Below are 72,089 nucleotides of genomic sequence, written 5' to 3'. Positions count from 1 at the left end.
AGCCACTACAACCACCGTATTTCCATATATACATCTCAAAAATAAGACCTAGGGACATTTCCTCAAAAATCTAACTGTCCCTACAAAACTTACCCTTCAAAAGGGCAGATACACAGCACTAGTTCAATGGGGCTTTTCCCACTCTTTTATCTAGGGTTCCTGAAAAGTTCATGAAATTTAGGGGTGAGACACATCTCAGTAAGGGAAAATAAACTAATACTAGTGTGTGGCAACATGAGTATACCGTGTTCTACATATACCATACATATAATATTCAGTACTATTTATCAAATTTGGGAAAACATATGTATATCAAAACATGCCAGAACATACTGCATTTCATAAGCATATCTCATCTCATATCATAATAATAACATAAAACAATCTTGGTAGGTTAGCTGGCTGTTGTCATGTATTACCCCCACATGACTGGGTTGTATGGCCCGAAGGCGGGACCTGACAATGGTTGGCCGACCACTGCCGAGTTAAACAATAGTTTGTAGGTCCGATGGGTCTACCCAGACTGGTTCGTACACCAGGGGCGATAAAAGCACACTTCTTGAAAATAACCACATCGACCATCCAATCTCACACCACTCCGTACATCGGCGTTAACACAAATATCATGATCATAAAGACCATGAACACATAGCAACGGTACCGTGCAAGTGCTAGCCTAGACCAAGCCAACCAGAATCTGATATCATATACATATACTAAAATCGTGATACATGGATAACTCATATCATTAATTATCAAATCATTTATATCATTTTTCACACATACATATATCATGAAAATCATCGGCCCATATGCCGGAATTTCACATTTTATCATAGCTCGTCCCATACGCCGGAAAATCACATAGCACAGCACGTACGCTGGAAAATCACATAGCGCGACCCGTACACCGGCAAATCACATAGCACAGCCCTTACGTCGGTAGACATATCCACATAACACGACCCGTACGCCAGCAAATCACACACACACACACACACACAGATATATATATATATATATATATATATAAATATCTCGGCTCGTATGCCAATTTTCCATCATAGAAATCCATATCATCCCCATTGCCAGAAAACAGTATTTCACAACATTTTTATACTCATGCCACACTGAACAAATTTTCCACGTATTCAACATATCATCATTTAAACAGTATTTTCCAAATATAAATCATATATATAAATATATTTATTTTTCCTGAAACCAGATGCTACATATATATATACATGCATTTTCTCAAAACAAAACTAACTTAGTTTATCCCCTTACCTGACTACTGAGAAAGCTCCCAAGACAATATAGTCTGACCCCCGTAAGATTTCTTGACCAATACCTTGAAACCGAAAATTTTTAGTATTAAACTTCAGTATTTTCATACGTACAACATTTTCTATAACAGCCACAAAGTCAAATTTGGCTTAAAAAGCCTTACCTTAACTTAGGGATGATTCCCAACATTCCCAATTAATACCCCTGGAAATGAAAACTCTCAGTATTAAACTTTAATATTTCAACGCGTATAACAATTTTCTCAACTGTCACAACTTCAAATTTGACTTAAAAAGTCTTACCTCAACTTAGGGATGATTTCCAAATTGCTTTTTCTAACGATCCGCTCTAACAGATTTGCAGAGAACTTCGTCAGAAGCCTCGTGGTGGCTTCGGTTTGTCGATCCGGCATAAAACTGGCCCAAAATCGAAGAGAGAGAGAGAGAGAGAGATGGAGGAGAGAGAGAGAGAGAGAGAGAGAGAGAGAGAGAGAGTTGTAGGAGAGAGAGAGAGAGAGAGAACACACCAAAATCAAAGCAAGCTTCCTAGAGAAGCTTGCACAATTTTATATATATATATATATATATATATAAATATATATAATAATATCATATTAACTTGCTAATTAAAGCAAAGTTTCTTGAAGAAGCTTGTACACTTTATATATATATATACCTTAACTTATATATATTACATATATATCATAATAACTTACTTATATATATATATATTTACTTATCATACTATTCATTTTACTTATTAATTTAATTAATTTAATTTATTATTATTATTATTATTTTTTTAAATTTTATTTTTCTCGGTTACTACAAAAACTGAACACCGGAACCGAGAACGCTGGAGAACTGAGAGGTACGAGCTGAGAGAGAGGCTGAGAAAATTGTGAGCGTCGGGGAGGAACCAACCAAACGACAGAACTGAGAAATGGAGATATGAGAGTAGCAAGTAAGAGACAACGGCTGGCGGAAACAGAGAAAGATGGGAGTCCGTCGAAGAGCATGTTGGGCATGCGACAGGAAGGTAGGCTGAGAGAGAGAGCAGACTACGAACATAGAGGGTTTGGCTGAGAAGGAGGGTCTTGGCGAATGCCAGGTTGAGGGAGAGCTGCCCGTGAGGCCGATGGCGATGGAAGAGATGGCCGAAGAGGACGAACTAATAGTCGGAGAGACAAGCCGCGAAAGACGCACGCCAGAGAAGACACTGATGAGCCGCAACGAAGATACGTTGGGACGGCCGGAGTGTGGTCCTATTGGGTGTGTGCGGCGGCGGTGACAAGGTAAGAAAAACCTAGGTTAAAATCTAAGTTAAAAACCACCTTTGCTCTGATACCATGTTAAAATTGGAGAGAAATTATTTTCATGGTATATATATATATATGATAGAATTGAAAAATGGAAAAGTGTATATTTTTCTATATGAAAAGGGTATATTGCTTTAATATTTTTTATATACACATTTGACTAACTATTCATTAAGCAAAGGTTCGCTTTAATTTTATTTATTAATTAAAATGACTAATGAAAGGTTTGATTTGTCAATAAAATCCATATGTGGGTACAAAAAATACTCTCTAAGACAAAAGACTTGTGCTAACCAGACAAGGCAATCACCTAGGGTTACAAATGAGCTAAACTGAGCTTAAATCTGGAAAGCTTGAGCTCAACTTGAGCATGAAATTAAAATGGACTGTGGGTATGATTCAGATTCACCACCTCCCATCCCTAATTGGCTGACTCACAATTTATATATATCTACATTAATTTATCCCAACTCACAAAACTCTACCTTCACATTATCAGCTTCATATGCAAACACAAAAACATACACTCAAGAATGGTCGTAGGATTGCCTCTTGGCCAATCCTAACTTACTGTGAATTTACGAAATTGGATTTTAAATCTTGAATTTGAATTTATGTTGATTTGCATACTAAATTAATAATATAAAATTATATTAAATTTTATCACATAACACGTTAAAATTACTTATGAGATGATTGACTGATCATCTTCCTCGCACGTCCCGTAGTGGAAGGAAACAAATGGTACGAATTAAAAGAACTAGCCACATGATTCCACATAATAAAGTTTGGGGTCCCTCGTGAATAGAGAGAGAGAGAGAGAGAGAGAGAGAGAGGCAGCCCAACAACCAGTTACTAGTAGTAGTGCCTGCCTAATGATATATGTTGAAACATTACCACATGCATGCATTATGTTATCACATTCAAAACCCTAATTAAACATTCTCCTTTTGGCTTGTGCTTATGATTGAGTTTTGCTGAATATATCTCTTTCTCTTTCCTGTCACCTCCTCCTCTTTCGTACCCTGCGTTTGTTCATGTTCACGGACTTATATATATTATATATATATATATATGCTTGCATTGGGAATTGGTATCACACTCGCCACTTCCACTCTGCCTCGAACCAAAATTTTAGTAGTGTCTTATTTTGGAATTATTTGGAACTTAATTCATCAGAAAATTATTTGCAGAAAAAAGAAAATTTTATTTATTTATTTATTTTTGTCTTTGATTATTAAAAAAAATAAGAAAAAAAAAAGATAAAATATGCAGTAAATTCGATTGATAAAAATTTTACTCGATCTATGTGTTATTAATCTTGGATTTTTAAAACTTTTAATCACGTTTGAATGAATTTTCATTCTTTATAGTATTTAATATAAGCATACAAATACTGGGAAGAGTTTTTACTTCTTTTTTATATTTTTTCTAGGCAAAATTATTGATTCAAATGATGCTTATTGATGTCAATAATTAAAATTGTATATATTCATATATATTAAGAAAAGTAAGAAAAAAGAGTTACAGTTAATCAATAAAAAATTATTTTATATGTCCTTAATTAATATTCGATTCAAAAAATTTGTATCTTAAAATTAAAATGTGTTTATATAATATTAAGTATAAAATTGGATATTTACAAATTTAAAAAATACTTCCGTAATGACATTAATAATATTTGTTTATAGGTTATATTGATAAAAATATTTAATAATTTTTTTATTTGCTATTACATAAATTAATTATTATAATTAGTGGTTACTAAATATACTTATTTAATTATTAATAGTAATTACAAAAATGTTACGTCAAATATTATTAACAATAAAAAAATTAACTTATGAAATTATAAGGAAGTTTTAAACGTTAATCAATTTATTTTGGGGATGATTTTAAAATATTAATTTAATTACTATTTTATAAGCACTAATATTAATTGAATTTTTGGATTTACATTTGATTCACTGATGTTATATGATATCATTAGATTTTATTTTTCTTAATTTCATAATAATTTCATTTTTAGGAAGTGATATGTAATGCTAAGAGTGCTTAATTATGTGTTTATATACATGGCGGGCGCCTCAAGGAGCATCACTCTCAGCTCATAGGCATCCTCCGGGAGCAAGGCATGCCGGAGGGCAGTACCCGATACGACAGGATTATGCAACCCTGATCTGTCGAGTACAGCAAGCGGAGGTGGTGAAGCTGGGACCTCATCAGCGGCCTGAGGAATGTCCTCCACTTGGGAAGACTCCCCCAGTGAAGTTTTCTTTTTGCTATCCTTCCGTTTCTTTTTCTTGGTGATCAGATCTTCAAAGTTGCTCCAATAAATGGCGATCAGGTCTTCAAAGTTACTCCAATTCATGTCTGCAAGGAGAGAGAGGCGTATGAGAAGCAATGTATACACAGATATTATAATGCGGTAAAGTTAGGCTATGAAAATAAAAAGTAAGGACCAGATTGAACGGGGCTAAAGCTGCATCACACAAGGTTTTGCTGCTTGAGTAGCTCGGAATTATGACCAATTTCCTGATATTGTAATGACCTGCTATTTAACTGGGTTATTTTATTTTATTTTTATATTATAGCATTTAAAATGCTTTGATACCACATTGGATTAAACCCAATCATTAACCTAAGCAGCGAGAAGTAAAAATCAAATAAACATAACCATATGTAATCATATACAATACCAGAGTGTTAAATTATTTTCCAAAATATACATGCACGACTGTTCCCCAAAATACCCTCAACTGGTTAGGGTTATACAGAAATACTCCAAAATGAATACTCACTCTCTACTGATTGGGCAGTACTGAAGTCCCTCTACCTGTGAGCCTAATTTGCTCATGTGACAACCTGCTTAATTTCTATATATATATATTTTTTTATAAAATCAATATAACAAATCCGAACTCAGCAGATCATAATCCACCTGGACCCGTGGGTACTAGGGATATATCAAAACATATAGCAGAAGCCTAAGCAGCAGGAAACATACAATCATCTTATTATATCATACATCACAATACCAGAGTTGCTACAATCACTGTATATATATATGTACACAATACACAACCCAAAAGATATCTAGGGCCATCCCACAAAATACATCTGACCCTATCCAAAACACTTACCCTTCTGGGAGGGCAAACCAATCGTACTAGATCAGCGGGGCTTTACCCGCTCTCCTATCAGGGGCTCCTGAAAAATTTATGAAATTCGAAGTGAGACACCTCTCAGTAAGGGAAATAAACTAATACTAGTGTGTGGCAACATGAGTATTCCGTGTTATACATATACCATACAAAACATATTCAGTAAATTGTTATGACAAATTTGGGAAAACATATATATCATCAAAATATGGCAGAACATACTGCATTTTCATAAACATATTTCATCTCATATAATAATCATAATACAAAAACATTCCTGGTAGGTTAGCTGGCTGTTGTCATGTATTACCCCCACATGACTGGGTTGTGTGGCCCGAAGGCGGGACCTGACAATGGTTGGCCGACCACTGCTAAGTCAAAAGTACAGTTTGTAAGTCTGATGAGTCTGCCAGACCTGGTCCGTACACTAGGGGCGCTCACACCCTTCTTAAAAATCACATCGACCATCCAATCTCACACCACTCCATACAGCGGCGTTAACACAGATATTATGATCATGAAGACCATGGACACATAGCAACGGTACCGTGCAAGTGCTAGCTTAGACCAAGCCAACCAGGTTCTGATATCATATAACATATATTGAAACTGTGATACATGGATATTTCGTATCATTAATTATCAAATCAATCATATCATTTTGCATATATACGTATATCATGAAAATCATCGGCCCGTACGCCGGTATTTTACATTTTACCATAGTTCTACCCGTACACTGGTAAATCATAGCACAGCTCGTACGCTGACAAATCATTTCCATAGCTCGGCCCATACGTTGGCAAACATATCATAGCATAGCCCGTACGCTGGCAAATCACATCCATAGCATGGCCCATATGCTGGCAAAATATATCCATAGCTCAGCCCGTACGCTTGCAAATCATACACATAGCACGACCCGTACGCCGGCAAAACATATAAAAATCTTGGCCCGTACCCCAGTTTTCCATTATAAAAATCCATATCAAAATCACATTTCTAGAAAAAAAGTATTTTATAACATTTTATACTCATGCCACACCGACAGATTTTTCATATATTCAACATACCATCATTTTCAACAGTGTTTTCTCAAATATAAATCATATATATATATATATATGAACTTATTTACTTTCTTGAAATCAAATGTTATATGTACATACATTTTCTTAAAAAGAACTAACTTAGTTTATTCCCTTACCTGATTCTTGAAAAGCCCCTAAGAAAATTTATCCCGCACCCGCAGGGTTCCCTGTTCAACACCCCAAAAATGAAAACTCCTAGTACTAAACTTTAGTATTTCTACGCGTATATCACTTTCTACTAAACTTTTGGGATGGTTTCCACCTCAGCCCCACCGACGATCCACTCCAGCAGACTTGCAGAGAACTTTTTCAGGAGCGTCGTGGTGGCTTCAGATCGTCGAAACGACAGAAATCCGGCCCAAAATCGAAGAGAGAAGGTGGAGAAACAGAAGGGTAAGAGAGAGAGGAGTTCTACACAAGAAAAATGACTGAAAATCACGTTTAATCCTTATTTATACTACGAGATTCGTCGACGAGCCACGTCACCTCGTCGACAAGTCCTGTAGAAAATTTGTTGATGAAACCCACTCCTCGTCACGAAATTCAGTCTGCCCAAAACATCTCTTGGTATTTCCTCGTCGACGAGACACGTCACCTCGTCGACAAGTCCTATAGAAAGTTCGTCGAAGAACTCCAACCCTCGTCGACGAGCTCCTGTTATACCCTCTTTGACGAGTCCCCTGTATTCGTCGACGAGGGGCTGAAAAATTTCTCGGGATTCATCCTTTCCAAAATGCAAAGTCGTCGACGAATGCGAAGCATTCGTCAACGAAGTCGATTGCCTACTTCTGTTTCCGGTTTCCATTTCCCTTTCTTTTATTATTTAAATACCATTATTCTTCGGGTCGTTACAGCTCGCCTACCTGGATCACGTGAAAAATATTAAATTAATTGGGATGAGTCAACGCTTAGTAAGACGAAATATGCTATTGCTAGTGTGTGGCAAATGAGTTATAATACTGTGAAAATCTATTACTATATAGTCATGTATCACTAAATCTGTAAAGTACAATACCAGTAATATAATCTTCATCTTTTACCTGTTGCTTAACATTTCTGTGCTTTAGGTTTCTACTCAAAATACTGCTAATATATATATATATATATATATACATATATTTTCTGTTTCTGTAAGCCTGTATAAACATAGTAATAACTGTAAACTTCCCTGTGGATAACTGTGTGTCATGATTTAACCCTTCATGAAAGGGTTATGCGGTCCGTAGGCAGAATTTACCCTGACTGGCCAACCAAAAATAAATCACTATACTCCATAGTCTGATCAGCCCTCCTCAACCCATATCTGGTGGGGAGCCTGTCCACACGTGGGCTCTATGCGATCGACCTTTATGCCACATATTATCTGAATAGGTGGTTGCACTCTATATACTGTATATAGCTATGGTACCATGCTCTGTAACTGTATGGTCCAACAAGGTCTAATACTATATAATACATCTTTATATACAACTATCTATTTACCATGATTCTGTAATAACTGTATAAACCATGACTCTGTAGAAAACTGTATCTATATCAATTGTGTTTCTGTAATTAATTGTAAATCTGCATGTCATGGTACTGTAAAACTATATAATCATGGTATTTCTGTAATTGCTGTAAAATACATTCACTGTCTGTATATTCTGTAAAACACATCTTTGAAAAATATTGTAAAGTATGTTTCTATACTATATCTATATCCTCAAGTCACATAGTAATTTTAAAACATATTAATCATACTTGATAAACTGTATAAGTCTCTTCTGTAAATAATACTCTGGTGGAACATTTATAATTTTATAGCATATTTCCCTTATCTGTTTCCTGCTAAAAATCCCCTACTATAACAAGTCCAACACCCGCGGAGTTCTCCACTCAACACCCTGAAAACCATAAATCTCATAACAAAACATTACTATTTCTAAGTCTATTACATTTATTACAACTGCTAGAAACTCAAATTCCGAATAAAATACCTTACCCTGGATTTGGAATGAATCCCAACTTTGTTCCACCAACGATTCGCTCCAATAGACTTGAAGAGAACTTCGTCAGGAGGGTCATAGTGGCCTCAGATCGTCGATCCGGCGACTGACGAGACCAAAATTGAAGAGAGATAGAAGAGGGGCCGTAGGAGAGAGAGAGAGGAGAGAGAGAGCGACACTGTATTTCTGAATTAATCCGAAGTTTTGCACTATTTATACTATGGGATTCGTCGACAAGCCACGTCACCTCGTCGATGAGTCCTGTAGAAAGTTCGTCGATGAATCTGCACCCTCGTCCACGAATTTCAGACTTCCCCAAATTCCTCTCTTGGTATCTTCTCGTCGACGAGACGGGACCTCATTGATGAGGTCCTAAAGAATCCTCGTTGATGAAACCTCTATGTTTGTCAACAAGGCCTGGAAAAATTTCTTGAAATTGTTACCTCCAAAATGCAATGTCATCGACGAACGCTTTGACTGCTTCCTTCTATTACTAATTCCATTTCCCTCCCTCTTTATTATTTAAATACCATTATTACTCGGGTCGTTACAGATGGGCCCCGAGATGGAGCTCCTCAAGGATGGCTCGCTCCATGGGAGATAGGCTGGGGGGGCATGTAACATTGCTAAGCTGAAAAGGTAGGTAGAGTTTGGTGCAGGGCAGAATGAATAATGAATATTAGAAAACAAAATAGAAGACAACACGAGAGATATCACCATCAAGAGGGGTCGACCATATGCGAGGTCCGTGAAAGTTCAATTCCCTAGATGCAAAAAAGAACCTATACTTCCATTGACGCATGGAGGAAGCGCCAGGGGTGAACAACTTGAATTCTGGGTGGCAGTTAAAACAAAATACCTCATTTTCCATAGAATGATTCCTCATCTGATGGCAGGACTGAAATAACGCAATTGAAGGTTGATGACCCTTATGGATAAGAAAAGTCATGAAGCATACTAGGGTAAGGTATGAATTGGAGGCCAATTTGGCAAGGAAATAGGCTATAAAATCACAGGACATTAGATATAAAGGGATGAAAAGGCAGCCTAAGCCTAGCTTCAAAGTAGTCAGTGTACAAACATGCCTCGTTTGGACCAGGCTGAAGGGCTAATTCTGAGCTGCCATGCACTTAACTTGAGACGAATGGTGTCTGGAATAAAATAAAGATGGCGTAGAGAGTGAGCCTAGGAAGTTTACATCCTAACAAAGGGCTTCTAAAAGAAGAATAAATAGCACAACAACATCTTTACTTATTGAGTAAAGATCAAGAAAAGCCTCCTTGAGAAAATCATTGAAGAACACGAAGAACACATGAAGAACATGTGAAGAACGTGCAAAAACTTGTGAAAAATGCATAATCATGTGTGCAAAATAGAAAAGCATAGTAAAACAAAGGTACAGAGGGAAAAGAAGAAAAAGACAAGGGCGTACCTGATGCTTGTGTGAAGAACTTCCATTGGAGACAAGGGAAGAATGAAGCTAGGAAGCAATTCATAGAGAACCAAAATGGCACGAATCCACGAGTGGCACGAATCTCAAAGTGGCAAAAATTCCAAGTGGCATGAATCCCAAAGAAGCGCAACTCCCAAAATGGCGCAGTTCGCTAGCTCATAAGGCTCGAAGAACGACCCGACAGATGAGCACCATTTATGAGGCTCAAAGACTGGCTTAACAAATAAGCATATCTCATGAGGCTTGAAGACTAGCCCAATAAATGAGCACAGCTCATGACGCCCAAAGACTAGCTGAATTAACTGATGAGCACAGCTCATAAGGCAAATAGATGAGCACTGCTCACCAAATTGGCCCAACCACTACAAAAAAACTGATTTTTAGTGACGAAAGTATTAGGTCAATAGATTAAAGCTTTCTATACATCGGTCAAGTCTCTACTAACTCATGGTGGAAATTGCTATTGAAAATATATGTTTATTCTTTTTCTGTATCCTTTTCTTATGAAATAATGGATTCCTAATTGCATTTCGATTTTTTTCCCTAAATGCTTGATTTTATAAAATTAGTAGAATTGCATTATATTTGTTCGCAAAAATAGAAATGTAAGAATAAAATTATTATTGTGTAAATTACAATAATCTAAAAAAATTAAAGTAATTAACTTATCACGTCCCTTTATCATATTTATTCCATAAACCAAATATTGACAAGAAGCTCTTCTTTATTTCTAAGATGCTATGTTTGTTGTAAAAATTAATATTTTCTATATATCTTTTTTTCAAAAAAAAAGAAAAGAAAATTCTTTATTTTTCTTGAGTTTCACTTTAAAATTAAATAAAATTATTTCACAAATTTAAGTGTCAAACACCTTTTGCTGATGTGAATATGGAGTGATCGGTTATAAAGATGGCAAATGGACTCGTCACATTAGTTCTTGTCAAAAGTGTTAGGATTATTACCCTATTGCACAAGGGATGTGAAATAAGGAGGCAAAGAATCATAGTAATATAAAATTGAAGAAAGAAGGAGAAAGGGAAGGAGGTGAACAGACTCGCATTAAAAGAGAGAAAGAGGTAGAAAATAGTAGATTAAGGACAAAGGAACTGAAAGAGAGAGATAAATGACATTGGGCCATTTAGCAGTAAGCTAACTATATTGATAAATTGAGTGAATTAAACACTCTCTTACAATAAAAATTATGCAACTTATATCCCTTTCCAAGTCAAACCACATCATTATATGGTTACAACTTATAAATTAAGCTATTAACCATAAATCATAGAAAACATCAAATATAAATTCAGAAAGTTTCCAAACACTAAGGAGTCTTATTATAGTTCACTTCTTGATTCCCTCTAGTCTCGCTCAGGTGACTCCTTGTAATTCTGTGGACGGTTGTGCGATGAGTGATTCGTCTCACTTAGATGACCTTCCTTTTAGCCCCTTGGGCAAGTGGTGATAAATGGTTCACCTTGCTAGGTGTTTGGCTATAAGGACCGACCACATTGCGATTGGTAAAGAGAGAAGATAAAATTGAAAGAATAAAAGAAACACAAAAAATTTAAGAAGCTTGGCACTATGGCTACGCCCACATGCAACCCAACAAGTGTTTATTATCAAGGTATAGAGAAAAATACAAGAAGAGAGTTATTAGTCTTCTCCTCACAATTATGAAAATCTCACAATCCTTTTTTTAATCCAAGAAAAAGAAATTTATGTGATGAAGAACCCAAAGGTGGATCCTTTTACAAACTCACTCTCTTTGGCTGAACTTACACTCCACAAGGTATAACTCGTACCTCTCTTTCTCGTAACACACATGACAATAATGATCTCACTCCTTATATGCATACACAAAATGCATATAATGATCAACTGGCCAATAAATAAACATAGTATAATTATTTAAACAATTGTCCCAAAATCAAGACATTACTTTAAAAGATACTCCTGTATGCTTAGAAATTAAGCTATAGACATTATCCCTTAAGGAGTCTTCAAGCAAGAATTATCAAGTTGCAAAGTCAGGCATGCATGTATCGAAAAAATATGCTTCTATTATCCAAAACTAATTAATTAGCCGTGAAAACGAACTTGAGATGAAATTATGTCCATATCAACTCAACAGTTATGCCCGCCACGTAGGTAAGACCAATGCAATTTCTTTCTATAATGTAACTAGAAGATAAGTGACTTACTCAGTAAGGTAATGTTTTGTTTTAACTTGCATCATTATATGTTTGGAATACGATCAAGTGATTCGACCTCTTAATATTTTATCTGTCACATGATCCGTGGTTAAATTCTTGTCACCATATTTCAACACACTGTACAAAAACTACACAAATAAAAATATAAAAAATAAAAATTACCCCCCCCCCCCCATTAAAAGTCTTGGTGCATTATATATTTAATCTTTTCTGCTGGTATTGGTTTTATTAAAATATCGTTGACCTCATCACATGCTTCGAGGCAAAATGAAAGCAACATATGTTTAAATTTGCTTATCATATGCTAATTGATTAATTAAGGAAGCTAATTATTTTAATCAATGACGACCAAAGAGCTAGCACCCAGAGGGAAGGTGCCCCTTGTCCATCAGGCAACCACCAAGCTCAAAAAATAATTTGTCCAACATTTAGTAATATAAAATTTCTGATAAAATATATTATAAAAACTTAATGTTATTTTTTAAAATTTATAAAAATTTAAATTTAAGTCTCCCATAAAAAAATTAGTTCTCGGAGGATAGTCCTCCTACCAGGTTTAACCTAATAAAATTACTTTAAAGACTCACTATTTGAAATGATTTTATTAAATATAGAGACTTAATTGAAGAACTATTTTTTTCCCACCCAAACACTGTCTTAACAAATAAAAGTAATTGATTTAGTATGTGAATAATTAACTAATTAATTAATTAATTAATTAGTTAAATATATTGATTAACTAATCAAATAATGTAAAGCTTTAAATGGACATTTGAGTGAAGACAAGTTGCAGCTTTAAGGAGATTGATGCCTTCGCTTGCTTGTATTAATTTATGATTGTATAGTTTAATAATGATCATAATATAATAATGAAACAAATCAAATTCATGCTTAATTAAGTAATCTTTTACTTAATCTAGGACGCAATACGGGGACAGATCGTGGGACGTCCATTTGGCATTCAATTGTCAATGACTAATTTTTTTTGTTTGGTAGGGAGGGCTTCATTGCTAGTTTATTGATGTAATTGAACAATCTGTTATAATTAATTAAGATTCCATCTCGAAGTTAAAATTTTTTAACTTGATAAATTATTGTTTGTTTCTATTTATTAGACTTTACGATTAGTTGCTCCGTAAAAGGTGCTTTTATCGATGAGAAATTTCATTTTTATTCTACCAAGATCTTTCTTAAAGTACGTGTCCCCTATATAATTGTTATAGGGTCATCTATTTAGTCTCTCATACTCTCATTAGGTTAAGTTTAATTTGCATAATAATCATTCCTTAGAATAAGATAGAAAATAAAAAGAAATTTGGGAATAGAGATAATAACTATTTCTTTTTTTTAAAAAAATATTTTCTTTATTATTTAATATTGTGTAATATGTAAGGAATAAACATTTGAATAGTAAAATTTGGGATAGTTATTGTTTGTCTATTCCTTATCATGAATTTATAAAAGAAAAAAAAATCATTTTGTTAGATTACCACTTTAACTAAAAGTTTAAACTATTAGATTGTGTGTCAACAATGTATATCAAACTTTAACACTCTTCCGCACGTGCAGTCCGGATAGCACGTTAAGAGATAAACAAATGATAAATAACACCACAGAACAAAACGGACAACAAGACTAGAACCCAATACCTTCTTGTAACTAGTACTCACACATCTGTTTAGAATTTACCCACATGACAATATAGGAATGTTGGTTCTAATGTCAAATGTAACTGATCTCAACCTAAGTCTAGTATATGGTGTTCTCCGCTCTTATCAACCTTATAGTTTTGCCTCACAAATTTTTTTTCACAAGATTGAAATATAATATGTCCTTATATGATTAAGATCTTTGTAATGCACATTTGATGTCGAACCACAATCAAGACCTTTTATATTTAATTTCTTCAAGCCATTTATCCTCTTTCAAATAGTTTGTACACCATCTTCATTAAGAAGAAAAGTTGATAGCTCTATTGCAAATCATAAATTAAAGAATGATCCAAACCAAACCACTATAAAAATGTCATGTTGTTTCTATTGTAGTGGTTTGTTTATTTTTAAATTTTAGAATATCTCAAAATTGTCGCATATACTAATCTATTCTTTGTTTGCTTGATTTAAAAATATTTTAACCAAATCTTTTTTTAAAATTAATTTCATATCTAAAGCTCATAATCAAATAGTTTAATGACCATTGCTAATGAAATTTAGCCTCAATTTTCTTTTGCCAAAATTCTCAATATTAAGTTACATCTACATGTTTGAGAGACCTTGGATTTGTGCAAATTTGGACAAAATGTGATACAAAATTATATTAATTTTGTCAAAAATTCACTTAAATCTAAATGTAAGGTCAAAAATTTTAATTTTCAAATGTCCAAATTCTCATTTTAGGGAGAAGAGTCTTGAATTTCTTGACTGCTTTTGACTTAGGTTCTCCATACTAATTCTTAAGGATTATATGCATGTGCAGATATTCTATAGAATAATAAAATAAATTAATAATGAATGTAAAGTGGTGTTTGGAAATGAATTTTGCGATTTGAATTAAATTTATCTAAATTTAAATGAAAATTGATACCATGCTCTTAAATCTAAATTTACAGTAGACACAATAGTGCATAATAATTACAAATATTCAATTATATATATATATATATATATATATATTTGTATTGTATCCCCACTTATATTTTATATTCCTAATTATAAAGAAGGTTGATTTAGGATTCTCGGAAAATGCAATTTTTGATATGTTGATTGCTCGAACAGTACGCATTAAGATTACCTAAAAATTTAAGACGTTGCCCAAATATGAATACTCAATATCCACCATGCTCATAAGTAATTTTGAATTCTCTTGATTATTAAACTTCATATAATAAAAATATTCTCATTCATTCATTCATTCATTTGTTTATTTATTATTATTATTATTATTATTATTATTATTATTATTATTATTATTTATTTAGATTATTAAAATTTAATAATAAACATTGTTGTGTTAATTATTGCTATTTTCTTTACATGATTCTTATTAAATATGTTCACAACTGAAAGGACATTCAAAATAGCTCATGAGAAATGCTACCTAGGCAAAAAGAAAAAAAAAAAAATTACATAACTTATTCAACTAATTAATCCATCATATATTCATTATAAATTGTATTAAAAATTTTCAAGTTATTGCAAAGAAAAGGAAAAAATATTTACAAAATTAGTTACGAAATTGAAATAAATCGTTATAATTCAACTAGAGGGCATATAATTTATAGACTACGCAACAAGGATTCGAATGATTAGTTAATTTATATGGTCTTACAACTTTGTAGAGACCTGTGTTTTTTGTAAACGGTCACCCAAGCTAAAATTCTTCTTCTTCTTTGGTTCATTTATATCATACCTTCCTCCAATCAATATTTTATTTATATTGTTTGATGTGAATATGTATTCCCAAGAAGAGGGGGAGAGGAATTGGATATTTAAAAATCTAGGTTGCCTTTTGCCTAATTTCGAAACCACAATCAATATATTGCAACCTAGGTTCTTTCTACGCAAACTCAAATCCCCAAATAATTAAAGCATGTATGTAAAACTATTAATCACAATAAATAATCAAACATACATGTGCAGAAATTAAATAGCGTAAGGGAAGAGAGACACACAATATTTCTTATCAAGGTTCGACCAATCCTGCCTACATCCCCGCCTCAAGCCTCAGCTCAAGGATTCTACTATTTGCTCACTTAACTGAGTGAAGCGATGCCGTTTACAATACTCCTTACGAGGCGAAGTTTTCTCGGCTCACCTAACTGGGCTTGAGCCAAACCAGTACACCTTACAGGATGGTGTCATCCTCTTCCGACGATAACACACGCCGGGAATACCAAGATACAAAATGATGCTTGTACAAACAAAGTGCTTCTTCAATAAGCAGATATGTATAGCAATAAAAGTAATGCACTCTAATATGAAGGGAATTTAAACTCAGTAGAGTATTTGTGATTTTTGTCTCAAAAAGACTATATATGAAATAATGTGAGAGATGATAATGTAAATGATCTTTGATTCAAATATGTAATATTCACTAAGGGTATTTCAAAGATCAAATAAAAACTCAAATAATATCTCCAAATATATTTGTAAAAAATAAAGTGAAAGAAATGTGTGACACAAGAAATATTTTAGCAATAAGCACAAAACGAGCTTTTGAGTCTTGCAATGAATATGCACAAAGACTCACAAGTTATGAGGAGTTTTCCCAAAAAGTATTTATCAGTCAAATAATATGAGAAAAATCTCAAAGCTAACTCTCAAGAATGATTTTCAAAACAGATGGATGAGTGAGAGTAAAAGCTTTTGAATGATATGAAATATGCCCACAAGAATGAATGTTCAATCAATCTTCAAGTTGCAATGAAAATGCAAGTGAAGAAGGATGAACTTAATGCTCTCTTTCTATGAAGATTTTGCAAAAGAATAATGAGAAAGAGAAATAGTGTAAGCTTGTATATGTGGGAGTATAAGAAATAGGACAAAATATTTTCAAAGAGTTTTTTTACTAATCAAGTTACTAATTATGCTTTAGAATGGGCTATATATAGAATTTTCAAAAAAATAACTGTTAGGGAGACGGAGGGAATTATTAAATTTGTTAATTAAAAAATAAACCCGTTTTAGCACTAAAAAAATGCCCAAACTTGAGAGGTTCGGTTGATTGGGGAACGGGTCAGTCGACTGTCTTAAAGCAAAAACTTAACCTTTCGAGAGGTTCGGTCGGCTGTGTGAAGCATTGGTCGGCTAGCCCTTGCGTATTTTTCAAATTTTTGTTAAGTTCAGTCGGCTGAGTAAGGAGTCGATTGGCTGAGCTAAAGGCAATTTCCAAACCTTCATAAGTTTGGTCAGCTGAGGCATTTCAAGAGAAAAATTGACCAATTGACCAAGCCTGTGTATTTTATTCCCTTCACGCTATGGTCTGTCGACTGTGCTTGAACAAAATTATAATTTTGCCCTCAAGGCATGGTCGATCGACTGAGCTAGTTAAAGCGTAAAGGGTTCGGTTGACCGAGGTTAGTGAAGACCTAAGGTTTTGCCGTGAAATTGACCTTAAAATTTTCAACCCTTTGTGTATAAGTATAACACTTTAGTTAAATGGTTTTCCATGAAAGGTTTTGGGACTTAAGGTCAGGCTATGGTCTTGTGTTTGAACTTTTATTCCCATCATGCATGAATACATTATTACAGACCAAATCTAAACTAAATGCAATTACAAAAAAAAAATAACAAATGTCTTCTTCTTCTTTACTCCTCTGATTCTTCATGGACTATAACAGGTGAAGTAAGCTTTTGGATTCTCATGGCTTCCATTGTACCTCTCATTTGTGTGCGTGCTGATTTATAAACCTGCTCATGCACTAAATACACACATGAGATATAAGTGTTTTGTCAGTATCAAGATAGGGATCGAGTTCAAAAAGTCAACATTACTTATATGTCTATGAAGTAAAAACTAACTATAACTCTAAATTTGGAAGCATGAATTTCGGATCTTAAATTTAGATTTGAATGAATTTCGATAAATTTTAATATAATTGTATACTACATTTTGCCCAAATCTAATACAAATCCAAATCAATTAATTCAAAATGTTTTATGCTTTTGCCTTTGCCTCCATCAACCTCCCTTAATTAGCAAGGTTTGTTGGTGAATAAAAGCATTTTTAGTTACTTTATTTTTTTAGCTTCATCTGAAATAAATCATGATTGACAAAGGAAATGACGATATGAAAAATAAATAAATAAATAAATAAATAAAACCTTGTTTAAGATTTTTGAAAAATTTCATTGTGTTTTTGAAAACTTGAAATTCAGATATCAAATATATATTTATAAATTAAAATAAAATATAACATAAAATTACATTAATATATATTTATAAATTAAAATAAAATATAATATAAAATTACATTAAATCCGTTTTAATTAGATGTATTGAATAACAAAATCTGCACAATTTTGAAGATTTTTGGTCATAAATTATAGTTAATTAAAATAAAATGCTATATAAAATTATATTAATATATATTAATAAATTAAAAAAATGTGATATAAAATTGCATTAAGTCCCATTTAATTAGATAAATTGAATAACAAAGTCCGTAATATACGAACTCAAGCCCAATTTTGAAGATTTTTGGTCATAAATTATAGTTAATAAATGTCAAATTACTTGTTCATAAATCAGAATTAATTTTTAATATATATATTAATCTTAATTTGATACGGAGATGTGACTATTATGACATAAAAGAAAATAATAAAAAATTGAATTGCCACATTTCAATCGCATAAAATGTTTGTACAAATGGTTGGCGGCAAAAAGTCAATAACTCCTACTCTCCTAGGCTGCTATGATATTTAGATCAGCCTTTGACAGTAACGTTTATGATTTATGAATGATGAGAAGGGTATAATTGTAAAAGGCATCTCTTCATATTTGTTCTGTACATCAGAAGCACCTAATTTTTTATTTTATTTTATTTTTTTTACGTCGGGTGTCCAGGCTTTTTCGACACATCCAATTGACACTCCAGCTAACACTTCCGTTGACCGGTCATACTTTGGCACACTCTGGTGGCGACACATGGTACTCAAATTATTCCTACACCCATGCAACAAGGCCCCTCTCACTAGACAAGAGTACATACAGGATTTGCTTGTTGGGGCAGGAATCGAATCTGGGACTTAAACCAACAAGTGGTCCATCCCAAACCCGCCCTTGCCACCTGAGTCATTGCTCGAGGGCTAGCAGAAGCACCTCTTTGGTTGGACAGCAATTAACCACACTTTTATGCCACGTGGATACATGAAACTTCACATGAGATTTTAAGAACTTTAAAACCAAAATAGAGATTTGTCAAATATATATACATATAAATTTCTTCTTATGTTTTATAATAAGGTAAATTTTTTTGGCGAAGATTTCCATCTTTTTAGTAAATCTTATCAGAGGTTTGTAACATTTTTGAAACCTAAATTACATGTCATTTTTTTTTTGTAAAACTTCATGGAGTCAATATCTTTTTATCATTTTTTATAAAAGAAATCATTAGGTTAAGTTGGTAATATTAAAAATTATTTAATTTATTATTTTGAATTTTAAAATTTGATTATATAATAAAGATCTTATTAAAAATAGTTTTATAAAAAAAATAGGTTTGATTTATTACAAAGTGCTCTTGAATTACTTAGTGCTATTTCTAGTATACATATTTATTAATTCATACCAAATTTGGTAGGAAAGTAACAATTTCAGTAGCCTAAATCTTAAGATATATTTTTTATTTTTTACCAATGCTTAGAATAGATCAATATTTTTTTATCTAAATTATTTTATAAATTTATTTACTTATTTGTTACTAAGAAAAAAAAAACATATTTTAATTGTTTCAAAACTTTTGATATGAAACGGCCTACATGGAGTGTTTCCCACAGTGAGAACGCCGCAAGGCATGACCAATGACATCTGGGCCGTCCACTGGGTAGACCGTTGACTGCCGTTCTAGTCCAACATCGCCCCACACCAATGTGCTCCACGTGGCACTAAAACTTGAAAATGACCCCAATCAAATCGACCAGCTAATCTCCATATATTTCCCAAGGATTCTTCAAAATAAATAAATAAATAAACAACTTTTCTGCCTATTTACGCCTCAAAAGTTCATCCACAACCGACGGCTGCGGATGGATTGTCAACCAACAGTGGATTCATTTCCCATTCTCACCGGCCTCCGTGCAGAAGATTCCATCACTGTGCTGTGCCAGCTCCCTTTTTTAAACAAGGAAAAATCCAAAATAAAAAAGAGCCAAGGAGCTTAGGCAGTCGCAGGCGAGTGTAGTGAGGCATGATAAAATGAACAAAAATTCGTTAATTTGACTTGCATCCGACCTGTTTTAACTAACTTATAATCAATCGTTTGTTAAATGAGTGAAATATAATTTTTCATTTTTATATACACCTTCTAAACGGGTCAGTCGAGTTTATCAGTAGATATTGGCCAACCCACTCAAATATTTTTTTTTAAAGAATAATAATATTTTTATTTAAATAATTAAGTCGTGAACACTATGTGCTTTAGAGAGGATACAAGTAAAGGTATTTAAATACGATTACACGATATAGGTAGTAATAAATAAGATATCATAAATCTCATGATTTAAATAAAATCTGCATTGTTGACTTATAAGCTCCTTTTGAATCAATAGGCTTTGATTTGTTAGCATATATGATATTCAAACAATTGACTTTAGATCTTTGACGCTTCTTATTTTTTGTTGTGATAATTTGTCTCGAATTTTCGTCATTTGAATCTACAGCGGACAAATGTAACTATCGACGGCTTGATGAACAATTAGTTTTTAATGCTTACAGTTTTACTTACATGAATCAGGAGTTGTTAATTAGTATAAACGGTTGAATGATTGATATAATTATTATAAAAGTTAATATACAAACTAATCGCAAGTTGTCATATACAATTTAAATTATTATGACACAAAATAAATTATTAACAAAATTATATTTGATAACGGTGGTTTATCCGCCCATCCATCATGAATTATCCGACTCGAAAACGCCTAATCCGCAACTTAAACGAGTCAAATATAAATTATAATTTCTTCACTTGATAATCCGCCTTATCTACTACGGATTATAAAACCTAATCCGCTTTGTCAGGTCTAGTGTAGAGACTATAAATAAAGCAGGAAAGGAGGAACAGGAAGTATTAATGTACAATATGGGAAAATGTTCCATTTTACTTGATAACATATCACCTACAAAATATCTCTTCGCATTGCCTCTCTCGCCTTGACGAGCCAAGAAATCTGTCACCTCATTACCTTCTCTAAATTGGTGCTTTATAGAGAATTGAAGACCTTGTAACTTCTCTAATAATTTCCAAAAATCTCATAAGTACCAGGAGAAACAAATTCCATATGTGAGTCATCCCACCACCAATTTCGAGCCTCTTTCAATACAAATATTCTGATATCCCAACTCTTTACAGAATTGAACACTACTGTCCACAACTCCGCTCCATTGTTTGTACCTAGCTCAAATTTTTCAAAGAAATCAGTCTTAATATTACCCGATGAGTCGTGGATGATACCACCACCACCAACATTACAAGAACCTAGATTTCTTGTATAAGAGCCATCAATATTTAATTTCAACTAATCTACTAGAGGCTTTTCCCAAACTACTTTTTGAGGAGTTCTAAGTTTCAGTGTTTTCGTTTTCACCTGAAACTCTTCCAATAAATTTTTATCTATAGAGGGCAAAGAACGATTCATGCCTTCTGCAATTTTTGCGAGGCAAAACATCACATATAATCAAACTACATTCCTCAACTCATACTTATCTTTCATGCGGGGTTTATACCGTTTGAGTCATAGTCTCCAAGAAATTATAATAAGTAATAAAATAATAATCGTGCATTTTTGGGTTGATTTTTTGGCACATCTGAACTATGTACTAATTTTCATTGTCCATGGTTAGGTATCAAAATTTAGAATTCCCAAGAAACACATTGCTTTCTTCCATACCATACTTGCGATGGATCTCGTACTCAGAATATGATTGAGAGATTCCTCTTTTTTATTCACGCAGTAGTTGCAACATGAGACCATATCAACCCCCAGTTTCCGTGCTCTCTCATCTACAAGAAGACATTGAAACATGACTTTCCACATACACAACGATACTTTCTTAGGAAGTAGTTTATGTCAGACCCACTTCATCCATAAGCATTGCTCTCATTTAATTCTTATCACCTTCCAAGCCAAAGCGGTTGAAAATTTTCATTTATGGAAAACTTCCAACTAAACACATCAGACCCCGTTTTGTGCTTTATGGGGACCCTACCAATTCTTTCAGCATATCGGTATCTCAATTCTCAGACTCTCAGTAATCTTAAATCTTTAATTCAAGATGTTGGACCGTGTAAGAATACTCAACACTGCAAGAGGGATGCAGGGTCCCTAATGTCAAGACGAAAGAATCGGTTGGACCAAACTCCATGTCTAAATATTAAATATAATGGATATCTAAAATGAAAGCCAAAACTAAAATTCATGAATGTGGCGGGGAGTGTGGAGGAGAAATGTTTTAGATGAGCATATGGGAAGCCATGCAAAACATTTGCGCACTATATATAAGGGTTGGGAGATGGGGAGCAAGCATGGGGGGAGGGGGGAAGCATGCTATGTCTCGGGGAGGAAGCTTGGGAACTTGGAAAGGATTGGAAAGGGTGCCAATTCACAAGTGAAGAAGGGGTGACTGAGGTATTAAGTTCACGTAGTTGAAAATCGACTTTCCAAAAGTTGGTTTTCAACTTTTCATTTTTATTTTTTTTAGTTCTGTCAGTGTTGGTTGCAAGGAAAATCGAATTTTGGAAAGTCAATTTACCCTTTTCAATTTTTTTTTATTTTTAATTTTTGTGCTCTGTTTTTCGTGTTGTCAACAGCAAGGGCATTGCATGGGGACATGTGGGCAAAACGACTTTTTGAAAGTTGATTTTCCCTTTTCAGCTCTTTTTGTTTTGTTTTGTTTTTTGCACTGGCGCATTGCCGGTTAGCCGTTCCGTCCCGTTCCATCCCTTGACATGTTGTTTTGTAATTTTTTTTTAATATCCAATCGACTTTTCAAAGTTCGGTTAAATACAATTGTGTCTATTTGCTCATTTTGTCTATATCCGTGAATGTGTGTTTTTTTTTTTTAATAAAAAACTTTACACTTCATGTGTTTATCTACAAGGGACCATTACACTGCAACAGCGGAGTGGATTCAGTTCCGGCTGTCTTGCAATGTCGAATTTTAGCTGACACTTGTCGCAGCTCCACTGGTCCCCGTGAAGCAGATTCCATCACTGCGCTGTGCGAATAGGATTCCTCCTTTTTAAAAACAACAAAAAATCCAAAATAAAAAGGGGCCGAGGAGCTTAGGCGCCACATGGCAGAAGAAAATTGGAGTGTAGAGGCTATAAATAAAGCAGGAAAGGACGAACGGGAAGTATAATCGTATAAATGTTTAATGTGGGTGTGGGCAGCCGAGAAAGGCATCTCTTCTGACACAGCCAGGAAAGGAAAAAAGAAAGAGAAAGTAGCAGCACCGGCGGCGGCAGCGGCAGCTCACCTGGACAGTGGAGACTGCTTGTCACTCTGCACAACCGCACAAGGTATGCTTCTTTGCAGGTAATACCTTTTTATTATTTTAATTTCTGTGCGCGCGCGCGCGCGTGTTTGGGTTTTGATTGATCGTTGTGCTTTTTAAACTTTTCATTTTCCAAATTTTGTATTCAGATCTACCCCACGGTACTCCAACATTGTTGTGCTTTGATAATTTTAGATACGATATGAGATGGATAGGCGTGTCTTTTTGTGTTTGTTGGTGTTGTTTTTATGAAGTAGCTAGAAGTTGAATCGTGTTGTTGAATAATTAAGTGGAGTAATTTTTTTCCTTCTCCCCACCTCTCTCAACATGTTTTTCTGGTTATTTATTTATTTTTCATTCATCTGATTTATTTACTGGAACCTTTTCCTTTTGTACTCTTTCAAGAAAAAAAAAAAGGGAAACAAAAACTCAAGAAGGCAAAAGACAAAGGAAATATATATATTTATATTTATTGATTTTTGAAGTTGTTTGGTTGGCCGGAAAATGGATTTGAAGTTGTTAGTTAAAACTGAGAAGATGCTTTTAACTTCATTCACAATATATATAGATTCTTGAAGTTGTTTGGTTAGCCGGAAAATGGATTTGAAGTTGTTAGTTAATAAAACTGAGAAGATGCTTTTAACTTAATTCACAAATATATATATATATATATGTATGTATAGATTCTTGAAGTTGTTTGGTTGGCCGGAAAATGGATTTGAAGTTGTCATTTAAAACTGAGAAGATGCTTTTAACTGGCAAAATTGTTGAGCAAATCTTGTATAGTCTCCCTATTTTCCTTTCTGTTTTGCTCCTCCTTGCAGCTCTGTTTATCTTTTTATTTCGCCGAGTTAGAGCCATGTCCAAACGAGATGGGCAATTGAATCCTGCAGTCTAATGATTCCTTTGCCATTAATTGTTTCTACAAGTATCCAAAAAACATAATGTAATTTTGTATTTAAAATTTTTGGCTTTTTAGAATACACAAAATTTGTGTTTTATTAACTGTTTTCAAAACTATTTTCTAAACTGTGTCTTAGAGCACTCTTCAAAAAATACTAATTAGTTTCTATAAAACATTTTAAATTTTTTCTCTGTTTTAAAATACAATTTTCCCAATGGAGCAAAGACACGAGTGTGAGAGGTATAACGTAATTTTAACAGTAGCATAATAATAATAATTATTATTATTATTATTTTATTAATAAATCATTACTTGGATAAATCTTAGCTAAATGCTATGTTCCATTTATGCTCTTACTTGGTTATAATTATTAAGATTCCATTCAAACTTAAAATATACGTGCACATACTTGCACATAAATATATATAATTTAGGGTAGAAGATACAAGTCTCATATCTTTGAGGTTGGATAAAAAGTAAAAACGTTTTGAGCGATTTCAAAAATTGTGTTCACCTTTTTAAAGGTTTTAAAATTTTTATTGGGAAATTCTTTAAATTTTTAAAAGTGATTCTTTACAAAACTTTAAAATTAAAGATGCATAAAATTAATGTGGATTAAGATAAGAGTTTGAATAATGGGTTTTAACTTTACAGCCTCTAGACTTTACTATACCCTCCAGCTTTGGGACGTTTTCACATGATATTGAACGCTTTTTTTATTCTAGCTCCTTCCCTTGGACAGGGCTACGCCAACAAAATTCACTGGGCGTGAAATTATGTGGTCGTGGACCTAGTTGGGCGTAGCCCCGACCCAGATGCCGTGACGGTGACTGCCACTGACCACCCCACACTTACCAAATATGGTCCCACATTTTTCTCATTGTTAGCCTCCTGTTCATAACTACGAACCATCACTTTTTTTTTTTTTTTGAATATGCATTGAGTATCCACGCATCCGTTTTACGGTCCACGTGACTAATCCTGCGCCCCTTGAAGTTGACCCCATAACTCCAAAGGGAGGGTAAATTCAGGAATCTAGGGGTGGAAACGAGTCCGAGAGGGTTTGAACACCTGACCTCGTGAAAGGCACTCCCACAGCCCGCACTACCACCTGAACCACATCCTGAGGGTTTACGAACCATCACTTTTTTCTTTGGTAGAGGAAGAGAAAGAAAAGAAAAATGGAAGGAAATTTATTTTTTATTGTATATTTTGTATTAAATAATATTAAAAATAAAAATTTATTTTAATATGATTAAAAATTAAAGAAAATTAAAACATGAATGGTGTATAAAATCAATGTTTTGTTCATTGATTTGATAATATATATATATATATATATATATTTTAATTTTCTTGATGATAAAACATTAAAAATTAGATTCTTTTATTTTATTTTATTTTTCATATTTTTTAAATTTCAAAGTAGTTTTGGTCATATGTGATATATCTATTCGCCTCCTTTTTAGAAGAGTGGATCAAGTTAGCACAATGATTACTTAAACTCAACTTAATTTTGAAATATTGAATTCAAAACTTTATTTGGGTTCAAAATTTTGATCTCAACTCAATTAGTCTCGATTTAATTATAGATTAATATGGAGTAGATGTATAAATATATGTAAGGTATATATTATATTAAATATATGTATAGAATATATATGATATGACTTATATAATATATAAATAACAAAATTTTAAAAAAAGTCTAATTAGACTTAATTAAGTTTGCAAGTAGTGCTTTAGAACTTGAACTTGAGTCACATATTCCGCAGAACGACGTTCTTGCCAAGGTTGTATGTCTTTTTTTAGTTTACTCAAGTCCAAATTATTGGGACCCCTTTAGAGGTTCTAATCAAGGAGCACATAGATCCCAAAAACGCATAGTTTCTATTGGGCAATACGCCAACAATCACTCGAAACCTGATACCGAATGTTGTTCTCAATAATTAGCCCTTAGAAACCAATCGTCGACGCCGAATGTACGCAGCGGAAGATCTCACACAAACTCTCTTAAACAATCAATGGAACAAGTAAATGTCCACGAGAGCAACAATTATTTTCACTATCAATGATGAAACTTACAAGTTTTAAAGCTTACTTGAAGTTTAATCTCTTCTAGGGTTACATAATAATCATTATATAACAATCTAATGCGTACAAAAGACCTATAGTTGATCTAAAACACTTTTGTAGCAATCTCTTGGAGAAAATCTGTTACTTGCGTCAACTGAAACTGTCGACAATTTGGAGCAAAAAGAAACACCTCGTAGCTACTGCTTGAAACCATCGACGGTTGCACCCTAAACCGTCGACGGTTTGCCTTCAATGGTTGTACCCTGCATCTCTCTTTTGGTCCCTCGCTTCACGGTGCTTTCCCTGGTACATGCGTTCCACTCAGAATATGAGCCACATTCTCAACAATCACTACCTTGGCGAATATTCACCACTTAGGAGAAATCCGAAAGCATAATCCCTGCTGCTCCACCCAAGCCAGTAGATTGGGATCCGCCTCCCCTCTAACACCTAAATACGTAAACCAAGGCTAAGCCACGCTTGAACTTGACCGTGGTAACAGGACTCCACTTAACTGAACACCCAACTCCTTGAATAATCCTTTGAACCACAATGCTACCTTGGTAGCCTTTGCCTCTGCCAAGAACTCTGATCTAGTTGTAACCAGTGCACCCTAAGACTGTACTCTGAACTTCCAACAATTAGGTATTCCCACAACATACCCTGTTGCAAGCCTCTTGTCTTCCAAATCCCCTGTGCAGTCTTCATCTGCGAACTTCACAACTGACGAATCACTATGTTGCTCGCTCAAGTACCCAAATGCACTGGTATAAGAAACCTTTGACCCGACCTGAACATCACCGACCGTCCTTGAGTACTAAACGATAGACTGTTTACTTAGATTCGTCAATGGTGTACCGGTGATTGGTTTAACATTAACTATGCTAAACCTCACCAACACATGATCCCCAAAACCACCTTGAGATAACCACAATCTCTATGTAGCTTTTGTCCATACAACCGCCTTAAGATAACATCAATCTTCCCATAGCTATGACTACAAAGTCACCCCGAGATAATCTCAATCTCCCTATAACTTTAACCTTACGAATCTCCAACACAAGAACACTCTTAGTAGCGCTCAAAACCTTCATGTCAACTTCCTTTCTCAATAGAGTCCCCGACTGATTTATCTCAGTTGGAACCTTTCCAGCAATCAACATGTCACTCACATAAAACCACAGAATACCCGACCACTTGTAGCCTATCTCTCCCCCCCCCCCCCCTTTTGGAGCACCGCCAACCCACTCGTCTAATTCTTATACAGTAACTCCATCTTTATCACCATGACACCTATCCACATACCCTTCTCCTAGCCGTGCATTAGCTCCTGAAAGGTAGTAGGATCCTTCCTAGTAGTAATGGCTGCCTAAGACATCAGATCATGCCTGGGCGGTGGCCTGATAGTGCCTCTGAGCCTGTTGGGATCCTACTAGTCTCTCGAGTTTGAATTCCTGCATTATAACCAATGTTATCTTTGCCCTGAGTCTGAAACTCCACCTACATCACAATCTCTTTTCTGCTCCAATTTATCTTGTGATACTGCAAGTATCCTGAGTTAGTACTCCCTGCACTTCTTCCCTGAGTCTCCAACTCCACATGCACAACATGCTCATTACTGCTATTGCAGTTTCCTGGCACCTATTTCTCTTTATCTAACTGAGTACGTTGTCCAATGGTTTTAACACCTAAAACCATATCTCCACCAATCGCTACCCTATTTTCCATTAGATCACCCAGTTTGAACTCATTTTTTTTATACTAGAAAGATGCACTGTCTAGAGATCACACCAAACCTAGATCCCACCTCGCTAGAAACGTGCATGACTAGACTTTCAAACTCTCTCAAACAAGATAAGTCTACCGCATAGCCTATCCAAACCTCTCATGCAACTCTCCCAACTAGTGAAACCTTTGGCAATCGATTAATCGAGAAACACTCCATACTCGATGACTTCCCCGAAAAGTCACTTGCAAGCCCTACATACACCATGCCCTACTCACAAAACTCCTTGAGCACGACCATACTCAACACCAATATCTGACCTGAGGAACTTTCTCCCGATTTGGTACTCCACCTCAGACACAAGTTACACCTGACAAACAATTCCAACTTGTTTCGCATGAGATACCCCCAGACCTTTCATGATAACCTCATGAAGTACCCATGTCCAACATGTGATACTGTCCTCACCAGTCCCCAAACATCCATAACAATGTAGTTGAGAATACCCTCCGTTTTGTGTGTGGTTAAGTTACCCAACATGGTATTATCTAACTCAGAACTCTCAGTTGCAGCTTCACCTACAATATCAGTACGTCATCACACCATCATCGTCCAGCCTTCAAACTTGTAACTATACTTGTTACAATTTGAAGCACCTAATGATATCACGTTCTTTCGTAGATCATGTACATGCCTTGCCCCACACAACGTCCTTACCACACTATCATACATGTTGCTCCTGATATCCCCCATTCCAATAACTTTGTAGACCGCATCATTTCCTATTAGAACAAAACCAAGACTCACCAATCTGTAAGTGGTGAATCGGGCTCTATTGGGCATTATGTGAAAAAAACATCCCGATTCTAAGATCAAAGAACCCATGAGGTGTTCTAAACCTGATGAAACAGAAAGCATCTCTCAATCACTACCTAAGTCCCCTTCTTCTACTACATTCGCAGATCTTAACAACCCTCTTGAGCTTTTTCCTTCCCTTTCTCCCACTCCAGACATTCCGATTTTATGTGTCCTAGTTTCCCGCACTTAAAACAACGAATGTCTTTCCTCTTCCTAGACTAACTTTTATTACCACTCGATCCACTCCAGGACTTACCTCTCCCACGATCTTGACTACCCTTCTCCACGAGCCCTTCACCATGTGAACCCTCATCACTAGCCTTCTTCCTTTGATGGAACCTCAATAATGCACTCGTGATGTCCTCCAACTCTAGGATTTCTTTCCCCCAAGTTAGCGTCGTAACCAAATTCTAGTATGTAGGCAGCATAGGTAGAGAATTCAGTAGCATAAACGCTTTTTCCTCCTCCTCGAACTTCACATCAACTCGCCCTAGATCACTAATGATCTGATTCAATGTGTTGATGTGCTGAGTCAAGTTCGAACCCTCTGTCGTCTTAAGCCAATATGAATTTTTCTTAACATATAACTTGTTCGTTAATGATTTGGACATGTACTGACGCTCCAGTTTCAGCCAAACCACTGCCGACAAGTCCTCGTCCATTATATGATACAACATGTCATCGGCCAGACATAACCTGATAGTGGACACAATTTTCACCTCAAACTCCTTCCAACTAACGTGGTCCATGCTTTCCGGCTTCTTACTGTATAGACACTTCACCATCCCTTGCTACACCGGCAAGTCTTTCACCCTTCTCTGCCGTAGCCCAAAGTTCCCCATTCCATCAAACTTACCAACCTCGAACCTTGTAGAAATACCAACCACTGAGAAACAATAGCTTTGATACCAATTGTTGTGCAACACACCAACAATCACATGGGTTCGATACTAATTGTTGTTTTCAAAAATATGCCCTTAGAAACCAATCGTCGACACCGAATGTGCGTAGCAGAAGATCTCACACAAACTCTCTCAAACAATAAATGGAACAAGCAAACAAACACTTGATAATGAACTATACAAACCTAGCAATCACTCAACAATGAGATTCAATGAAAGCAACAATCAAAACACAAGAATTTAAGTAGTTTAGCAATTTGCCTATGTTCACGGGAGCAGCAACTATTTTCACTATCAATGATGAAGCTTAATCTCTCCTAGGGTCACATAATAATCATTATACAACAATCTAACGCTTACAAAAGATCTATAGTTGATCTAAAACACTTTTGTAGCAATCCTTTAGAGAAAATCCCTTCGATTAGCCCAATCTACTAATCTCAGATTTGAAAATCCGTTACTTGCGCCAACTGAAACCGTCGACGGTTTGGAGTAGAAAGAAACACCTAGCAGCTACTGCCTGAAACTATTGACGGTTACACCCTAAAATCATCGACGATTTGCCTTTAATGACTGCACCCTGCATCTATCTTTTGGTCCCTCGCTTCACGGTGCTTTCCCCGATACATGCGTTCCACTCATAATATGACCCACATTCCCAATAGTTCCTCTCCCCAAAAATGACTTCTCGAGTCGAGAAAAACATTAGATATTTACCTAAATGAGTAGGTCCTTCAAACTCGAATAGAGCTAGAGAGTGAGTCAAGTCTGAGTTCTTCATGAGTAGACTCGACTCAATTAAACCCTTACTGCCTCACCTGGCCTAACTATTTTCTTATTACTAATTTATTAATAAAGAAAAAAATAATTTATCATCAAATTAAATTTTATGTATAAAAATATTGTGCGTATGTTTGTTTCTCTGATTAATTATATACAAAAGTTTGATATTTCAAAATATTTATTCAATATTTTACATAAGTTTTAAATTTACAAAAATTAGAATATAATTTTGTTCCAAGTATCTTATTTAATTTCAAAAAATTTTAAAGGCTAATATCAATGCTAAAAGCCTAAAACTATGTATGTTTATTATAGAAAGGAGCGTGGAAATTTATTTAGGATTGATTTTGTATTTACTCCATCGTTCCCTAATTACAAGTATAAATAGGGGTTGTAAGTTGTTGTAAAAATATAATTGCCTAGAGTTATTTTATTTTATTTTTTTATATTCTTCTTCTTCCTCTGATTCTATATTTCTTTTTCCCTTGGCCCGTTTGCTCTGATTCTTATCAGATTGCTTGCTATTAAGCGTCAAAAATGGTTCTTTAATTTTTTTTAAAAGGTAGACTATTGGTTAATCATAATACTTTTCTAGAGCAATATTTTTAAGGAAGGTAAGAAAAACATATGCATACCTTAAGCATATCACCAATAAATACTATGAAAGATCCCTCAGGAACAGTCATGTGCCTCCAATTGCCTTCTTTAGAGAAAATCTTGAGGCCTTTAACTTCATTTTGACATAGAATCGTCAACAAATTTTTGTCTGTGTGAGCCACTAGATCAAGGGCGGAGTCACTGCTGTTTGGCGGAACTATGTATTTCATTAGATAGAAAATGCTTGACGAATTCTCCACTTGAGAATTGTAATATTTTCCCATACTGTAGCTCTCAAAAATCATTTTTAAAATGAGAAGGTTTAGCTTTAGCATCTTGGAGCTCATGGAAATCATCTGGGAACCGTCATGAATTGAGAGAGAAAGAAGAAAGAGGAAAAATGACATATAATAACACATATTAGTTAGTAGTTATCTATTAAAATTCAAAAAGTGCAACAATACAAAGACTAATTTTTCTCAAAGAATGAAATTTTAATTTCCATTTAAAAAAAAAAAAGCTTAAATTTGATGAAAATCATTTTAAGATAAATTGCTAGAATGAGCTGGCAGAATTGAAGAGGATTGATGGATGAAGTCCAACGATCAACTTGGGGATTAGGTCGTGGGTCAAGTACATACCATGTGAGGGTAGAGCTGTATTTGTCTCTGTGTGGATTATTGTGAATTGCCCCTTTGCATGAAAATTATCAAATCAAAGAACCCACTCATATATTCACTTTAATAAGACAATGATCCTATTCTCATGGCGATGTCATGGAAAGACATGTACCCTTCAATTTGTATATATATATATATATATACCCTTGCATTTAATGAGTTAGCTTTTCTAATTTTGTCATCATGCAATCATCACTTGAGTAAAGAAGTATAAATTGAAAAATTTGAAGTAAAAATAATTTATGATCACATTCTTTATAAACTGCCACATGGCAGGTCGTAAACATCTGCTATCTATGTGCTTCGCTGTTCTTGAATTGTAAAAGATAATAATATATTATTATTTATACTACTCTATTCTTTTGTTTAGCAAAGTAGATAAATAATTATAAGGACTTTTTAGGAATTTGAATTAAAAGTAATACTCAAATACATGTTTCCTCTAACTTTTAAAAGATACCAAATTAGAATAATAATGGGGGTTGGTGTTTACAATATGATAAAATTTTCTTTGAAAAGATAATAAGTCAGATTTCTTATATATAAAAGAAGGTGAGTTATTTGATTTGTTAATATTAATTATACACTTCTAATTTAAAATTATGAAAAATATCTTTGACGAGATATGCATGTGGTATGCATGTGTTCGTGTCCTTAATTTAATCTCTTATTACGTATTTCAATATGTATAATTAAGTATATTATATTTTTGGGTACCAAAAATTTTAATGTTAGGATAAGTATGAAAGAAAAATTTTCACATAGTATATACATAAAAGGAAAAATCTGCCCCCACGACATGACGCGGCAGAAAGACATCAGCAAGTAAAAAGGAGCATCGGGGGTTCAATTTTAGATAGATACACTCACAAAACCAGCGGTACTTGTGGATGGTGAGAGTTTACTCTGTAAGCTAGCGGAGACCGTAGATGATGAGAGTTCACTCTGTGAGCCAATAGAGACCGTGGATGGTGAGAGTTCTCTGTGAGTCAGCGGGGACCGTGGATGGTAATGGAGATATGTCTCGAGGGTCGAGTTGGCCAAACGTCCAACTGATGCACAGAAGTTGTGTCCGCATCTGAACTTTATCCTGATCAGCGAGACCTGGTGGCGGAGGATGCTGATCCGTAAGTTGGTGCCGTACTAGGGAGTCCGAAGGGCTCGTTGGTGGCTGGAGTTTCTATGTAATCAAAAAAATAAAAATCGTTACGAGTAATTATGAAACTCATAAAGGTGTGAAGTGCATTTATTTATTTTATTTCTGATTTTGATTATAAAGTATGGTTCAGTTATAAAAATAAATAAAGAATCAAATTATACATAACAACAACAAATAACAATAAAAAAAAGCTTTAGTTCCACTAAGTGAAGTCAATTATATGAATAATTTTTCGTCAATTTATACAATCAAGGATATTAAATCCTTATTTAATATCTCCTCTCAAGTTATTTTAAGTTTACCTCTACCCCTACCCCTTCTATTGTCCCCCACAGTAATTAAGTCACTCTTCCTCACAAGTGCACCAGACATAACATTCGTATTTCATAAGCATAGTATATATATAAATATATATATATTTTTTAATTTTTTAACTTTAAATAGGAAGGAATAATTATTTTTAAAATTGTAAAAAAAAATTTAGTAGAAAAAAAATTGATAATTGTAGGAGTATTTATGATCTCTAATATAAAAAATAAAATAAAATAATATTTGGCATAAATAACTTCATAAAATTAATCAATTTATCTCATCACATGAATTATTGTTAATTAAAGTATTAAATAAAATAAGTGAGCGCCCTGGACAGTTTGGTAAAATCGGATCTCCGCGGATTTGTGGCTGTGGGGAAAGGAGCTGCTTGCCTAACCGGCGACCGCACTTGTGGCTCTGGTCGCCGCAAGAGGACACGTGTTGCACTGTGATTGGCCCTGTTTTTGGACCAGTGTGCTTCTAGAGTTTTTGCACAATCCGTTGCCAAAACGGCGGGTCCATTGTCGTCTCATCCCATCCATTGCCAAATCGCGTCTCGCGCGATTCAACTTTAATCAGTTCAATGGGCATTGCGATTTAATTAATTTATTAATTTCGTAGGCAAAGTTAATGACGTGGGATGGGATGATGATTGATTTGGTGGGGAGAGGGGGGGCATGGTCAACGCGAGATTTGGGTGAGTCGAAGGGGCGAGTGTAGGTGATTAAACTCTCCGGTGTGATCAACGGTGTAGATTAATTGGAAATTGGAATAGATAATAAGTAATGAAAAAATAAGATTAAAATTAAGATGGTAAGCAGAAATCGGAGCTGGGCTAGCTTTGGCTCAATTCTCCTCTCAGGACAGGAAGGTAGGCCTTACCGCCTTAGCTCCAGTACCGTTATTTTGCGGCCCAGGTTGTTGGTTTTTGGCTTCTTCTTCTGAATCCTCTCTCTCTCTCTCTGCATCTGCTGAGCGTACTGCATTGTTCTTCTTTATTGTGATAATTGTGCTGCTTTTCTCTGCGATTTTCCTTCACAGATGAAGGGCCGCTCAAAGAATAAACATGAGGTACTCTCTCTCGCTCTTGTTCTCGCTCCAATTTCTGTTATGTAGGTGTAGATATTGTGCTTCGTCTTTCTTCTTTCTCTCTCCTCCTTTCTTCTGCTTGTTCTTGACTATAAGCGAGAGAATTTGCAGAGAAGTTGCGCTGAAATCTGTTGTTTGGGTTGGTCGTGCCTACAGAATTTCTGGCCCAGAATCGTCTTGCGGAAATGGCTCAATATCAGTGCCAAGGATTCGGATTTCAGTGCTGACACTGAAGACGAAGACGACTGTGATACTGGTTCTGATACTGAAGGTAAGAACACCTCGCCCCCCAAATTCCTATTCCGTCTTATCTATTTCAAGTTTGAATTTTAGTGGTTTATGCGGCTGTGATGGTGTACCTATGCGGTATTCATGTTTTTGAGTTTTTGTTTTTGCATTTTGAAGAACCCCTTCTGGAATTGAGCATAACTGGGAAATGGTTTTAGCAGAATTTTGTCAATGGGGAAGACAGTCGCGGTTTCAGGGTAACACGGGGGATGAAAGTCAGCTTGATCACAATGGTAATGTTTCAAATTGGAGCCTAAATTTTGGTCCTGAATTTTGTGAGATCAAGTTAAATTTATTCATTTTTTTTAATCATATTTCAGTATTATAAGCTTAAACATGTTCCGCCTTTGTTGTGATTTTGTTGGGGGGGGGGGGGGGGGGGGGGGTGGTGAGATTACTCTACTAAGGCTGATCTTGAACTTTTTTTTTTTTTCTTTTGACATTATTAATTATATCTGAGATATGCAATCGTTGAATTAATTTCCCCTGGTCGGCAGCTGGTTCATTTCCTTCAACATTGACCAAAAGAAAAATTACATATTTAAAAAGTTAGGAATGTTAGGTTCTTCAGCACAAAGGGTACTTCTTTATTTAATTTAAGAAATTTTCAATGGGCGGATGTAGTCCTTTCTGAATGTTTGTCATTAGGGTCACTTTTCATCACCCTTTTACCTTGCTTATTTTTTATGGACAGTCATTGTAAGTTAGAGTTTTATTCATGTAGTAATTTGGATCCACATGAAAATGAAATCTTTCCATATCATTGATTTTGAGCCGGCTGAAAATGAGTTTTATTCTGTAATATCTGTTCTGTTTTTCCTTTTTTTTTTTCAATAGGAATTAAGATCATATATCAATCAAGCAGGGAAAGGTAAAAAGCTAGACAACATTACAGAACAAATGAACAAAAGAAGGCTTCAGCAACCTTACAAGCAAACGAAACAGTTAACTAGAAAAACTGCTGTAGCTGGTTCAGATTCAAACTCCGAACAGCTGGCTCAAATAAAATCTTCAGAACCATCTACCAGACTAATCAATCAACAAACAGCAAAAACAACACCATCTTCAACACAGCAATTCATAAAGAACAACAACAGTTCGCCCAGCAGGTTTCACACTGCTGCAACTGGTTTAGTTTCAATAACTGAGGAGATTTGCAGCTCCCATAAGCTGAAAACAACATCAGATTAACCCTTAAACAAATGGATGCCATCAACAAGCCTTCTAATCTAACAACAAACAGACCAGCTTGACGGCAGCTCCATTCCAAACTTCAACACAGCTAACCAGCAAAACTGCTACAACTGGTTCAGATACAAATCCTTATCCTATAGCTGAAAACCTCAACCAAATCTTCAGAATGCTGTAATATCTGTTCTTAAATGCTGTGAAATTGTTATGGCACCCTTGACTGTGGGCCTTTTGTTATTTTCAGTCAGAATCTTCCCAATTTATCTCGTATCAAATGCATATTATCTCATTTGACAATATGCATACCTAAAAGACAACAAATGCACATAATCCATGAACTCACCCTTTCCTGCTTTTCTTTCTTTTATTCGGACCTCAGATGCTCTTCCAAAGTTGAGAAGGCGAAAGTCAGAAACTTTTAGAGCACAGTATATAAACACAATGGAGCTCAAGTATGTTGATTCTCTCTTGTATCTTGATAACAGCAGCTGACTGTACCAGTTTCATTCATTTAGCAAATGACAGATCGCTGGTCTCATTCATTTAGCAATTGCTTGTATCTTTGATTTGTCAAGTTAAGGTGTTCATTACTTTTAATCTGCCGTATGCTTTTTTAATGTTCCTAGGATATGTGTTGGGACATGGAATGTTGGAGGAAAACTTCCTCCGGATGACCTAGATATAGATGATTGGTTAGGTGTCAGCGAGCCTTCTGACATCTATGTGCTTGGGTAAGCGCTTGCAAGTTTTATTTAATTATTGTTTTGCAGTTCCCACTTTGATTAATATCCTACTTTTTTTCTTTAATGCTAAGTAATTATTTTTGTTTAGATAATCCCTGTGTTATAAATATTTTATTATGCTCCTCACTATTTTTCTCTGCTTTACTCCAAACATTATTTTTGCATATAAACTGCAAATATCAAAGTATCTTTCTTTTCTTTTCTTTTCTTTACTTTTTAAAAACTTTTTATGTCATAGTCAATATGCACTTTGCACTCAAATAATAGTTATTGGGACCATATTGCTAAAACGAAAATAAAAAACCAAAAAACCTTTACATTGATGAGACATAGTGCCACAAAAGGGTTTGCACACATCTTCAGTCTTTAATGTTTCAATCATGTCCAAGGAACTCAATTTTAGGATTATGAGAAATACTCTGTTGTGTATAGACTTCAGGAGATTGTCCCTTTAAATGCTGGGAATGTCTTTGGTGCTGAAGATACTCGTCCGGTCCCAAAATGGGAGAGCATTATTCGCGAAACGCTGAATAGAGTTCAACCTGTGAAGACTAAGTGTAAATGCTATAGTGATCCTCCTTCTCCATCAAGGTTCAAGCCGTCTGATGATGCTCCAGACATAGAAAGTGCAAGACTATTAGAAACTGACAGTGAGGGAGATGAGGAAGTCTACCCATTAGATGAAGAATTTAATGATTCGGATGAAGTTAGTGAGAAACCCATCACTGGTGAAAACTTCTTTGAAAATTCTGGAGCTTCTGACTATTCTGGTCATCCCAATTTGGGCATGCCCCTAGAACAGGATTTACAAAGGCAATGTTCTTCTCCAAAGAGGCTAGATAGGTTAGATTGTCTTAGGACTGAAAATTATGCAGGAAATGGAGGAGCATCGGTTGCCCAACCCAAAAGCATGTTAACCAAAACACGTAGTGGGACAGAAAGGATTGGGTTGAGCTGGCCAGAGCCTCCATTAAATTTGCGAGCTCAGTATGCTTTAGAGAGACCAAATCCTTTTGCGTCAATCAAATCTTTCAAAGCATCCAAATCTTTCAGAAGATATTGTTCTTTCAAGTCATTTGCAAATGATGATCAAAGAGAGCCATTAGAGATAGCTCTGCTTGCAGAACTTGACCTTGAGTCCCTCATGAAGCGGAAAAGAAAATCACCATTTGTAAGGATAATTAGCAAGCAGATGGTTGGGATTTTCCTTACCATATGGGTTCGAAGAGGCTTGCGTCAGCATATACAGAACTTAAAAGTGTCTACTGTTGGTGTTGGTGTAATGGGCTACATCGGAAATAAGGTCTGTTTTCGTCTTAATGTTCCCTTGCATTTTAATGATGCCTTCTTGGTTCCTGCTTTTAGCACTAAAAATTGTATTATTTATTGGCACATGTAGAATGTCTTCTTTGTGTATTCCATACATGCACTGTTCACTTCTCTGATGCTTTCTTTTAATATTATTACTTTCAAAAAATAATAGGGTTTAGTTTTTGCATATTTATCAACTGGGATGTTCTGATTGGCATTGTTTGTTTCCTGTCTTAATGATTTACGCTTTTTTTGAGTATCCAATTATAATAAATGCAATATGATTTAATTTCCATGTGTTTTTCAACTAGACTGTTTTTGTTGGTATGTTTGGTGCTGATATCCTTTCATCTTGAGAGTATAAAAGGATCTTTCCCTTTTTTACCTTGTTATGCCATTTGCTGACTGCAATATGTTTATGCTCCAGCTTGCATATCTGAATATGCAAAGAATAAAGACCAATTTTACTACCCATTTTGTGCCCTTGTCACAATAAGTTTAGTGTTTTAGAGAACATGCCTAGAACCCGTCTCCACTGTCTAGAGTTTTTAATTCTTTCTCCCATGACTGGCTAGTTTTTCAAATTGTCAGTGCATTTTTAATAGAACTGATGAAGTCAGATTTCTTTGTTCACAATGTGCACAAGCTGCTAGGCTATAAACATAAATGCCGTTTCCTGCAGACTTGGATGAAGGAATAATGTCACCATAAATAACTAATAGCCATGGGCGTGCACTAGGTGGTGTTCCATGGATCCCAATTTTTTATTTTTAAAAATAGCTGTATTTTAATTTTTACTATTATATCACTTTTTTTTTAAGTAAAGAGAAGGAATAGTTGTAGGGATGTCCAGGAATTCAAAAAAACCAGGCTATAATTACTACAGAATGAGGAATTCCCATTTTAGTTGTAGTAACTATTTCCATGCTGTGCTTGGCATTTAAGATAATTTTACCTGTTGCACTTAAAAAATTTTCTCTTTGAAGTAAGAGAGGGAGAGGAAAAAATAAAAATAAAAAATGAAAAAGAAAACTAAAAAATTGTGGGATTATTTGGTCCAATTATAAGTGAAGTAATTTTAACAATTCCTTTGCGCATGATCTCTACACAATATGCTGTATATCTCAGAATTTCTACTTGAAACCATAGGGAAGACCCCAAAAATAAAAATAGTGGATCAAACTTTCAAAATAAAAGCATAACTTATTGGGCGCAACTTGCAAGATAAATTTAATTTAAGTGAGAGAAAATCCTCTGGCAGCATGTTTGGCTTGCTATTTTGTGGACTTTGCAGATGAAAAGGAATGCTAAAATCCTTAAAGATCAAGCCATGCATTCCTAACATCTTGGGGATATAGTGATTTTTCTTGTTCCTCTTTGGGCCTTGGCTTTTGGGATGTTTTATAATGTTTCTTGAATTATTTTATAAATGGATCGAGGGCAATTCTTTTGTAATTTTTTTTTAATTATATTTGTTGGAGGACATCTTGTCCTTTAGCATTTGTGCTTTTCCTCATCTTCTCATAAATTTCTATTTTTTTTATCTAAAAATATTTAAATTAATGTTAGAAGTTGAAGTTCCAAGAGTAGTATTTTCTTTTAAAAAAAATATTGATCAAAGGTCTTGGGGGTATCCCATTTCAAAGTTGCCACAGATGTGATAACAAGATGATTATAAGGTGCAATGATATGGCAATAATGTGGCATCTGCTGGGAATGGAATTATTCTTTTAAATAAATTTTATTGGTGCAAATTGTTGACGGTCATTTTTTGGATGAGATTTGTTCTCAGGAAGAATGAATAATCTTTTGTTTTATAATGGGCTCGTTGAGTTTCAGTTTTCATTTTTATGGTTCACCTATTTACATTTATGTCGTAGTTTTTTATGTGTCTTCTCAAGGAAAGTTCAACTAAATAATTACCAAGTTAAGCACAAAATTGTAGGTTTTTGAGGTTCATTCCTCAAAAAAATCCTTGGAGTTTAGAAGGCTTACTGATAAATTTATATGCTTTGCCATTTAATTTCTAATCCATGTGAAAATAAGTATTGTCCATGCCACACTTAGCTTTTGATTTGCTGTTCATGTAATGGTTGGGTGATGGTTGACTGTGTTTTGTATGTGGATCATAAATTTGGTATACTTATTTGCTATGTTTTTACGGATCATAAGTTCGGTGTATGTTTTTACCTTATATATAGATCACAAATTTGGTGTACTTATTTGCTAAAACTAATGTTTTTATCTTATGCATTTAATCCATTTAGAGTTCCAAATTATTTTTAAAAAAAAGATGTATTTAAGCTGCAGTTTCAGTTTGAAAGCTCTAGTAATCTGTTTTTCCAGAAATTTATTTGTTTGATTGGTGGAAAATGTAAGTTGATACAGCTATGAATACAACTCAAGCATTTATTCTTGTTATGGTACAAAGAAACTAGCATAATGAAAAGTTTAGGATAGGATTCCAGATCTGAATTCACATTTGAATGGATGAAATTATTTTTTTAGTATGTAATTTTCTGATTCATTTGTCCGTATGAATTCTTTAACATTTGATAAATAAATTGCAAACTAGTTTTTTCTTTTTTTGCCTTTTCAAATTTTTTTTCTGAAATATTTGTCAGTGAAGATTTTTTAAATTCGGAGTTACTTATTTAGAGATACAATGATATGGTTCTTGTTTCATGATTTTGAAGCGATGTGCATGGAAATGTTGTACTAATTTCTTTAGTTTCCATGTTCTAACAAATATGTTTTTCCCCCTGTTTTGCTTTTTCTTTCCTTTGTATATGTAGGTGAATATTATTTTGCCAAATGAGATTTTTAGCTTGCATAACTTGAAACTTTAAAAAGAAGACTTGAAAATTTTGAAATATTTTTTTCCCCTTGTGATGTAGTGCTAAAAAATTTTTAATTTATATTTTCTCAGGTGAGCATCTTAAAACCTAGTTCCTTTTCTTCTGTTTTTTGGGGATGTTTCTAACTTTCAACTCTTTATCCTGAAGATAATTATAAACTTTATCCAAGTTATTGTACTTTATATATGTTCAATTTTTGTGTCTCATCTTTAGTTTTGGAAAACATTCAAAGCAGGAATCATAAGCCTGAGGATGACCTAATCCGATTTAAAGGGTAACAAATCTTGCATGTTCAATTCACTGAAAATTTATGGAAATAGAACATTTACCAAGTCAAAGATATCCTTAAGAAATTATTCACTACCATATGGTCATACTCATGCAAGAGCATGCCCAAAACATTTTTAAATTAGCTGCGATTAAGAGTACAGCCTTTTGACTCTTATTATAAGAGAAATATGCTATTTTAATAATTATGTTGTGTGAGTGGGGTTATGATTGTCTTGCATGTTTTTTTTATTGTTTATATATATAAGAGGGCGGATCTAGAGCTGTACATAATGCTCCAGAAAACTGCTGCCAGACTTCCCTCTCCTAATCTTTTTCTCTTCCTGTCTTTTCCATCGCTGACTTTACAACAACTCTTAGAATGGTTGTTCTTGACATTTTATTTATTTCACTCATCTTTCCTTGGCTGATTTCTGAAATTATTTCAGACCATATAAGCATTTTTGTGTAAGAAGATGCCCAAAACCTGTCAATTAGCTGTGATTAACAATTACAGCCTTTGACTCCAAAAATGTTCGTTCTTGATATTTCCTCTATTTTGCTTATTTTTCTATGGCTGATTTCAGGATAACCAATCCCCTATATTATGAGTGTTACAATACGGTTGCAAAAGAAATGAGATTATTTTGCAAGAAGAATCAATTTTTTTTATTTATTATTATTATTATTATTATTTCTAATTTGTTTTGTTTTTGTTTTGGTTTTGGTTTTTTTTTTTTTTTGTTTTTTTTTTGTCTTTTATTTTTTGTTTTTTGTTTTAATTATAAAAGAGTCACTATGTATTTCTCAATTCTATAGTAATTAGCTTGCACATCTTGTGGAGGGAAAGTTCCTTCTTTTATCTTTCAAGTATTATATCATCTCAGTAATGCACAATGTTGGCTAATTGTCAACTTTTGGGAAAGACCTTAGTAGTCTATTGAACTTATGTAGCATGTAGCAATGGCTATCATTGATTCAACTTATGTTTATGCAGCATACTGTCAGCACCAATGGCAGAAAATTTAGGACTATATTTTGCTTGTGTGTGGGTTTGGGGTGAGGACATGAGTTTCCCAGCTGTCAAAGCTTTAAATATTTCCCAACATCTCCTCCTGGATTTTAGGACTCCCATTGTAACACACATTTGAAGGATTTTCTGTGGGCCAAATCTGTGGAGCAGATAAACAGTGACTAAACCTTTTCACTTTGTATATTTTGTCTTGTGAAGTTTAACTACTCTATCAAGCCTACAATATGCCTTGTCTAATTCTTTGATGCTGCTACAAAGTTTGGGATAAGCATGCGTAGATTGATTACTGTGCAGTTATTAAGGGGATGAAAATCATGAAATGTAATTTAAGTATGCTATAGTGGAATGTGACAGTTTTTTGCGATTGACAAATGTTGGATAGGGAGTACTTCTTGTTTATGTAAAATAAGCTGCCATATTGGTGGAGAGGTTGTTTCGATTGGGGAAATCACATGCAATGCGTTGGCTTTATAGAATATAGTGCTATGTCATATCTATGCTTTTGGAATTCTTTTGAATGATTGAATAAGAATTTGTTTGCACTATTTTCTTTCTTTCTTTCTTAACTACGAGAAGCAAATTTTTTTATGGCAAGTATTTCTATTTCTTGGATCTTGGCTTCCCATGCTACATGGCAATATGTCATGTATATATAGTAATTACTAAGACATTTTTATTTTAATGAATGTAGTTGTTCTAGTTGTTTCCATTCTTGAACTTCTCTAAGAATTAAGAATTTTATTTACAGTACAATAACTCTTTCTCTATAATGGTAATTATTAATTTTCCAGGGATCTATATCTGTCCGCATGTCTATATATCAGACGTTCTTTTGTTTTGTATGTTCTCACCTGACTTCAGGTGAAAAAGATGGAGATGAAAATAAAAGAAATGCTGATGTGCATGAAATACATCGAAGGACTCACTTCCGTTCAGTTTCAAATATTGGGCTTCCCAAAAGAATCCATGACCATGAGTGAGTACATGGCATTTAATTTTGGAACTCTTTTTTTTGGACAATAAAATGAATATACTGGGTGCTTTATCTTCTTTTCAACTAATCCCAGTTTGGAGGCTTCATTTTCTATCAGGTAGTGATTAGAGAATACTGTTGTGTTAGTGTGATACCTAGCTGTTATACAATGCTTGGCCTGCTCATCTCCAAGATTTAGTGCTTTTAATTGATATTCACAGCCATGGCCCTACATAATTTTGGTGCATTCTGAATGAAATTCTGTAATTTCAGTAAATTCAAAATTTATAAATTTTAGTACATTTTCAGTAAATTTCAATAAAAAATTCAAAAGACAAATTTTAAACTATTTCCATGAAAATTAGCAATTAGAAAAATAAGTCAACAAAGATGATGACAACAGCAGCAGAGAGAGAGAGAGAGAGAGAGAGAGTTCTTATGTGTGCATTTATATATCGTTGTTAATCTACGCTATTGTTGTCTTTATGTCTTCTTCTTAATTCTCACATGCTTTAAGCCAAAAAAGGAAAAAATAAGTAGATTTACTGTTAAAAGCTTACTTTTAGCATTAATTCAGAATGTGCCCTATGTTCTACAACAACAACAAGCCTTAAGTCTCACTAGGTGGGGTCGACTACATGAATTTGTTTTCTCCAATTCACCCGATCAAGAGCATTTTCCTCTACTAGATTAAGGGCTATTAAATCCTTCCTTACTATCTCATTCCAAGTTATTTTAGGTCTATCCTTACCCATTTTCATGCCAAAAAAAATAAGTAACTCACTCCTCCTCATAGGTGCTCTACTAGGCCTGTGTTTCAAATACCCAGACCATCTAAGTCGTCCCTCCCTTATCTTGTCTTCGATTGGTGCTATGCCTAAAATATTGCATATGTGCTCATTTCTTAATATATCTGTTAATGTTATATCACTCATCCACCTTGACATTCACATTTTGACAACTTTTATTTTTTGTATACATTGTTTTTTAGTTGCCCAACATTCTGAACCATAAAGCATAGTCAGCCTTATAGCTGTCTTATAAAACTTTTCTTTTGATTTTAAGGGTATTCTATGATCACACAACATGTCTGACGCACTCCTCCATTTTACTCAACCTGCTTTAATTCTTTATATTACATCTTCTTCAATTTCTTCTTTTGCTTGCATAATGGATCCAAGATATCAAAATCTATTTGTGCTAATAATTTCTTGATTATCAAGTTTAATCTTCTCTCCACTACTCCTCTTTACATTATTGAAATTACATTTCATATATTTTATCTTATTCCTACTTATCCTAAAACCTTCAGACTCTAATGCAGTTCTCCAAAGTTCTAACTTAGATTCCTCTCTACTCCTACTTCGATCAATCACTATAATATCATTTGCAAACAACATAATCCAAAGGATCTCATTTTAGATATTCCTACTGAGTTTATCAATTACTAAAGTAAAAAAAAAAAGAGTCAGAGTAAAATCTTGATGTACGCATATTGTGATTGGAAAATCTCTAGATTCCCCTCCTACAGTCCTGACGCTAGTCACTGCTCTATCATACATATCCTTAATTACCTCAGTATATTTACAACAAACCCCCTTCTTTTCTATGACCCACCAAAGAACTTCCCTAGGTACTCTATCATATCCTTAATGAGCCCTATGTTTATCGATTTAATAAATTCTTTGACAATATATTACAATTTCATCTCTGCTTCAAATTGTCAAATATAAATATGTACATACATTACCTAAAAGCTTAAGTTGTTACGCTGTGGCCCAAAAATCTATATCAAGCCTTAACACTCCCCCAGACATGCAATCCGATTGCATGTGGAGAGATAAACAAACAATGAATATCACTCATATTGATAATACGATAATTTTTTAACAAACATAATTATATGCGGGCAACAAGGCTAAAACCCAGGACCCCTTGATACCATTGTAAATGACCAAGGCTCAGATACCATGTGAACGGGAAAGCTTAAACTGTTAAGTTTTGGGCCAACAATGCATATCAAGCCTTAACAAGTTTAATTTAATTAACTGCAGTTTCATCTTTATTTCTAATTATCATAGGCACGTACATATTTGTTAGTTTAATTTGATATATTAGAGATATTTAAAATAAATTATACTTACTAGCCTTTTTTTAATAAAAAATACTAGTTCTGTGTAATTAATGTTTGTGATACTGAACCTCTCTCTCTCTCTCTCTCTCTCTCTCTCTCTCTCTCTCTCTCCCAGATGGAAAAGCTTAGTTCTAGCATTGATTTAGACAATGCTCTATGTTTTTTATTCAATAAATTTTCTCTTTGTAAAATTGCAAATTATTCTCTAATCGGAATTGTTATACTTACCTAAATACATAAATGCATTCTCTTTAGTTTAATTTAATATATTACCTTGCATCATCTTTGAAGCAATTTTTTTTTTTCCAATTCTGAACATATCTCACTTACTAACCTGTTGCAATTATACACGGTTGCTTAATGCGAGTAGCATTTGCACTCTACATATATAAATTTCTTCTTCATATATGCAGCTTAGATGCACCATTTGTTTTTCCACAATAAAGCAATATTATCTCCTTTAAAGGTTATCAAATTTTTATTCCAAATTTTCGTAATCTGACTATTAATTTCTGTGCTTGAAATTTCCATTGAAATTTTGTACTTGGGGAAGCAAAATTTCCATCAAAATCAAAACTAGCCTTAGCCAGAAGTTCTCTATTCTGACATATATCTTGAATTCATTTTATTCTGTTTCTTAGAGCTTTTTATGTGGATTATTTTTTTTTCCCTCACGTGGTGCGACCGTATAGGGTATCCATGTAATTTACCTAGATGATTACTTTGCTTTTCTGGTGAAGGTTTTGTTAAAACTGCTGTATTCTGCATCATTTTCCACTTATAATTTAGAGAAGCAAAACTTCTTCTACCTTGTTGTTTTGTTGAAGCTGGAACCTGGAGTTTTCACATATCATGCCTGCAGTATAATACTCATTTATGAAAGCCATAGTTACCTTCTTGCCATATAGTAGTGAATAGTGTTTATGATTGAATGTTGTTTTTAAAATGCTGCTTTCCATGCAGGAACTATGTTTATGTTTTTGCAATCTGACTGGCTTCAGAAAAATGTATTTCATTTATGTTTTAAGATGCATGCTTGCATGGATGTACAACTTGAGAAGTGATGGGTTTTTTGTTGCCTTTTATACCTTTCTATTGGATTATATACAACTGTCACGGAGCAAGGTGAAGCCTCCCCTGCCTTTTCAAGTATAATTAAATTGGAAATAAAGGAATGAATTTCAAGTATTAAATTTTATGTGATAATCCTCTGTTCTTTGTTTATTTAAAATTCAGACATTGCCTGAAACTTTGAAGCATGTGTTATGGGGAATTTAGGCTGTTTTGATGTGTCTCAAGACCTTTCTTTCAGTCCTGCCTTGAAGCCTCGCCTGCCTTTTCAAGTAATTCATGTATCTGCTGTTCCAGTGTTGAGTAATCCAAAAGGTTTATAGGTCAGCAAGCTTGGACAATTGCTGCTAGTAAGAGTGTTGTGCATCTAAACTTCATGAAGCTCTTCATAATATAGGAATTATTCATTTTTTTAAAAGTGAGATGTTCTGTTTTCCTTTCTCACGAAGAATTGTTTGACTTGATTTATTCCTTTCGTGGAGGTTTAGGTTTTCAGAAGTTTTGAAATTATTGCTAAAGCTGTGTGCTTCACTGATGAGTTTACTGAACAATGGATGTGGCTAGAGGACCTGAGAACATGAGTATAATTTATAAATATCCAGAAATTGTTGTACTCTTTGGGTAATGTAACTAAGAGTGGAAAAATTTGGCATTCTATTCAATGTCGGGGGTACCATGTCATTGTTTAACTTGAGTTTTCTATGTATCCTTGCACAATTTTAACATCTCATCTCCCCTCATTCCCTTATAGAATTGGATGTGACAATATTTTAGTCTCTTTGCAGGAGAATTATCTGGTTGGGTGATCTGAATTATCGCATTAAAATGTCATACGAGAAAACACGAGAACTCATCCACAAAAAGGAATGGTCCCAGTTGGTTGAGATGGACCAGGTGGGTTAGCATGTTTCACTTTACAGGATAATTTGGCATTAAAGAAATTGCTATTTTAGTGTTAGTTTTGGTTTGGGCTAATTATTATGTTTATGTTAATGGCTTTTTAGTCTTTTAGCATAATTATTATTATGTGTTAGAGTTTTGTTAGTAATAAGTGAGTTAGTAAAGGTATAATGGTCATTCCTATCGTACTTACATATGCTATAAATAGAGGGAGAGACCCTTTTTTTTTTTTTTAATAGAGGGAGAGACCTATCATTGAGTTTAGGTCTTCTGTTTTACCCAATTACTCGACATGGTATCAAAGCTTGATCCAAACTAAACCGTACTCTCCGCAGCCGTCCCGGAAAACACCATTCTCGTGGCTGTCCTTCCTAGATTCACCTCCATCCCACATATTATTTCACAAAGCCAACCATACACCCATAAACAGACCCTCCCCCTGCGACGACTCACCCCACAAAACCCATTGTTGGAGGGCTCCCCACGCGTCGGCGCGTGAGTGAATTTCCAGCCACCTTTTTTTTTTCCCCCCTCTGCCATGCTCTGATTTCTTCTCTAGACCATTTTAAGCTGTTAGGTCATTTTTTAGCTCAAAAATTCAACCTTACCCGACTCTGTTGAGAATTCCACTTGTGAGCTTGTCCCACATTGGAAAATTAAAGTGGATAATGGGTGCTTATATACATGGATGGACCCAAGACCCAATTAGCTTGAGCTTTTGGGTCAAATTAGTATTCACCCATGTGTATCAAGCCCACCCATGGGCTCCTCCAATCCTAACAAGTGGTATCAAAGCCGACGGTTCATAACTCTGAGTGAGCGACATCGTAAAAGTCGAGACGGGAAGCTAATTCTCCTGACGTGCTAACAGTTGGAGGACCAAGTGTGTGGCTGAGGCCAATAAGGATCATCTAGGCTGTGGTTGGATCTGAATAGGGTCAAGACGTGGGAGGTAGGATTGGTTTGCAGGCATGTGGAATGCAATCTGAGGCACGTAAGACGCCAGTGGTAAGGCCCACTTGAGCAACTATTGGAGAATTGTCCCAGAAGGGAAACGGTTTCCGTTAAAGGGGGAGCAGGAACTCACAAGTGAGGGGGATATTGTTGAGAATTCCACTTGTGAGCTTGTCCCACATTGGAAAATTAAAGTGGATAATTGGTGCTTATATACATGGATGGACCCAAGATCCAATTAGCTTGAGCTTTTGGGTCAAATTGGTGTTCACCCATGTGTACCAAGCCCACCCATGGGCTCCTCCGATCCTAACACTTCTTGCCTCTTGAATCATCCCAATTTGCAAGTATACACACAACGACTCTAAGGGGGAGTGCCTCCTCTAGCTTTTACTACTATGCCTCTAGTTCCATCGTCAGATCTTATTTTTCATAATTTTGATCCTCCAATAGCTGTTCGAAAAGGTAACTGCGCTTGTACCCAACATTTGATCTCTAAATTTGTTGGTTATGATTTCATGTCACCCTCTTATTACTTTTTGTCAGTTTTAATCTTCTGTTGCTCTTCTAAGATCCAATTCTGATGCCCTATCCCATTTTGGGTGGAGCACGGCAATGGTTGAAGAGATGCGTGCACTACATGATAATGATACCTGCTGGCAAGTCTGTAGTTGGTTGTCGTTGGGTGTACAATGTGTAAGTCAATTGTGATGGTTCTGTGACTTGCCCGAAGGTCCGCTTTGTTGCTAAGGGGTATACTCAGGTGTATGGTTTGGATTATTCAGACACATTCTCCTCGCTTGTTAAACTTGCCTCAGTACATTCGTTTATTTCTTTAGCCACCACTTGTCATTGGCCTCTACATCAGTTATATGTGAAGAATGCTTTCCTACATGGTGATCTTAATGAGGATATGGAGCAACCCCCTAGGTTTGTTGCTCAGGGGGAGTCACGCTTAGTATGTCGACTTAAGAAGTCATTGTATGGATTAAAACAATCCCCAAGAGCATAGTTTGGTCATTTTAGTGCGGTAGTACTTGAGTTTGGCCTTCATCGGTGTGCAGTAGTAGATCACTCTGTATTTTATCACCATACTACTTCGGCCAATATTTTGTTTATTGTATATGTGGATGACATTGTGATCACTAGTGATGATGACTGTGGCATCCAGGACCTAAAGCTTTTTCTACAGAGTAAGTTTCAGACCAAAGCCTTGGGACCATTGAAGTACTTCTTAGTTATAGAAGTACCGAGATCTCGTACGGGAACTGTCTTGTCACAGAGGAAGTATGTTCTTGATCTTTTAGATGAGACGGGGCTGTTGGGATCCAAATCTATTGATACACCCATGGATCCCATCCCTATAGTATGTTAATGCCAGATATGGGTGATTTGTTGCCTGACCCAAAACGGTACCAGAGACTTGTTGGAACTTGGAAAGTTGAATTATCTCACAATCACTTGACTAGATATATCCTCGCAACAAGTGTTGTTAGTCAGTTTCCAGATTCCCTGAGAACAAGTCACTAGGATTCAGTAATTCGCATTTTGAGATATCTCCAAGGTGCACCAGGGAGTGGTATCTTATATAGGACCGGGGTCACATTCATATTTAGGGATATACAAATGTAGATTGGGTCGGATCACCTTTCGATCAAAGATCCACAAACTAGTATTGCATCTTTGTCGATGGTGATTTGGTGTCTTTGAAAATTAAGAAACAAACTGTGGTTGCCAGGTTGAGTGCTAAGTCAGAGTGTAGGGCTATGGCACACACTACATGTGAACTTGTTTGGGTTAAGAATTGAAAGAACTAAGGTTTCCACATTCTCAACCAATGGTGTTTATGTGTGATAATCAAGCTTCTATTCATATTGCTTCCGGCCCTATCTTCCATGAGTGGACAAAGCACATTGAAGTTGATCGTCGCTTTCTTTGAGAGAAACTTGTATAGAAGCCCATTACAACCACTCATGTGAAGTATGAGTTTCAGCTTGTTGATTTGTTCAATAAAGCCTTGGGAGGTGCTTGTGTGAAATTCATTTGTAACAAGCTAGGAGCATATGATGTATATTCTCCAGCTTGAGGGGGAGTATTAATGGTTATTTAGTCATTTAGCATAATTATTATTATGTGTCTAGAGTTTTGTTAGTAATAAGTGTGAGTTAGTAAGGGTATTATGGTCATTCCTATTGTACTTACATATATTATAAATAGAGGGAGAGACCTATCATTTAGTTTAGGTCTTCCATTTTACCCAATTACTCAATAGTTTATAAGCATGACATTATGTGGGTCCTTTATTCTTATTTTCCAATCTCAGATTTCAATTTTTTTTTTTGAAATGAAAACTGCCCACTAGAACTTTTAGAATTCCAAGTGATGGAATGAGTGCCATAGTTGTGTCCAATGGAATCTTTTCACTATATTGTGCCTTATGGCTCTTTCATTGAACACTGATCTTATGCTATTGATTGGTCACTCCCACTGGAGATGAATTCTTAAGGCATTTCTAGTGAGTGGTGCCAATGGATGGAACTACGTAAATATATGCATGTACAGTGTAACTGTTAGATTACCACTTCACTTAAAAGTTTAAGTTGTTAAGTTGTGGACTAACAACGTATATCAATCCTTAACACTCCCCCACACGTGCAACCATGGTCTTAAATTTCCATGAAATTGTCGAAATTTCCATCGAAATTTTTGGTTTTTGTCCCTCTCGAAATCAAAATGGCAGCCAATGTCCATTTTCAATAATTTCCATCAAAATCTCAACGAATCATATGAAATTTATCGAAATCTCGGAATTTTAGCAAAACTTGCCGAAATTTTAACTACGCAATGAAATTTCTTCATAATTCAAGTGAGAGATTTAGGAGTGAAGTGAAATTTGTCTTTTATTTATTTTTATTTTTTTATCGAAACAAAAGATTATTACAAGTGCCTTTGAAATTATATGAAAAAATAAACTTACAACAGCATTTTATTTAACCATTCATGTCTAAATTACCATTATTTGTATAATAAATAATATTTGAATGATTTATGAATGTCATTTGTATTAACTAAATATGTTTAATGCACATTATCTTACAAATATGTTTGACACATATACTATGTTACAACTTTTCCACCTCATACACAACGTAGATGTACTTAACATGTAATATATTAGTCCTAAAACTTACATTGTTATGTATGTTAACCATTTCTAAAGTTTCACAAAGAATTTCATGCTTTACTACTGATTTTTGTTTCTTTTTTTCAAATCGAAATCGAAATTTCTGTACTTTTGGGGCTTCGAAATTTGAGTCGAAATTGAAATTTAAGACCTTGCATGCAGCCTGAAGCACATGGAGAGATAAATAAATGATAAATAACACCCATTACAGGGAAACAATAATTTTTAAACACCACACAATAGACATGGGCAACAAAACTAGAATCAAAGACCTCTAGGTAAACAGCTCTGGTACTATGATTCCACTTTACCTAAAAGATTAAACTGGTAGGTTGTGGGCCAAAAAATGTATATCAGGCCTTAATTGTAACCATGGTCTTAAATTTCCACGAAATTGTCGAAATTTTCATCGAAATTTCCAATTTCCGTCACCCTCAAAATCAAAATGGCATTCGATTTTCGTCTTGCATAATTTCCATCAAAATCTCAACAAATCATTCGAAATTTATTGAAATCTCGAAATTTTAGCGAAACTCGTCGAAATTTTAACTTTACGATGAAATTTCGTTAGAGTTCTAATGAGAAATTTAGGAGTGAAGTGAAAATTCTATCATAATTTATTTTACTTATTTTATCAAAACAAAAGATTATTACAAGTGCTTGCTTTTGAAATTATATGAAAAAATAAACTTATAGTAACATTTTATTTAACCATTCATGTCTAAATTATTATTGTTTGTATAATAAATAATATTTAAATGATTTATGAATCATTTGTATTAACTGAATATGTTTAATGTAAATTATCTTACAAATATGTTTGATACACATACTATTTTACAACTTTTCCACCTCGTACAAAATATAGATGTATTTAATTTGTAATATATAAGTCCTAAAACTTATATTATTATGTTTGTTAACCATTTATAAAGTTTCACAAAGAATTCCATGCTTTACTACTAATTTTTGCTATTTTTTCAAATCAAAATCAAAATTGACATTGAAATTGGAATTTCTGTCGAAATTTCCGTACTTTTGGAGCTTCGAAATTTGAGTCGAAATTGAAATTTAAGACCTTGATTGTAACCATAGATTTAAGGCATTTTGCTTGTAGAGTACTTTTGCATGATTTTGTAACAAGTTTCTTCAGCTTTAATTAAGTCGCCTAATTGTGCATTTGTATGCTTTTTCTTGGGCACATTGGAAACATGTCCGAATACAATGGCCAGTAAGCATTAACCATTTTGATTTCGTGGTTCTTTGGTATCAATATCGTTTGTGTAAGTTACATTTTCAATGCATACCAGATATTGATTTCCGTCGCTTCCTCTCCTGTATAAGTGTGTGCACATGTGAGCTAACCATAAGCAGGTTATAGGTTATAAACCTATTTAAGCTTAACTAAATTTCTATTCATATTACCACAAATTTTCAATAGTTGATAATCTGTAATTTAATTTCATGTATTTTTCCATACCTCAGTTGGATTTGATCTGAATCCACCAAATTAATGTTGATAAATCACCAAATCAGTGCATCTTACTTTTGGTGATGAGAGAGTGAACAAATTAGGTCCTCTTTGCTCTAGTGCATTCTATCATTGTGCAGTTGTCCTATTAATTCTACAGTAACTCTTTTGAAATGTGAACAGCTGAAAATAAAATGTTTAATTGTGTCACATCATATGTTCTGATCTTATTTACTATTTTTGTATAATGCGTTTTATGTAATGATTATCGATGTTATCATTTTACTGATTCTAATTTTATGGAGTACATCACAGAGGTCTCAGTATAAAATCACATTAAATAATATTATTACAGAAATTTTACGCAAAACTTAATATTGGTTAGGAACATCTAGATTGAGTATTTGGAAGTCAAAGTAGGCTAGTTGTGGAGCCAGGTTGGCAGTTAGATACTGATATAATTGCACTACTTATTGTTATACTCAAAGATTTAACATGTTAAAGTATGTGCGAAACAATGTGCAATAAAATGAAAGTAAATGTAAAATGATAAAATGGATTTTAATATCTATATTTATTAGATATAAAACTAAAACTTAAAGTAATGACCTGGTTTAGTTCACTTGCAACGCTCGTGTTGTGAGATTGAACACTTACATTAATCAATGAGTATAAGTTTTTGGTTTCTGTTTTTTTTAAATATGGAAAGCTTCCATGCGCAAAATCAAACACTTGCATTTTACTTGAATGATTATATTTTCATGCATTAATTTGCATTCCATTTTTAGTGATTACAATCATGCATTTCCTAATTGGTCTAGTTTGAGTTCTGTGATATTGTTGTCATCATCGTTGAGTTATGATTTCTGTGATAGGGAAATTCAAGTTGAAGTTTTGTGCATTTTGCCCATTGAGCACTTGAATTATTCTGCTTACACAACACAAATATTTCACATCATAGCTAGTTCAAATCACTTTGCAATTGCAATCCTTGCCTGGATTATTAAGCAACAATATGACCTTGGGCCATACTTCTCTTTATCCCAAGGAATGGCACTGGCAGGTTCTAATGGATGCCCTGTGGTAACCCCACCTTGTGATGAAAATCTTTCCGTGCCCACTTCACACCCAAATCAAGGTAGTTCGGGATGGAGTTAGAGAAAAAAGTGAGCAGGAGAAAGGCCCCATTGTATCAACTGAATGACTGCAAATTGATCTATATTTTGAACATTTATAACATTTTTCTGAAAAGAATTAATATTCCAGAAAAATGTAATATTTGTAAAACAAGATGGCCCTTAGCCCCTCATTGGAAAATTGATTTCCTGTCTTTGTTACATATCCAATAATGTTATAACCATGAAATGCATGTTTTTTTTAATCATCTAGAGGTTTATTTGTTTTATATTCCTCTGTCATCATTTAATATTTCTGATTTGTAATTATTTGATATTCAGAAAGTTCCAACTATTTCACATTGGCCACAGCTAGTGTAGATAAAACTTTCAGTGTTTTATGTCACCAACACCATGTAACAAGCAGAATAGGTGAAGTAATTAATTTTTAAGTACATTTAGGGTAAGAGGAAGTCTCATAGAACTGTTCATTGAACAATTATGATCTACTAAATATAAAAAAAGGAGAGAGGCTCAAATTTATCAACTTCAGCTGAAACTCAAGCTTGTATCATACTGGCTGGTGGCATGTACAATGCATGTGTTGGGTGTAAAACTTTATATAAATTAAAGCTGACAGGTCACTCATTTTTTTTTTTAGAAAAGAGTTCTGTGCTTTTTTATTTCCACATAAGGAAAAAGAGAGTGGACTGGGGTGAGGATAGCAGGAGTTGGGAAAGAGTACAAGTAGAGCATGCACTTGGTAGATATACAGGGAAAATTTTCTTGACAAGTAGAATTAAGATTATTTTAAAAGTGATGACTTTTTTTTTGGCCTGAACTCTGAAGCCCATCTTAGTTTCATTTGTCTAGCCAAACTCTAGCTTGACAACAGCTCCAGCCAGTTGATGTCATGTCGTCAATCTTATCTGTTGAAAATACTGACATCTTTACTCTGGCAGCTTGTACAAGAGCTAAGGAAAGGCCATGCTTTTGATGGATGGTCTGAAGGAGCTTTGAATTTTCCACCAACTTACAAATATGAGAGCAACTCAGAGAAATACTACGGAGAGGACCCAAAAGTTGGGAGGCGTACTCCGGCATGGTATGCTTCTGCTAGATTTTTCCACTTTTGATTATTTGTGTGTATGGACTGTTGTTTCATCTCCTGTAAATGCGTTATTTTTCATCCTTGTATTTATTAATTTTTTGTTTGCATTTTTTTTTTAATTAGTCAAATTAACACGCACACACAAGGGGGAGGAGGTAGGAGATTTTTTTTATTTTTTTTTTGGAAAGAGCCGGAAGCCACCAATATAACGGTCCCGTCCCATGTTTATTAATAACCCTCACTTATGGCGGAGGAATACCATGGAAACAAAATGACATTTGAGGCTTACATAATAACCAATAAAACACCCCATGCATCAAACCAAACAAAAGAAGAAAACAAACCTATACCAATACCAAAAGGAAACCAACTAAACATACCTCATATAAGCCGTACCCATCTTATCCAATCTATACAAACATTTGATAACTCTAGGAAGTTGACTACTATTTGTAAACAAACTATTCCTTCCCATGGCACCTTATCGAGCCAAAGCATCTACCACTTTATTCCCTTCTCTATACAAATGATTTATAGAAAAATCTACTCCCTCCAATAAACCAATAAGCTGCTCCCAAAAATCCCACAATACCATAAAGAGCATTTACTAGATTTTATCCAATTTACTACAATATTCGAATCACATTCAATGTCAATACTAGTATGACCCAATTGTTTGCAAAGCTTTATTCCTTCCATCACCGCTCTCAATTCAGCTTCATTATTAGAACGAAAACCAAAATATTTTGAAAAATCAAAAATAAAAGAACCTGTATAGTTTCTAAGGATGCCACCACCATCCGCTGGCCCTGAGTTCCCCTAGCTGCTCCCATCCAAATTTAGTTTTAACCTCCTTTGCCTCGGTTTTAGCCATTTCATACCTTGTATAGTTTTATTCTTTTTATTCACAATCTGCACTTCCAAATTCTGCAATATTCGAACATCAGCATTATTTAAATGAGCCATAACTGTACTACTCTCCAATTTCCCCTCCATTCTAGTCACACATCTTCTCCACAACCTCCAAACTACTAAACAAGGAATCAAACCCATCAATGTTCCCAATTGAGAGTATCGGGAAGCCCTATTAAACCACATTTGGACTCTTTTTTTTACAGTTTTGGTGCCTAAGGAAAGGTACACCTACCTCTACCGAAACCTTCCTCCATACATCAGCAGCAAGATCTCCCTTATTCAAAACATGCTCCACATCTTTTGATTGCCTCATCTCACAACAATCACACGCCGAAGCAAGTGATACCCCCATCCTTCTCACATTTTCATCAACGCTTAAGCACTTAAGAGCAACCTTCCACATACAAATAGCAATTTTCTTCGGTAACCATTTGTTCCAAACCCACTTTGCCCAATCAAACTTTGGAGCTCTAATTCTGATAACATCCCAGGCCGACTTTGTATTAAAGCAACCATTCTTTTCCAGGAGCCATAGCAGGATGTCCGAAGAGTTTATAAGCTTTCCAACTCTTTCCATCACTTCTTCCGCTTTATTAAAACCCAGAATCCTTTGCAAATTTTCCACATCCCACACATTATTAATAACCAAATCTTTTAATCTAATATGTGAATGTGTACCATCTGGAAATTGAATGTACTATTTCTTACTTTTGGTAGATTTAATTGAGCTATTGCTTTCATTTTTTTTTCCCTGTTTGTTGATTACTTATCTTTTGTTTATGCATCTCATGAATACATCTTGCTCCTGTTTTCTTATTTGTTTGTGTGTTAATCATGGCACATTTCTTGCTGTACTTATCGTTCCTACCCCTGCTACCTGAGGTGCATGCTGATTTAAAAAAATAATAATAATAATTAATTTTGCAGTTTGTGGAACTTAATGTAGTTTTCGATAAAAATTTCCATTACCTCTTAGATTATGAATACACAATCCTTGGATATCCCTGCTACCTAAGATGCATATTGTTCTTTTTGTTCAGCTCATGAAACTTACAGTTTTTAATAAAATTTCTCATGACTTTTGAAGTTATTATGAAATCACAATCCTTTGAATGGGTGGGGCTGGCCATTCTGGGTAGCGCTCAGTAGCTTCCTTGTCAACTCTTCCTTGGGTATGGGAACTGGCAATTCTGAGTTGTACTTATTTACTGCCCCCGTAACTTGTTTTCCACCAAGTTTTTTTTAAGAAAAATATTTTTTTTGGAAAAAGATATCAGGAACATAAGTTAACAATTTGTATGGAGATCCATTCAAAACATTGTTATAGTAAGTGATAAATGGCTGGCAAATTGTTAATTTAATGATAAAAAGTTATGGTTAATTCCAGGACATTAATCATACAGTTCAACCTTCTATTTGCGAACTTTGCACCACATACATTTCTCTTAATGGTTCTTGTCATTAGCTTCTGGTGTAGAATTTATTATAATGTATATTCTTCTTTTAGGTGTGACCGCATTCTTTCGTTTGGTAAGGGGATGAGGCTAATGAGTTATAGGAGGGCTGAGCTTAGGCACTCTGATCATCGCCCTGTCACTGCCACATACATGGTGGAGGTTGAGGTGTTTTCTCCTAGAAAGCTACAGCGTGCTCTTACCTTCACGGATGCAGAAATTGAAAGTGCAGAAATTGCAGCAGATATGGGTATTGATGTTGGAAGGAACAATCTGAGATTAGTAGAGGTGAGTACTTTGCCATGTATGATGATTGTCTGAACAAGATCATTTTGCAGGGTGCATTTCAGATTGCTCAATTTAGAAAACAAATGAGGGAAATAAATATATAAGATTTGTCAGGTTATAAAAATGAAGTTATTCCAAAAGTTATGAAAAAATAAATTAAATCAAATTGCTTCTCCATATATTGCTAACCCAATAGTGACCTATTTTTCTTACCTCCGAATAGTTGATTGTTCTTGTTATAGACAAAAACCCAAAATCAAATGCAAACAGTAAAGCAGATAAATGAAATAAAACAAAAAATAACGCAAAGCAAACACTGATATTTGGCTTTGAAACCTACATACACGGGCGAGGGAGGAGGGTCTTTCATGATAAATCAACATAGAGATACAAGGGGGGGCAACAATCTTCCAAACACTCAAAAACCTAACCCTAGATACACTTGATCTCATGTAGATGAAGAGAGAGTAGTTCCAAAACCAACGAGCATCACACATGTTTGATTCGTTTGACTCTACATAGCTCAAGAAAGGGCCCATATGGACTGGGCATGAAGATAGGAATTGAAGACATACTCAACAAATCCTTAGCTCTGCTTGAATTTCATTAAGGGAGCCCATACAGTACAAAATATAGAAAAACTTGTCTCTTCTCAATGAGCTCCATACGGGCACAAGTCATGAGATCCTCCATATTAATTTGTGGTGACAATGTTATTGATAGCCTGAAGTCCATTTCAAGTGGGATCTCACAAGCTTTAGATTTTGTTTGTCAGAATATTCAAGAACTTTCTCTTCATATTGCCAAAGACCAATACAACTTTTTTGCCTTGTGATCCTCATGAATCTTCCTTTCCAAATCTCCTTAGCAACGCCCAAATACTTCATTTAAACTCACCACCTAACTTGGACATCAATTTTTTTTGTTTCTGACATATTGTTGGCAAGCATAACATTTAAAAAGATACAAAAACATATACACATCTCACAAAGGCCACTTACTGTTGCTAGTGTCAATTATGAAACCATCTGAATGCATGTACCATTGTATGGGGCATTGTTTTAATTCGTATGAAGATTTTTTTAATAAGAAAATGTGGTCTTCCTTACCTTGAGATTGACTTAGTCTCCTCAAGCTCACCTTGCAAGGAAGCAATTTGTAGGTCAACTTGCTCAAGCTCCAAATCCATTTGAGCAACCATGGCAAACAACACATAGTAGAGCTATGCTTCCCATGCATATATGTCTAGCTCTTAGCAACTTGGCATGCTAAGTATCTCATATCCTCTAGACTTGTTCTTGTAGACCTATTTGCAATTAACAGTCTTTCGGCGGTGACTTCACCATCTCTTAACATTTTTTAACAGTGGCTCCACCAAATATTTTGCATGATTCATGTGAAGAGACTTTAATTCCTCCTTTATTGCAACAAACTTCTAAGCTGATTCATTACAAGTGATAGGTTTCAGAAGAGGTAGATTATTACAATCTGTCTCCTTTGCCGTTGCCAAGGTATAACAACTAAGTCTGGATCGACGTATCTATGAGGTGGTCTAATCTCTCTCTCTTTTGTTTTGTGTATAAAAATGGAATATTGATGGTCATGAGGTGTTTTGTCATTCTCCATAGAACTAGGAACATCATTGGAGCCATCTGACCAAAATTTGACTGTGATAATGGCTCCGATGACAAATAAAGGTTTAGCCTGAATCTCCAACTCCACTTGTGCAACTAACTTCTTCATTCCTGCATTGTAAGGAACAAAATACTCTTTTTATGGGTAAGGCATAGCTATCTCAACAAATATAACATCCCAGCTAGCAATGACTTTCAATCCTTTAGGATCCCAAAACATAAATTCGTTAATCCCAGACTCATAACCAAAGAAAATGCATTTCTTGGATCTAAGTTCTGTTTTACTATCATTAACATGTGCAGTTGTAGGACATCCAGAGGCTTCCAAATCAGAATAACTAGCAGTGTTACCTAATCTACGTTCACTAGAGTGTTCAATTCGATAGAAGTGATTGGAGAGTGGTTCAAAGTTGTAGAAGCTGGCTTTGCCAAAAACTCCTCAAGAGTCTTAGACAATCTCTCATTGGAGAGCATGCTCTTTGTCCTCCCTAGGGGTGTAATCGGTTCATAACAGTTCGGTTATGGGCCAAACCGAAAACCGAACCGAACCTTGCAGTTTTTAATCTTGATGAACTGAAACCGAAACGGAACTGAACCTGTTATCCCTTGGAGAACCTAACATTGGGCGGTTCAGTTCTAGTTTTTTCGGTTTTTAACCAAATTTTTCCTCAGTCATTATCATCCAAAAATTTCCATTGCACAAAACCAAAATTGTTCCCACCAAAGCTTCTCTTAAGAATAAGAAGAGTATAATGACCTTGATGATCGAGGCTGACAGCTTGAGTTTTTTCCCGGTTTATTCTTTTTTTTTTGAATATATTAAATAATACCTTATTCTGGGAAGTATTTCGCAAAATGACTCTGACGTAATCTCGCTACTCCAAGTAGCGAGATTTGCCACGTGTCACACCCAGGATAAACGTAGGCAAATCTCGCTACTTAGAGTAGCGATATTTGCTTGCCACGCGTCTAGACTAGATTGGGGCTGCCAAATCTCGCTACACAAAGTAGCGAGATTTTCTGTGCATAAGGAATTTTTGGTTTTACCCTTATTTATTTATTTATTATAATAATGATTAATTAAATTATTGGAGGGAAGAATCATTTATTAATTTAAATTTTCACATAGAATAAATTACATTTTGTAATTTAGTTAAAAATATTATTTTTATCTTAAATTAATATAACAGTCATACATTATAAATATACACTAATTATATTTAATTAAATAGGAAATATTCTATTATTTTATTGAGTAGGAAATATTTAAATATTAATTTAAAATAATTATTTTTGAAATTATGAATTAATTAGAGAGACTAATTAATTGATAACAGCAACTTGAGTTGGCCGTATTTAGAAAATGAAAAATGGGGAAAAAGAAAAGTAAAAGAAATATAAGAGAATTTAATTTTTCATAATTCATATCAAGAAAATTGAGGAAAAAAAAAGTATAGCAAAACAATGCATAAAAATAGAATTTTAGAAATGATCGACATTTGAGTTTTCTGAATTATTAATCGTATAAAATAAGTTATCATTTTTTTAATCATATATGATGTAAAGAAAAAAAAACAAATGAACATACTTTTTCTTAAATTTTTTTTTCTATGATTTCCTTTTCTTTTTTAATACAAAATCTTTCATTGAAATGAATCTTAAAACATACCTGTGTACTGGAGATCAACGAGCTCAATCCGAAAAAGGAAAACCCGATTCCACAGTAAATGACAATTACTTAGGCTGATTTGATAGTCAAATAGGCACTAGAGAGCCTTTTGAAATACTCCTTCAACAACCTCTTGGGGAGGGAATCTTCTTGCAAGCCATTTCACCACCTTTTTCCACACACAAAAAAAAAAAAAAACCCCACCAAGAAATGAACCCCAATACACACCGATTCGCATTACGGAACAAGTCTACTGAGTTCGCCAAAATAATAAAACAAAAATAGCAAAGCCAATGTAGACACTGATCAGAACAGAAATCAGAACCACAAAACCCTCCCAACATAATGAAAAAGCAAAGATCGAAGCTCGAGAGAAATCGGCAAATGAAGAAATGAAATTACCGGCAAAAGAGCGAGAGTGGGAAGTGATGCAGAGGCCTTTAGGGAGAGATTGGGAAGTGAGATTGAATTCAAGAATGGAGAAGATAGGCTTGTCTGTTGCCCTATTTATAGGTGGGCCTTGTTAGTGTTACGTGGAGGGCACCTATCCCAAACCTCTTTGGCAAAGTTCGATCTATGACCATGGTCGCGGCCTTGACAAGCTGCTCTCTGTTCTTCGAATATGCCCAAAAGGTTTTGACATTCTGTCTGAATTCAAGCTCTATTGAAACACTTTAATCTCGTACGCCATGGAAATGGCTTCCATTCCTCAAACTGTAGAAGAGATCTTCAAAGATTACAGCGGTAGACGAGCTGGTCTTGTTCACGCCTTAACCTATGATGTTGATGATTGTTATGGTCTCTGTGATCCAGATAAGGAGAACCTGTGTCTGTATGTACAGCCAAATGAAACTTGGGAAGTTACTCTTCCGATAGAGGAAGTTCCACTTCCTAAACCTGTGTCTGTTTAGGGATAGGGTTAGCAAGTCTCAGTTCAACCAGGTTTTGAACATTGAGTTGGATCAAATTATAGAGGTGTTTGTGCTTATCCAATTCCTTTTTTTACACTTGTTACCCACATTATTTCCTTGGATTAATTTGAAATAGATATGTGATCATAAATTTTTTTAACAATATTTCGTATGTGTAGGCATGTGGGCTAACAAAGATAGCCTTCTGGTTTGAAATTTGACTTCGTTTGGTACATGCTTGAGCATGCATGTTGAGTGTAGTTGGGGGGGGGGGGGAGATATAGGGTTCAAATTTCAGGAACAAAGTTTAGCCCTCTAATTATTGTCAACCTTCATGTATGCAGTTGCACTGATATGCTATGCTCATTTGGCAGCAACTTTCATTCACAATTCATGAAGTTTGACGTCATCTTCTTTTTTCTTTTGTGGTAAGTATGTAGTTCTTGACCTACTAGTAATTTGAGTATTGGAACTCAAAATTTGATATACATTTATCATAGTGTGGGCGTCCAGTATGTTCACAACGTTACATTCACCAGTTTCATACACATCCAACATATCAAATTACTTTAAAAATTTCGGCAGAGTCCCCTTTAAAAATTGAGCATATCCATCCATGCACCTGTTCAAAGAAAATATTTATCCAACACAATTGATACCAGTATGTTCACAACGTTACATTCACCACTTTCACACACATCCAACGTATCAAATTACTATAAAAAATTCAGCTGTCCCCGTTAAAAATTGAGCATATCCATCCATGCACCTGTTCAAAGAAAACATTTATCCAGCACAATTGATACCAGTATGTTCACAACGTTACATTCACCGGACCCATACACATTCAACATATCAAATTACTATAAAAATTTCGGCAAAGTCCCCTTTAAAAATTAAGCATATCCATCCATGCACCTGTTCAAAGAAAACATTTATCCAACACAATTGATACCAGTATGTTTACAACGTTACATTCACCAGTTTCATACACATCCAACCTATCAAATTACTATAAAAATTTTGGTAGAGTCTCCTTTAGAAATTGAGCATATCCATCCATGCACCTATTCAAAGAAAACATTTATCCAACACAATTCATAACCAAATTTCATTCACACATACATCCTGTGGAAAATGAATAAATAAATCTAATTATAGATAAATAATACAACAATGCTCTTTACAATTGAAAAAAGAAAAAAATATAATGGATGCTTGCCACTTTAAATAATACGATGATCTATACAAATGAAATAATGAACAAATACATGATGTACAAATAAAAGAATGAACAAATACATGTTGTACAAGTGAAATAATATGACGATGATCTCCTACTCGGTGCCGCAAGGAGGTCGTCTCTAGTGTCAACGTGGCTGTCGTCTGCGTCTACCCTCTCCTGGCTGCTCCTCCGCGTCTGGCGTCTGGGATCGTCGATGTGCTCCATCTCCGTCATCTCCACCAATCGGTACTGCAACATCCATGCGAAGCTGACGGGGAGCTAGCTCGTATGAAGTCTTTGGACGAATCCAAGGTGGCAAAGTAGGTGCATCCACCTCCTCTGCATCGAGAGGGTCGTCTAGCAGGTATGACATCGACAGGGTCGTGGCAGAGTCAAACGGGGTGTCCGCCTGTCTACTAAACGAGCCTGCAATATCAGCGGCTATCGCTGGGGCATACGGTGCGGATGGGCTGAACACGAACTCCTCCTGTACAATGGGCGGCGAGGATGTCGGACTCAACGGACGACTTGAGAAAGCTGCTCGACCTCCTCGTATTGGAGCTGCTCGACCTCCTCGTGGTGTTGGGGCCCGTCGTGGTATAGGGATCCGTCACCCATCCCCATGGATAATGTCCAAACTTGCTCTCGCTAAAATCTGGACATCGGGCTTGGAAGAGAGTACGTCGACCTGGTGTAGTACATTTGCCTGCAGCATACGAAAAAAAGTGGTTACCACATTGACATCATAATGTGGACGGTAAAAAATTACGTGTACGTTAGAGTATTTTTATCAAGCTTATGTAGACCACCGCGGTCCTGTCCACGAAGCGTCATGTGATAGACCTATACCGCGTATAATATGGGTCCTCTGGACCCCTCGGACCGTCCACCTCCACTCCCTGTATGATGTACTCTCGCCGATGTAACCACATAGTCACGTACATCGTGTGCTCCGCAGCCCAATCCGTGTTCCCCCGACCGCGATCATCAATCTCGTGTAGGTCGGCCTTACGTACATCGACGTCCGACGTCAACAAGCTGTGGGGAATGCCCTACCGGTAGCCAAACTGACGCATCACTCGGTCAGGGAGATGCCACTCGATAATATGAAAACATATGAGTGGCACTCGGGCTACCCACAGGTCCCTCCCAGCTAGAACGTCATCCGTGTAGGGCGCCCATATGAACTGCGCGTAAACATAAGCAAAATGTAAGAGGTGGGTAAGGCTATGTGATAAATATGCAATACAGTCAATACACTTGAATCGGACTATACCTCATGCTCCCGGTGCATGTCCAACTCGAACCTGTACCAGGGAAACGTATGTTGCGCAACATTTGGCGCCAACAATTGATCCCTCCACCTATACAAAATAATATGTAAGTCAACAGGTGTAACCACTAGTACGTACTACGAATTAATATTTGAAGTACTGATACCACGAATGCATTATGAATGAAGTTACTAACTTCCATGCGAGTGGGGCTGGGTCAGTCGGGCAACCCTCCTGATCCCTCTCAATAACACGCCGAACACCACGACGCGTAGGAGTTAAGGATGTGAATCTCTCCCACGCCCAAACCTGTAATAAGCGAAGGGCTCCTCTGATTTGTAAGTGGGACACATCAGCAGCGCGACACATCTCCCGGTAAAGCCACGCTAACGTCGCGGACCCCCAACTATATCCTCGTATCTCTACTTGCTCCGTGAGGAGTAGAAGGAACATCAAGTGCGCATAACTCCCCGAGAGGTCGCAGAACAGCATCCCATATATCAATAGCAACAAGTGGGCACATGAAACGTTTGCAAGCAATGTAATGTCTACTAGCATGCAATTCACATCACTGCATCAGCCATGCAGGAGGCATTTAGATCAAATTGTCACCCGATTTACAAATCAAATTGCAACAAACTAGTAAGTGACAAAAAAAAAATCATATAACATCAGTACATTTTGTTGCTAATCCACATTTGTATCAGTAAACAATGTTAAATTTACATGTTTAGATAAAGTTACATTATATAAGTTACGCATTTTTTATTTTTTTTTTATAACTTAACACTATTATGTGTATTACATTTTGTTAAAGCATTATTCAAAATTTTTGTTAAAACATTAAATTTGTAAATCATTTTAAATTTTTACTTTATGCATCATTTTAACAATTATTTATTTAATTTTTTTTTAATATTACTTAATCTATATTGTTTTTCTTATGCATTCTTTACAAATTTACAATAAATATACCCATTTACGATTATATTGATCTTACTTTTTTTTCTTATTTTTTACATTTATTCATTTTGTATATGCTAATTATAATGTTATTCTCATTTTTGAAATATATATTTTCACTGTATATACACAATTAATTTTAATTCAATACATTTTTTTGTAATGTTTTTTCAGGTCATATTATTGATAAATTAATATCATATTGAGCGTCAATTGCATTTCAATTTCTTCATTTACATTTTATCACAAGTACGATGTTCAGATATTTAATTTTATGCTATTTTTATTATCATATATTCATCATTCACATTTGTTTATTAAATTGCATAGTTCTTCATATTATTTATAATATTATTACATTTCATTGAATATTATTACTTAATTGCATCACATTGTTACACTTACATACGCACTCATTCAACATATTTATGTTATCTATTCATATTTATTGACTGATTTTCTACATTCTAAACAGTTATTTTTAGTATAATTTTTATTTCTTTACTTTCACACTACTTTAAGTACGTATTCATTTTTTTTTTTCCACATTTATTACATTACTAATTATTCATGTGTTATGTTCATTCAAATATCTTTGTGGTTGATCAACTTAACATCATTTCGTAATTTGACAATAGTATCATAAGCATGTTTATGCTTTCATTTCTAAAATATTTTTTATTAGCAGTTTATAAAACTATATCATCTTCACCACTTAATTATTATTTTTTTTCATTATTAAGTTTAGGTAATCAATATTTGATAATTGTTTTATACATTACACAACACAATGCAATATAAATTAAATTGAGTTATAAAACCTACATTACACAAGTAATAATACAACATCACTGAATTTATCAAAGTATATTATCGTTGAAAATATGTGTGTGTGTGTGTGTGTGTGTGTGTGAGTGTATATATATATATATATAAACACAGCTTGCAGACAGTAGCTCTAGGTTTTTTTCATTTTTTTTTTGTAATATAATAAAATACAAAAAATTAAATAAAGGTCTTACCTCAATGCGGTTTCGGATGCAGCTTCCAAACAAGAAATCAAAACCAAAATTGTAAACTTTGAATCTTGAATAGAGAAGTGCTTCAAGTAAATTTGAATAATCAATGAAAATACTTGGGATTTTGGGTAAGAAAAACATACCCCATTCCTACGAGTTTTATACGTTACTCGATCGAACTCAAATGCCAACGGTCACCTGCTCCACCAACGGCAACCTGCTAGCCTCTGCCGTCCTCCTCCTGCTAGAAGCCTGCTCTCTGCAACGTCCGTTCGCGAGTGAAGAGAAGGAGAAAGGCCTGTGTGAATATTCAAGGCAAATCTCGCTGAGGAAGTAGCGAGATTTTCCACGCGTAAGACAACGAACGGCTGTTCCATTTCCTAGGAAAATCTCGCTACTTCATCTAGCGAGATTTGCCTTGACACGCATCAACACTCGAGTGTCTGGCCCTTTTAAATCTCGCTACTCCAAGTAGCGAGATTGCGTCAGAGTCATTCGGGGAAATACTTCCCAGAATAGAGTATTATTTAATATATTTTTTTTTTTAAAATGATAAACCAGGAAAAAACTCTTAAGGGCTTGCTATCTAACGAGGCAACGAGGGTTGCAACTTGAGAGGTTGTCTAAGGTTGGAGGCTTGGAGTCGTAGGAAGTAGGGAGGTGCCAAAGCCTTGCTATCTGATGAGGCAACAGCCGACGAGGGTTGCAAGGTTGCCGGCCTACGGCAGGTTGGGAGCTTGGAGTTGGAGTCACACCATCGCAACGTGAAGAGAAGGAGAAACGCCAGAGTGGGGACTGGGGAGTGGGGAGGCAGAGCCGCAAAGGCATAGGGTCGGGGTCAGTTGATATTGAGAAGGAAACCGTAGAATTTGAGATTTGAGAAGTGAGAATCTAACTCTACTTTTTCATTTATATTAGGGGAGCATTTCCAGTGTGCCGTAGCCTACTACAATTAGGATAGTGGACCAATCATATCTTAAGAATTGAAACCAAATCATATCCCGTTCGGTTGTATTTATGAAACCGAAACCAAAAATTTCCATTTCCAAGAATTGAAATCGAAACCAAAACCGAATACTTAAAAACATAATTGCTTGTGGTTTTGTTGCAGTTTTCAGTTTTTCGGTAATTTTTTTTCACCAAACTTCTATGCGCTCATGTATACCATTTTGATAAGGTGTCTTAGTAATTATGAAATCTTTCACAATGCCTCCATTTTTGGAGAACTCTTTAAACCCATCAACTACAGAATTGCAAACCATTATCAATTAGTGGACATTTGATTTACCTCTCCATCTGCTTATTAATCAAGGCCTTCCACCACTTGAAGGCAACAAACACATCATTCTTATGCTTCAAGAAGAACACTGTAACCTTTCTAAAGTAGTCATCAATGAAACTAAGAATGTACGAGCATCACCTATGGAGGGGAACCCAACCTAAACTGAAAGGTCTAAATGAACATCATCCAGAATATCCTTGGTCTTACAAACTATCTAATTATAGCTAACCCTTTTTTATGTCCTAAAGTCTTGATTCTAGTCCACCTTATTTGTTTTGTACTTCCATTGAAGACCCCTTCTACATAACACAATCAGACCTCTCACAATGTTCCAGCCTTGTATGCGATAATCTAATGATATTTGAATGTGCTAAAGAAAACGAGGAAACAAATCACGCTGACTGTTAAAGCATGCAAAATGTACAATCTACCTCCTAATATCTTACTCTTCATTGGAACTAAAGCACCTTTACTGACCCTTATAACTCAACCTCCACTAGTGTAGTTGTACTTATTAGCATCAAGGATGCTGAAGGAAATAAGATTCCTCTTTAAGTCAAGGACATGCCTCACATCTGTTTATTTTTTCCACACTATCAAATGCTTTAATTTTTATTGTCCTAATAACCTTAGAAGAAGCATTTTGCCATTAGCACAACTCCATCATCAAGAGATTAGTAAGTAGTGAACCAATCCCTATTGGGACACAGGTGGAAGGAACAAGCATCATCTAACATACATTAGAGTTTAGGTGTGGTTCTGTTACTTGTTAAAAGAATATTCTTAACAATATCACTTCAGCAAGTTTTTCGTTTCTTTTATGATCATTTTTTTTTTTTTTGGTTCAATTATTTCCTTTTAAGCTAGGAACAACCAATTATTATGTGTTCCATTTCCATTGTAGTAATTACAGATCAAATTTGCCAAGCAAACAACAACAACAACAACAACCAAGCCTTAAGTCCCACTAGGTGGGGTCGACTATATGAATCATTTTTCGCCAATTTATGCAATCATGGACCATTTCTTTTGACAGATTCAGGGATATTAAATCCTAACTCACTATCTCTTCCCAAGTTATTTTAGGTCTACCCCTACCCTTTCTACTGCCCCCCACAGTAACTAACTCACTTTTCTTCACTGGCGCACTATGTGGCCTATGTTACAAGTGTCCATACCATCTAAGTAGTCCCTCCTTTATCTTATCTTCTGTAGGAGTTACACCTAACTTACCACGAATATGTTCATTCCTTAATTTATCTTTTAATGTTATACTACTCACCCATTGAAGCATACTCATCTCGGCAACTTTTACTTTTTGGATATTCTGTTTCTTCGTTGCCCAACCTCCTGATCCATATAGCATAGCTGGTCTTATAGTTGTCCTTTAAAATTTTCCTTTCAATTTTAAGGGTATTCTACGATCACAGAGCAGACTTGAAGCACTTCTCCATTTTACCCAACCTGCTTTAACTCTATGCATTACATCATCTTCAATTTCTCGTTCAGCTTGCATAATCGATCCAAGGTATCAAAATCTACAAGTGCTATTTATATCTAAATTTTGATCTGTGCATATGTTTATTGTCTCTGGAGTTACTTTCATTGCTTCTTTTTCCCTGACAACTGCCCTTCTTTATTTTCAGAGACACCACCTCTTACTTTGACAGCAAAGATGCTTGAACATTGCAATGCAACAGAGTCATTGAAGTTGGTTTAGGAAGGGAATGATGAACAGAAAAGAAACAAAGCAAAATCCTCATCCTCATATTTCTTACCCAAAATTTCCAAATCTATAATCATTGTCTGGAGTTCAACAAGGTGGAATTTAACTAGAGTCATCTAGTAGGAATAAAAACACTGTTTCAAGATGTCGAACAGCATCTCATTTGATGAATGCAACTGAATCTGAGCAAAGGCTTTACAATTCATCCTCTCCTCTTCTTTCTTCATTCTCCAGCATCTTCTGTCTCTAACAAGCGATATTTAAGATCCATCTGGGTGAAGATTGTATGCCTCTTGATTTGTCACGAAGTAAATTTTTTGTTGTAATCAAGTACTATAATATTGTGCTTTACAATTTCCTTCTCAAAACCAAGAAAACCCCCAAATCAAATGCAAACAATAATGTAGATGAACAAAGCAAAACAAAAACCTACGCAAAGCAGTCAATAGGATTTATATGGTTTGGCTTTGAAGCATGGGGCTTGAAAGGAGTAAGTTTCACTATGAATCAAAATAGAGATACAATGAGATATCTGAATCTCTCAAATGCTCAAAAGCTATCCCCAAATATACCTAACCTCAACTGGAGGAGATAGCAACCCCAAACCATATAAACATAATGTGTGTGACTTGTTGTGCTTCGCCTTTGGCTATGTTCGATTAAAGGAGGAAGCCTCATTAAGGATAGGAATTCAAGACATTCTTGACAGTTCTCTAGGTCAATTTATTCTAGGTTATTGGTCAAACAATACTATTATTACTTTTCTTTAAAAAAATGCATTGGTAAGTGTTTTTATAAGTTGTGTACATCATTTAATTTTCAAAATATCAGCCCTGGCAATTGTTTGTTATTTAGTTTGCGACTAGTAATACAATGTATCTGTAGACGATCAACAATCTTTAGCAGCAATTCCTGAATTTCAGACCGCTGAATTAGTTTCTGTTGTCTGTGTGACAGTAGTATGTTCTACATAAAGGGCTGTCAATAGGCTGGTCCAGCAGGCTATACTGAACCAAGCTTTTGGCATGAAGATTTGGATTTTTCAGAGTATTAGTTCTAATTGATGAGCGTGCCCTGTGGTAGGCGCATGATCTCATCTGCTTGGCCCTGTGAGCAGCCGAATGTCTAGTCCCCTTCTGCCTTCAGGCCAGAAGGAACTAAGGATACAATGATTGTTTGGATCAAGGTTTTGTTTAGCAGTCAACACAAACGCTTATGCCCCACCCTAGTTGGGTTCTTTGCACACTTTGTATAAACATAATTCCGTCAGAATGTAACTTTGGTACTGATACAGGATATATCTGATTGGGAGCATTAAGAGAGGCAAACCCATGTCCGAGACGAAGAGGGTGCGTGTGAGCATGAACAAGCTACTGTGGTAATAGTGATACAGTTACTAAGCTTTAATTCCATTCTATTGATTTTATTGTTCTTTGATCGATGTTGTATATTTTACATAGTGTGTAAATTTGTTAGCATGGGAGGTTTTCCCCCACATGTTTTAAAAGTTTTGTTGGGCAGCCAGTTTTAGAGGAAATAAAAATTAATCAATAGTAAAGAATGTCCAGTTTATTGGGTGTAACAACACAAGTAATGTTCGTTAAAGGTCACTCCATTTTCTTTGGGAACTCTCCCTCACTGGTTGAGAAGTTTGCAAATGGTATGGCAAGATAGTGCAGCTATGTTTCCATTTTTGTATATTTTATTTGATAATCTGGATTCTCTTTTTGTACCGTCCGTGAAATAAATTGCTTCTTTCTAAGGTTAATTTTGTATGCATGGAATACTTTTTTGATTGCGAATACAACACTTCGGTATTCTAGAATTAAATGAAATGAAAAAACTATTTTGGATATTCATTTCATTTCATTCCGTTCGAGTCTTACATGCCAAACAAATCAATTGCATAATACAGGCGATTTTATTTTTGGCACAATAACAGCAGCGAGGTTTATGCTATTCCAAGCCAATAGAATAGTTCAGGATGCACATTCCTATGCCAAAAATTTCAGAATGGGAAGTCTTGTTATTTCTTGTTAGCATAGCACAGCATAGCACTGACTTATTTCATTCACACTCATTTTTGTTCAAAAAAAATATAATTAAAAGTTTTTAGAAAGGGCAGTTGGGGGGCAGGGGTTGGGGCAGTGTGGACCAGCCTGCTGCTTCTTCCACAGGCAGTTGTAGGGTCCTCGCCCTCACTGCATTTTGCCCTTCCCACACCCACTGTCACCTCTGAACCCTTCTCCCTGCTCACACCACCAAATCCTTCGCCCCCATCACCTATAATCCTATGTTTAGTATAT

At 35.0% G+C, this 72,089-nt stretch overlaps 1 protein-coding gene across 15 annotated transcripts; it reads left to right on the top strand.

Moving 5' to 3' along the window:
* The first annotated feature begins 23,597 nt into the window (after positions 1-23,597).
* On the top strand, positions 23,598-71,551 carry LOC131162247 (type IV inositol polyphosphate 5-phosphatase 3). 15 transcript variants are annotated; one of them, XM_058118538.1, is made up of 12 exons: positions 23,598-23,758; positions 34,772-34,801; positions 34,976-35,090; positions 35,269-35,340; positions 36,678-36,750; positions 36,925-37,029; positions 37,474-38,344; positions 43,302-43,486; positions 47,474-47,582; positions 55,275-55,417; positions 57,846-58,080; positions 71,078-71,551. In XM_058118538.1, the coding sequence occupies exons 2-12, from the start codon at positions 34,772-34,774 to the stop codon at positions 71,099-71,101; spliced, it is 1,962 nt and encodes a 653-aa protein (XP_057974521.1). In that variant the 5' UTR covers positions 23,598-23,758; the 3' UTR covers positions 71,102-71,551. The 15 variants fall into 15 exon arrangements, 13 of the variants coding, with proteins under 13 accessions (XP_057974521.1, XP_057974517.1, XP_057974524.1 ...); XM_058118534.1 differs by having other exon boundaries at positions 23,615-23,758; positions 70,744-71,551; XM_058118541.1 differs by having other exon boundaries at positions 23,615-23,758; positions 70,741-71,551.
* Positions 71,552-72,089: the final 538 nt, after the last annotated feature.

Source organism: Malania oleifera, chromosome 8, assembly GCF_029873635.1.
Source record: "Malania oleifera isolate guangnan ecotype guangnan chromosome 8, ASM2987363v1, whole genome shotgun sequence".
Classification (NCBI taxonomy): domain Eukaryota; kingdom Viridiplantae; phylum Streptophyta; class Magnoliopsida; order Santalales; family Ximeniaceae; genus Malania; species Malania oleifera.
The sequence above is the reverse complement of the archived record's forward strand: the minus strand, read 5'-3'. Positions and strand labels throughout refer to the sequence as shown.

What these genes read in the sequence shown, in the direction of transcription:
- LOC131162247 (XM_058118530.1), top strand. Translation starts at nt 34,772, where the DNA reads ATGAAGGGCCGCTCAAAGAATAAACATGAG. An exon ending in GCTCAAAGAATAAACATGAG is followed by an intron (nt 34,802 to 34,930) that starts GTACTCTCTCTC and finishes GAGAATTTGCAG; the next exon opens with AGAAGTTGCGCTGAAATCTG. An exon ending in GGGAGGCGTACTCCGGCATG is followed by an intron (nt 55,418 to 57,845) that starts GTATGCTTCTGC and finishes TTCTTCTTTTAG; the next exon opens with GTGTGACCGCATTCTTTCGT.